The sequence below is a fragment of the Gopherus evgoodei genome, chromosome 1 (assembly GCF_007399415.2).
Source record: "Gopherus evgoodei ecotype Sinaloan lineage chromosome 1, rGopEvg1_v1.p, whole genome shotgun sequence".
Taxonomy (NCBI): Eukaryota; Metazoa; Chordata; order Testudines; family Testudinidae; genus Gopherus; species Gopherus evgoodei.
In genome coordinates this window covers 308,765,230-308,837,318 of record NC_044322.1, presented here as the reverse complement: position 1 = coordinate 308,837,318, position 72,089 = coordinate 308,765,230, and the positions used below count along the sequence as shown (strand labels likewise).

At 39.8% G+C, this 72,089-nt stretch overlaps 1 protein-coding gene across 3 annotated transcripts; it reads right to left on the bottom strand.

The window, feature by feature from the left end:
- Positions 1–19,367: 19,367 nt before the first annotated feature.
- On the bottom strand, positions 19,368–69,894 carry SCAF11 (SR-related CTD associated factor 11). 3 transcript variants are annotated; one of them, XM_030548900.1, is made up of 15 exons: positions 69,883–69,894; positions 65,116–65,195; positions 63,163–63,320; positions 58,154–58,231; positions 56,603–56,700; positions 54,881–54,945; positions 52,279–52,331; positions 47,505–47,602; positions 46,202–46,291; positions 41,776–41,882; positions 28,739–31,231; positions 26,346–26,689; positions 23,340–23,510; positions 22,690–22,809; positions 19,368–22,330 (listed from the first exon to the last, which is right to left on the bottom strand). In XM_030548900.1, exons 2-15 carry the CDS (start codon positions 65,120–65,122, stop codon positions 22,196–22,198), a joined length of 4,017 nt encoding a protein of 1,338 aa, XP_030404760.1. In that variant the 5' UTR covers positions 65,123–65,195; positions 69,883–69,894; the 3' UTR covers positions 19,368–22,195. The 3 variants fall into 3 exon arrangements, with proteins under 3 accessions (XP_030404760.1, XP_030404762.1, XP_030404761.1); XM_030548902.1 differs by lacking the exon at positions 23,340–23,510; XM_030548901.1 differs by lacking the exon at positions 58,154–58,231 and having other exon boundaries at positions 23,292–23,510.
- Positions 69,895–72,089: the final 2,195 nt, after the last annotated feature.

Below are 72,089 nucleotides of genomic sequence, written 5' to 3'. Positions count from 1 at the left end.
AATGATTGGTGTTCAGAGGCTATAGGAATGGGAGGTCAAAATGGTACCTACATACCATCAAAGTGTCTTGGTTCATTCCATCTATGTTTGGTCCTGAGCTCAGGGAGGGCGCTGAGCAGAGGCCCCGCCTGGGGGAGCGGGGGCACATGACCCCCATGTGTGCTGCCCAGGGTTGCTACTTGGCTTATACTGAGCATGCGCGTACAGTCTGAGCATGCTCAGTAACATTGCCTGAAGCTGCTGCCCTCATTCCATCCCCCCTACCTCCCACTATCAGCAGGTATGGGTGGTCTCTGGCCTTAAGCATTATCCAATCACATTGGGGGAACAGAGTTTTTTCCCTCCTGAGCCCTTTTCCACCTACATTGTCATGGTGGCAAGCAGTTTTATCTGTGTGGGTGGTTCTGAACAGCCTTTTCCAGTCTCAGTGCTGGTGTATTTTCATTTGGTGGGTAGTCACAAATGCATGTGCAGTGGCCATCTGTCTTCCTGTGCTGCCCACAACGTGGCCAACGATCAGCTCACCATGGCTAGTGAGTCCAGGGAACTGAAAGCTTGAGGGCATTCCCTATGGCCCAGCATAGCAACTCGCCTGCCTTTAATCACTCAAGTTTTAAAATCTGGTTTATAGAAATAATGAACCACATAAGGTTAATAATAAGGGGGTTTTAAGTGGGATATTTTGAACTAATCAGTTCTTTTCAAGTGGGTAAGTGGTGAGAACTCAAAGCTGATCTTGATGGATTATCATTATCAAACATTTCAAGAATGCAACAAACCTAAATGATTATCATTACTTTATTGTCATAGCTTTTCTCCCAAAATAACTGATGTGTCTTTAAAAATGGACTGTGACATCAAATATGCATGCTGAGTTTGGTAATCTGCTGTCTTTTTCATTGTCATGTTACAGTTTACTTCTTTAAAGATATTATCTTGCAAGTTTATCACTTTATGTATGTAGGGCTCCAAGCCACCCTGTCTACTGGCATAAGGGGACCAGACACTGAGAATTCCAAAAAGTGATATCTTCAAAGAAGCAAAATTACAGGTAACTCATTTTTTCTTCTCTAAAGATACAAGTTACACAGTTCCTCATTCTTGGCTTTTGGCAGTGGCTGTAAAGAAATGCGGAAGCTGAATAATGGAAGTAAAGATTTCAGCACTCTAGAGATAGTGGCAGTCATGCAGCCTGCAGGGGGGGAAAATGTGTCTATCCTGGTGTGGCCTGCTGCTATTGCTGCATGTAGAGAAGGGAGCTGACTGTGCAGCTCTGATATTGGCCCAGAAGTAACTTGTAATCATGTTTTAATTGTGTACCATAAACTGTTTTCTTCATCAGGTTTCTCTCTCCTTCACTCAGAGGGTAACTGTTAGAGTCTGGTCCTGAACACCCTATTTTCATATGCCTTGGTCAGTGCCCTAACTAACAAGGCATTTGTGGGCTCAAAGTTTCTAGGGGACCAGTAGGGAGCTGGTAGTGCTGTGGGGAGGCCAAAGGGAGGCTTCAAAGGTAGCCCCTCCTCCAGCCCTGGAGGGTATGTCTACACTGCAAGTAGATGCCCATGGCTGGCATGTGCCACCTGACTTGGGCTGACATCCTTGCAGGGTCCTACAGTGGTGGGGCTCCAGCTGTCAGCTCCACTTGACCAGCCTAGGAAGGTGGGGCTTGGTCTGACCAGCCCGGGGCAGGTGGGCTTGGGCTATTAGCCCCACAATGGGGGGGCTTTGGCTGTCAAAGACACCAGCAGGTGATGTAAGCAAGTGTCTTATGGAGACTGCATCCACCTAACTACCTTGACCTAAGTGTTGTGCCTTTGTGGACGGTGGAGGTATTAGGTCGGTGTAGTGAGCGACTTACATCGGCAGGAGCAACATTATAATGAAGACACTTATAGAGTTAGGTCAACATAAGCTGCCTTACATCAACCTAACTCTGTAGTGTAGACCAGGCCTCAGGATGGCTCCCTGTGCTACTGACAGTTGGCATATTCCCCTAAACTGAGAGCTCTCTGCCACCATCCAGAAACAGATATCTCCTCTGGACGCTGGTATGTCATTGGTGCTGACATGTCTATCTTAACTTGACTAATGGTAATGAGAAAAGGAAAGTCTGGCAGCAATATCTGAGGGTACTGATTCTTGAAAGGAAGTATGTGGTGCCTGTCAGCTGTTTTGTGTTCCTCAGTTCAGTAGTCTTGTGCCTGTGCCATTAGTGCAGTGATGTGGCTGGAATTAGGGCCTTGATGCATCAGTCTTGGTTGTTTAGGACAGGACGGCAGATTTTAAGAAGCTATATATACCACATGTGTATGCCAGGAAGCAAGTTGCAGATAGTGCCAGGAATTAATATAGAGGTGAATTGTGATATGAGAAAGCACCTCCAACTTCAGGGCATTTTTCCGTTCCCCTCAGTGCCCAGTATATAAGGGTTTAAGCTTAGAGAGACACTGGTAACCTCCTGCCACTATCACCCTAGTACAGGGTGAGTTTGGGACTCTCTTGCATGTAGCGCTTCTGCAAAGGGCATCTATGTCTCCTTAGTGCATTGGAGTACACTTCAGACAAAGGGAGGAGAGGAAGGATGATCTAGTGGTTGGGACATAGGCCTAGGAATTCAGTTCCCAGCTCTGCCATAAATTTCCTCAGTGACCGTGGTCATATCACTTAGTCTCTATGTCACAATTCCCCCACTGTAAAATGCAGATAATAGCACTTATCTTCCTCACAGGGGTGTTGTGAGGATGAATACATTAGAAACTCTGAGGTGCTCAGATACAATGGTAAGGGACAGATAAGGAGCTCAGATAGCTAGATAGGGCTTGGTGCATGGCAGTGCTCCCATGGCAACATTGAAGTGATGGTCCCTATTGTATTCCCTTGAGGGTTTATACATGTGTGCCATGAGTACAGAGTCAGAGAATTTGCAAGTAGGAGTATACATTGGTCCGCGCATGTGCTCTTACTTTGCCTTACAGTTTTGTCTGAGGCAATAAAGGGCTGGGTGCACCGACAGCTTCTCCAGTCCCTTCTCATCGCCGTGTGCTCTCAGTCAGAGCTGCTAGTATTCTCTTCTCTCTGATGCACTTTAAAAAAAAGTTTTAGAATTGTATATAATTCATTTTCTTCTACTGTTTTACTATTTTTTACATAAGTTAGTAATAGTTTTAGAAAGACTGGGACTTCGGGGGAATCTGTTTACTGGTCCCCCCCCTCACTGCACCCCAACACACATACGTGGGTACTGGATTATGTCAGAATTCAAGATCTGCACCTCCTGGCTCTGTTTGTTCTCAGTCAGTGACAAGCACCAACGCTGCCTCTACTACTTAGGAGAAGCCCACATTTCATCCAGCTGCAGTATCTGCCAGTTCTTCCCAAGCCACACCCGAAAAGACTGGGCTCTCCGCCTCAAGAAGTGCCTCGTGGAAGTTGCCATGAGGCCTCAGTCAGAAACTGACTGGGGAACCACCACTGCACATTGGCCTGAGAAAGTCAAGAGTGCGCCTCCTGCTACAGAAATTGAGTCTGGCTCCAGCAGTACCACCGCTACTAACCAGGTGCCATGGCCTACTCGGTAGGCAAGAAAGCATGCGCATTAGCTTGACAGTAAGTCTTCCTCCACACCGCAGAAGAATGATGCACCTTCCACAAGTTCTGGGCCACAAAGATGCAACATGTTCCAAGGTGCACAAGCATGATAAGAAATCACACAGACTGCTGGATCTGCCAGTACCAAGCCCTGAGCCCCACATGCCCTTAATGTCAGCCTCCCTTATGACAAGAGATCTGCTGGTTCCAGGACAGTCCTCTGCTCCAGCCCTGGTTCTGGCTATGGAATGGGTGCCATTAATGCCAGGACAATTGGAGAAAGCATCAGAGCCACCTGAGCAGTTCACCCTAAGGGAACTGAGATATCCATGCCTTCCTCTGCCATCCACAACTAGGGAGGTCCGATGTCCTATCGAGGACTTACCACAGTTAGGCTGCGCTTCAACTCATCCTCCTGTGGTTTACATGCTTCTGCCAGTTCCAACAGTACCACCATTAGACCCAAGATCTGAACTTTCATCATCAGAGGATTCCAGTGCAGCACAAGGGTTGCAAATTCCTTACCACTGGTATGAGTACTCAAAAGGACCACCACTGGCATAGCAGTACCCTCCTCTCCAGTTGCCCTCTCCATGGGGCCATCCACAGTATCTGTTGGATCGGTCTTGCTGGCCCTATTGGGGATCCTGGCCCCAGTACCACCCTCAGAATCCACCCATTAAGCGAGGGAGTCTTCACCCCTGTCCCTGCTTAGGGCACTCTCGAGCAAGCACTCTGAACTGGTTATCGAGGACAAACCACTCAGTCCGGTTCTATTGGTATTGCTGAGGCAAAAGCATTTTCCCATCATCTTCTCCACATACTGCAGTAACATCAGCCTCCCTCAGGAGGGCAAATGTTTAGACCTTCTGGGAAGCAAGGTCTTCTCTTCAGCAAGCCTCTAATTTTGTATTTCAAACTACCAGACCTTGTTGGCCAAATATGCCTTCCTTAACTACGGAAAATTGGAGGACTTTACTGAACAGCTGCCTCAGCAAGATCGAGGATGTTTCCAGTCCATCCTGGAGGAGGGCAAGCTGGTAGCTAGAACAGTGCTACAGTCAGTTGTGGATCCTGTGGCTACCTCATCATGCTCGATGGCCATTGGCATTGTTATGCTGAGGGAATCATAGCTGTACTCATCTGGTTTCCCCAGATAGGTTCAGAATACCATTGAATACTCTTTCAATGAGTTGCACCTGTTTTATCAGAAAACTGACAATTCCCTCCACTGTCTCAAGAATTCTAAAGTCACACTTTAATCACTGGGTATCTAGACACCTGCACCCAGGTGGAAATTCTGCTGCCCACCACATCTACAGCAATTCAGGACAGCCCAGTTCTTCCACCAGAGGCCATATGAACCTCCTTGTAAGCACCAGAAGACCCAAAGATCCTGCCTTCTGGGCCAGCCTTCACAATCTTCATCATCTCATGTTCAAATCTCAGAAATGATATTTCTGAGTGCCACTGGAGACCAGTCAACCACTATGCCTACTGCCATGCAATCAGCCTACCCCCTTCGAGAGTAGTCTAGCACAGTCCACCGCTTATTCAGGGAAAGCCCTTGACAGGCCAGGCCAGTTTGTTTACCAGCTGCATCCACAGGTTCAGCCAATTGCAGCTCCCACTCACCGCGGTTCGCCGCTCCAGGCCAATGGGGGATGCATGAAGGGCGGCCAGCACATCCCTTGGCCCACGCCGCTTCCCGCAGCCCCCATTTGCCTGGAGCGGTGAACCGTGACCAGTGGGAGCCATGATTGGCTGAATCTGCAGACACGGCAAGTAAACAAACCAGCCCAGCCCGCCAGGGGCTTTCCCTGAACAAGTGGCGGACTGGCTTTGAGAACCACTGGTCTAGCATTCTTCTTATCAGCCTGGAGTGTAATTCAGTGAACAGGTGGATTCTGGATGTCATCAACTATAGGTATACAATCAAGTTGCCTAGGAAGGAGTACTGCAGAAAAGGGATCTGGGGTCATAGTGACTACAAGCTTACAGACTAGACCCCTGTTCTCAGCCTGGACTCATCCCTGGCCTTTCCATAGCTTAGTTCCTTGGTCTCTTCAGGAGTTTTCAGCAGTCTTCCTTCTCGGATGGGGAGGCAAGTGGAGAGCTCTGAATGCCTTGCTTCCCAGCCTTAAATTGAATTTACATAAAGCAGGAAGCCTTTGTTTCCAGTGGAAAAGTACCAGCAGTGTCCAAGGTGGTATTTTGTACCAGGTGACATTATCACATGACCTTGCAGCGTCAGGGCAACCATGAAACAAGGTTTATTTGCAAGGTCCACAGGAAGGAACTTCTGGGAAGATGGGGGGATCCACAACTTCAAAAATTCATTGTCTTTTTCTAATGGCCCATTAAGGCTGATTGTTTACTGTCCGGTGGGTGTTTCCCAAGCACATACCCACACAGTTGTAATTGTTATATAGATAGTATTCCTAACTTTAAATACAGAAATGATACATGCATACAAATTGGATAAACACATTCAGTAAATCATAATCTTTTCAATGACACCTTATATGACCCACCTTGCGTAAAACATGCCATAAAGTCATGCCATATTCATATCATAACAATATTTCTATGAAGAATATGGGGTGTAACGTCACAGGTTCTATTCAACTTACTTCCTGGTACCCAAGAAGAAGGGTGGGTGGAAGTGAATCCTGGATTTCATCACCTCAACCACTTAACCCTCAAGCCCGAGTTTCATATGGTCACTGTAGCAGCCATTATACTGTTGCTAGAAAAAGGCATGTGGTTTATGGCTCTCAATATGCAGGTTGCCTGTTTTCACATAGACATCCAGCCCACAGAAGATTCCTGAGGTTCATGGTAGGCCCTCAGCATTTTCAGTTCAGGGTTCTACATTTTGGACTCACCATGTTCCCTGGGTCTTTACCAACATTTTCTATATTATAGCAGCCCACTTCAGGCTCTCTGGGATCCTTATATTTCCCTATCTCAATAACTGGCTTCTTGCAGAACAATCCAGAGATCAAGCTTCAATCCCAACTTCCATGTTGCTCAGCTCCTTTCATCCTTGGGAGTCAACATCAATGTCAAAAAATTAACTTTGATTCCCACATGGTTCCTAGACTCCATAGGAGCCCCCATCAACTCAATCACAGCCTGAGCTTATATACCAAGGAACAGGTTCCAGACTCTGCGGGAACTCGTCACCTAGGTAGTCAACAGTCCATCTGTCCTGGTCAGAACTTCTTTATCCATCCTGGGCCACATGGCAGACTTCATGTATGTTACTGCTTTCACTTTCCTCCACCCTTGCTGACTACAGATGTGGCCATTGGTGCTGGAACTAAGAGTGCTGGGGATGCTGCCGCAGCCCGTGTCTTGAAGTGGTTTCCATCATATACAGCAGGGATAGGCAACCTATGGCACGTGTGCCGAAGGCGGCACGCGAGCTGATTTTCAGTGGCACTCACACTGCCCAGGTCCTGGCCAATGGTCCGGGGGGGCTCTGCATTTTAATTTAATTTTAAATGAAGCTTCTTAAACATTTAAAAAAACTTATTTATTTTACGTACAACAATAGTTTAGTTATATATCCACTTACAGACTTATAGACAGACCTTCTAAAAACGTTAAAATGTATGACTGGTATGCAAAACCTTAAATTAGAGTGAATAAATGAAGACTTGGCACACCACTTCTGAAAGGGTGCTGACCTCTGATATACAGGGTTTACAGTTTGGTTCAATGTCTCTGAGCACGCCCACTATAAAAAATGTTCTGTCACCACTGGATGTGGCTCCAGAGAGCGTACTCACCCGTGCTACATGCATGGACCTTATGCTGAAAGTCCCCCCCACAATGCTCTCTTCCCTTCAGTGGTGGATGGACCCACAGTAATTATGTACAGGTATCTCCATTCTCCCCAGGACAATTATCACAGACACATCGTTCACAGGATAGGAGACCACATAATGTAAGAGACATGGATCTCGGAATCCAGGATGCACATCAACATTCTGGAACTCTGGGTAGTACAAAGAGCATGTCAAGCATTTCTGCTTTCCATTTGCTTCCATCATGTTCTTATCATGTTGGACAATACCCCCACTGTTTATTACATCAACAAACAAGGGGGCACAATGCTCTCAGTGAGTGTATACAGTGCAGCTTGGCAGCCTTTTCAAAGCAAGGTAACAATTTATTCGTCACCTGGCAAACAGAATCTGAAAGTCCTCGGGTTGGCACAGAGAGGAAAGGTTAAGACATAGTCCATCCTGGCCAAGCCTGTGGAAATGTCAGCCAACCTGTTGTATCCTATCTCTGTTCCTGTGTCTCTCCCTTTTTTGGTCTCAGATGACAGCAGCCAGCCTCTTTCAGAGGCCAACCCTTTATCCCCTCCTGGTTCTCTCAGTACTTTGTTCTCCAAGGGCTGTGATGAGTTTACAACTCTGCTGGCTGTTGAGTGTGGATCGGTCAGTGAGGGCTTCCATTCTCTCTCTTTGGAACCTCTGTTAATCTGGGTCAGTTTCAACCAGTTCTTTAATGACCCATTCATTCCACCCAGACAGTGAGGTGACACACAGACCTCATGTCTCCTGCATTGTTCCAGGAGAAGACTTGACCCTTTTACCCCCACTAGTGGCAATGCAAAGTACAGAGGGGAACTTTGATTCCTATGTGTGCCTCAAATATTACAAAAAATTTCCACTTTGTCACAGCTTCTAAGCACTGAATGATGCTGCTTCTCTCAGCTTGTCTTGCAACAGTGTGTAAGAAATCTCTGTGTGAGCTGGCTTGTCTTGCCAGCAATGTTTAGCTCTTTGGGGCAGGGATTCACTTTTTGTTCTGTGTTTGTACAGCTCCTAGCACAAGAGGGTCCTTGTCGGGGTTATAGGCCCTGTGGGAATACAAATAAATAATACTAATGTTTAAGGGAATAAACTGAGTTTCAGTTGCACTTTTATTCTCTGATTCATGTCTCTCCAACCTCAATATAGGGTAAGCATATTTCCCAATGGAAAATGGCAGCCCACTCCACCCCCCCCCCCCACCGCGCTGGGGCTGGCATCGCTGCTCGCCCAAGCCCTGCCTCTCCCACACACCCCACATGCAAGGCTGGGGTTGGTGTCACTGCTCACCTGAGCCCTGCCTCCCCCCATGCACGGGACTGATATGCTGTTCTCCTCCTTCCCCTCCCCTCCCCCCCGCACATTCCTCTACACCACAGTTTTTGACAAAAGTCTCATTTGCTCTTGGAAACTTGATCAGTTAACAAGGACAAATGCCCACCTTTGCCAAAAAAAAAAAAAGTCGGTATGGCCGGGACAGGGCTTATAAAAGGCACTGTTCTGGCCAAAACAGGATGTATGGTCACCCTACCTAGGAAACACATGACTCTTATATTGGCATGAATTTGTTCTTTCGGGAGCAGCTCTCAGATTTAATTTTCTAACGCTATGGAAGGCGTTTATACCAGTATGAGGATCATAAAGTCACATTCTAGAACAAGGACAGTTGAAATTTTTTCTTCCTGAGTTTCAGAAATAAAGTTTTCTTGGCATGGCTCAACGTGAATCCATTTTCAGCAGCTGGCCTAATTCCTTAGCCATTGTCTGGTTTGCGAAGCAGGGGCTATCATAACCTTAACCTTATTCCCAGATCTGAACCTTAGCGTCCAAAATATGGGGGTTAGCATGAAAACCTCCAAGCTTAGCTACCAGCTTGGACCTGGTACTTGCTGCCACCACCCAAAAAATTAGAGTGTTTTGGGGCACTCTGGTCCCCCTGAAAAACCTTCCCTGGGGACCCCAAGACCCAAATCCCTTGAGTCTCACAACAAAGGGAAATAATCCTTTTTCCCTTCCCACCTCCAGGTGCTCCTGGAGAGATACACAGACACAAGCTCTGTGAATCCAAACAGAGTGACTCCCCCTCTCTGTTCCCAGTCCTGGAACAAAAAGTACTTTCCTCTTCACCCAGAGGGAATGCAAAATCAGGCTAGCCAATTCAACACACACCGATCTCCCCTGATTTCTTCCTCCCACCAATTCCCTGGTGAATACAGACTCAATTTCCCTGAAGTAAAGAAAAACTCCAACAGGTCTTAAAAGAAAGCTTTATATAAAAAAGAAAGAAAAAATACAAATGGTCTCTCTGTATTAAGATGACGAATACAGGGTCAATTGCTTAAAAGAATATTGAATAAACAGCCTTATTCAAAAAGAATACAAATCAAAGCACTCCAGCACTTATATTCATGCAAATACCAAAAAAAAAGAAACCATATAACTTACTATCTGATCTCTTTGTCCTTACACTTAGAAACAGAAGATTAGAAAACAGAACTACTTCTCCAAAGCTCAGAGACAGCAGGCAGCCAGAAAACAAAGACCTCAGACACACAATTCCCTCCACCCAAAGTTGAAAAAATCCAGTTTCCTGATTGGTCCTCTGGTCAGGTGCTCCAGGTGAAAGAGACATTAACCCTTAGCTATCTGTTTATGACAGGGGCTTATTCACACCAGGTGTGTGTGAGGACTTAGTAACAAGTGCTTTTCTGTTGTCTCCTCAGTCTTTCTTTAGGAGTCACCATCGTGAAAAGGCATTCGAGAGGAAGCTGGGGAGTGAGCATATGGCTGTGGGTCAAGACTCCTGCATTCCAATCCTTGCTCCGTCACAACTTGCTCTCTGGTCCTGGGGAACCTAACCTGTGTCTGTTCTCCCAGCTTTAAATAGGGGTAAAACTTAGATAACTCACACGGTTAGTGTTGCATTTGCTGATGTTGGCAGCACAGCATTTTGAAAGGGTAAATCTTCATTAATGTTTAGAACATTTCCTCCCTGTCTGGACAGAGTACACTGTGAGGCGTTCCCCAATTCCCTGCAACGAGGAGGTAATGCTAGTTTCAGTCAGGGCTGACAGAATTGGTTTATGTTCATTTCTAACAATGAAAACTTCAGATTGAATCCCTTCCTGAGCATGGCATCATAGTCTGACCTTTATTTCTCTGTTGTCCCCTGCATTCAGTTTCAGGATCATGTTAATTTCTATCTACCACTCAAGTAGTTTGGCTTCTGCATGTTCATCTTTTGTATCATATTATGTTGGGAGGGTTGTTGCCTTTTCCGCCATTATTTTATGCTGGTTGTCATATCCTGGTTTTCCTGGCTCAACTTTATTTTAGACAATGCAGGTGCAATGATGGAGACATCCTTCCAGATTGTAATGAACCAGAATGAAATCTTTCATGACTAGTTCATCTGAAGAAATAAAATTACTTGCTTGTAAATCTTGTTCTCCAAAGGTAAATTATAGCTAGATTCTTAGTTATCACAGATACCTCCTACCCAGCACAGCTGCTTATGTTAATAACTTTTAGATTTCATTAAGGCCAGCATCTTAGTAGGATTCAAGAAAGGATTAGACTTTTATAGGGAGAATGAGCACATCCAGGGTCTCAGGTTAGAAATATTATGATTGAGAGCAAATGCCAACCACTAGGAAGTAATTTTCTTTATGGTTAGTTTTTTTCCATTGCATAGTTTCTTGTACATTCCTCTGAAGCATCTGGTGCTCAGTATTGTTGGAGGCAGAATAGTGGACTAGATGGACCACTAGTCGGGGGTGAGCTAATTGAACTATTATGCATACTGAGGCTTGGAGTCTTGTCACAGGATCCCTGCTGATATTAAAAACTATTTAACTGTGAACATACATTGGGTCTAAGCTATAAACTGGATGCAATGGGTGTATTATGCTAATTATAAGGCTCTGGCATTTAGACGCCTCTCTGTTTTGTTGTGCTCCCAAAGTACATTATTTGTGCATCGTCATCTGAGAATCACTAACTATTTTGATTGCTATTTCCCATAGTAAGTCAATTGCTTCATTGCTGTAACACTTCAGGACTGTATTTTTATATGACACTCTGCTGCCAAAACTTTAGTCCATGCTCTCAACCACAGCAGGAGACTTTCCCTTTGCTGGCTCTTGGTCCAGTACTGGCTGCTTACAATCCACTTAGACTGACTGTATGTTGTTTATTCATAGTCCTAGTTACTCTTGTATAATCCCACTCTTTGCATAATTGCATTGATAACCCATGAAAGTGAAGATTGGCTTGAAATGTTACTGTTGTCGCTGAAGGCGGTGGGAGATGTGGCTCAGCACTTTTTGCAAAATATGAATCAAGTTTACATTCCACCCTGTAGCCTATGCTTACTCTGCAAGTGAGCTGGTTTTTGTTTTTCTGTCATTAGTTCTAGTTTAAATTTTTAACCCCATGATAGTCTCATAGTAGATTCCATTTCTGATGTTAAAAGTTTTCCTCCAGTAAATGTTTTATTTATTGAAATCAGCTGTCCAGTTTACTGCATCTTATTCATGTGCATGTTGTTGTTAAGCTCTCTGATTTGTGTCAGCATTGCAATATATATTAACAACTCATACCCCCTGCCATCGGCTATAGCATAACTATGTTGGGTTTGTGTCAATGGGTGAGCATCTAAAGAGTTACATAGCTCTGCAGTCAACATTTGTTTGCTTTACAGAGGTTGTTCATACTTACTGCTTGTGGGTTGCTGAGGCCCTGATTCTGCAGAGACTTAAGCATGTGCTTAACATTCTGAGTAGTCCCAGTGAAGAGAATGGGACCTCTCAGAATGTGTAAAATTAGACAGATGAGAAAGTCTTTTCATCATCGTGGTTGTATGTTTTGGGGTCAAGCAATTCTCCCATGCAGCCCACAGTAGGGTCCTCCTGGTTGTTGGGTATTTTCCTCCTGTAATTTCTAATGTGTTTCTGTACTTTCAGGAGGTGCCTGTGCTCCTTGATTACATCTTCTCAAAGAAAAAAACCACAAAGTCACAAAGGGAATAAATATAGAAAAGTTCCTACCAGCTGTCTTTACTGTAACACCAAAGGAGACTAGTGATGTTACAGGTAAGCTCTCTCTTCCCAATCCACTTTGGATCCCTACTGGCCATTACTGGTTTTGAAGCAGTTAAACTAACCAGAGTATTAACCACTCAATACATTTCCAATAGTGGCCATGTCAAAAGTTTCATTAGAAACAACTTCAGCAACTGTTCAAAAGCCAGCATCTAAGTTCTACCATGTTTTATCATTCTAACTACCAAATAAATACATTTCATTGGTTGATTCCAGTTCAGTCTGATGTCATCAAAGATGTTAGATCTGTAGCAAAGAATTTCAGCTGCTGAAACAATGTGAAGTAACTATGAGACAAGCTTAATGAAGCACAGGAGTACTACATCTCTAGCAAGGTGTTTAATGATACTTTCCTACCAATTAAAGGCTGTTAGGGGTTACATTCACAGCTGCACCTCTAAGCCCAGGGCCAGCTCCAGGGCTTTTGCTGTCTCAAGCAGGAGGAGGAAAAAAAAAAAGCCACAATCACGATCGGCACCTGCTCCACTGCGTCACTTTCTTCTTCGGCGGCAATTCGGCAGCAGGTCCTTCCCTCCGAGAGGGACTGAGAGACCCGCTGCCAAAGAGCCTGATGTGCCACCCCTTCCCCTTGGCCGCCCCAAGCACCTGCTTGCTGAGCTGGTGCCTGGAGCCAGCCATGTCTAAGCCATACCATAGATTTCACAGCCCAGGCTGAGGGATTTGCTAAATTGGTTTAAAATCACATTTGCACCCTCCTGATCCTGGGCTTTTCCAGAGGCTGGAGAGAATTTTGGTAAAATTTGGCAAATAGTTTTAGCCCCCCCCAAAAACACAGCAACCTGAAAAGTTTTGTTTTGACAAGTAAACCACAATCTTAAATGCACAATTCATGGAGTCTGGAACAGTGATGATGATGAAGTATAGTACTTTTCACCTTTAGGCAACAATTCAAATCTAGCCCAGATAGGTAGTGACTGAAAGATGTTTCTAGTTCTGTGGCTGCTCAGTGACCTGCGGTGAGCAAAAGAACAGAACAGTCTCAATCCACTTTGCAGAGCTCAGGAGTAGATTCAGTGCATTGCCCTAGTGAAGCTCTGCTGGGCTAGCCATGCCCTCTTAGCCCCCAGGTCTGGGGGATGTTATGTGGCAGGAATGTAAACTGATCCTGTGACTGACTGACTGGTGGAGCAGTCCTTTGACGTGTGTAATCCATTGGTGTCTCCTGGTTGCTCTAACTTGAAGCCCTGGGCCTGGTTTGGCCTCTAGGCTCAGGAGAGCATTCAAGTGTCAAATCTTTGGTCTAGTTCATCTGGGGATGTAGCTTCAGGTGTCTACTTCCCAAAATTGCCACTGCAGCTAACTAGCTGTCATGGCAGAAGGATAAAGGGGCAAACGTAACCTTTCACTTAGGTCTTGCCCTGCACTAAAGGACCTTGAATGGCAGAGCACCTCCTGAGTAGATGCAACATATGCCCCAAAAAAGGAATTATTTGGGGGAAGTTTTACGGCCTGCATTACACAGGAAGTCAGATTAGATGGGATGGTCCCTTCCGGCCTTAGAATCTATGAAGGAGCTCTTCTGCCGGCATAGCAACACCACCTCCGTGAATGGCCCTAGGGCTGACAGTCTGCATTGCAGAAACTACACCAGCATCCCCTTCTATTGTAGACACAGCCTATGATGACAGACTGTACTTTGCTCTGGGTGTAGATACCACCTGCCTAAACAAAGATGGCTACATTGCCATAAGTCCTCCTCTGTCACCATGCTAGCAGCTGGGGGTTGACTTGGTATTGCTAGGACATTCAAGGCTGTGGGTTTTTTTTCAAACCCCTGGCTGCTGTAGTTAATGGTGACCTAGTTCTAAGCATAGACCAACCCTAGCTATACCAACAGAAGTGCTTTTTAGTTCTATTTACGCTGCAGGTTCTGCTGGCAACGCTGTATCAGCTAGCAGCTGTGATTTCTCCCCCTTCTTCACTGACATAGCTGCTAAAACTTTGTAGTGTAAATCAGGAGTAAAGGCTGCCCTGCACACAGAACCTGCACCAGTTTATTTATAGGTGTGATGTTAAACCAGTGTTGCTCTGTACGCAGACACTTGCAGCATTTTGTCTTGTACCTGCCAAACAAAATGAACTGCTGTCAGCCAGGTTTAATTTGCTATTGGTGTCCACACATAAAATTAGACCTGTTTAACATCACACCAGTGCAAATTGAGTGCATAAGCCAGGCCTAAAGCTGGTTCTTTCAGTGTCAGGGTGAAGGAACAATGACAAGGTGATTGTATTTTCTCAGCCCTAGCTAGACCTGTTTTAGAAACAAATGGAACATTTCCTTCTTACGCATAGTACAAAAATAGATCAAATTGAATAGAAATATTGTGTGTGCACATGTGCAACAAGCTTTTGAGGACCCTTTTGTGTAGCATTACAACTAGTTTTCCTCGTTGTTAAAACTAAATCTCCTTCAAGTGATGGCCTCTTTTTGTATTCCATACCTGGGTCCATATGCGTGCCCTGCGTCTGAGTCCGGAAGTGTTTCTTACAGTGGCCATTGACCCACGCATGGGTAATGCATACCCTCATGTTCACAGGTCGTGTGGGTCGACACCACTCCTGTTCCTGCCTCGTGGCCTGAGGTGGAATCCCTGCTCCTTCACACTTGGACAGTAGTCACTTTGTGACAACTGTCCTTCTGTTGTAGGTAGTGAAATTCTTTCCCCATTTGGGGACCATTTCGCATTTGTCTCCTCCCTCTCCTCTGCCCCTCCACACCTATTTTCTGGATTCCAGGTTTTAAAAACTATCCTCCCTGCCCATCATTCTCTGTGAGTGATGAGCACCAGAGGTGCCTGTACTGCCTCGACAAGGCACATACCACGGCTCACTGCCCCATCTGCAAGTCCTTCCTGCCCCAAACCTGGGAAGCTCAGGAGCTCCACCTCCATATGTAAGTGATGGAACTAGCAATGTGGGGGATGCTGCCGCACACCGCTCTTGAAGTGGTTTCCATCACGTACAGAGTTTACACGTCGGTTCAGTGGCCCTCAGCATACCCATTATATAAAGTGTTCTAGTGCCTCCATAAGTTCCTAATAGAGGAAGCTAAGCAACCCCATGCACACTCAGTTCTGGGACCATTGGACCCCCCCCTGTACAGGGGCCGTCAAATGTACAGGGGCCGTCACATCTCTTTGACAAATGGGGCACCTAGGCTTCACCCCTCACAAGAACCAAAAGCTGCCCCTTTATGGTTCCCCTGGAACAATAGCAGAGGACTCACAGGGTGACATTTTCCTCTTCCCCTGGATGAGTGACCTCTGCTATACCTTTTCCTCCATTCTCCTCCCCCAAGCATTAGACAAGATCCATTGGGATCAAGTCACCGTGGTACTCATAGTCCCATTCTGGCCCCGTCAATTCTGGTTCCTGGACCTCCTCAGACTCTCCACCTGTACACAGCTCCTCCTCTGAACACTGCCAGATCCCCTCACACAAGATCAGGGCCAGATCCAGTGTCCCATGCTGGGTCCTCTTCATCCACAGACTGGTATTTGGATGGAACTTGAGGGTAGACAGGGCGCGCTCCACCCAGTGCATCTCCTTAACCAGAGCAGGAGGGCATCCACCAAGGCCTGCTACCATGTAAAATGAAGATGCTTCATGCCATGGGCTCACTGCCATCACCACTGAGTATATCTGTACCTGCCATCCTCTACCTTCTCAAATCTCAATATGTCTGGCCTTGCCCTCAGCCATATCTGGGTCTACTTGCCAGTGTTCAGTGCTTTTCTCCCTGCTGTGGATGGCGCCTCTGTGTTTTTACACACACTACCACCATCCATTCCATGAAGGGTTTACTCAATGCCCTCCTGCTAATACTCAAGCCCGCACAATTGTGGGACCTTACTCTTCTTCTCTCTCACCCTGAGCCACTGGCAACATGCTCCCTCTCCATGAAGGTGATATTCTTTGTAGCCAAGACTTATTAACTCAGCTAGAGAGGTCAGTGAACTGGCAGCCATGATGACAGGACCCCCCCGCCAAACATTGTATTCCACAGGACAAAGTATCATTACCACTACACCCTAAAAATAGTTTCTCGTAAATCAGTGCATCCACCTAGCTATTTTCTGCCCCAAACCACATCTCCCACAGAGACAGGGTCCTGCATTCTACCTCCACAAGACTCACTCCTTTTGCACACTGCAGAAACTGTCCCCCCATTGCTGACCAATCCGAAGGTCAAGGCCTTTTCCCTCAATGAATCTCCAAATGGGTCGCTGGAGTGCACCCCTGAATGCAACACACAATTCAACCTATCCCAGCTGGCTGGAGTCTCAGTGCACTCTATGCCTGCCTTACCGATGTCTCGTGGCAAGACATGTCATGCAGCACCCAGGTGCTCTGTCCACATGTTCATGACCCAGTATGCTGTCGCACATGCAGCAGCTATGGAGATTGCTGTGGGTCAAACTGTACTGCACATCTCACTTCCTATTGCACCAACCCGTTTGCTGATCCCACACATATGGAATACATATAGGGACCATCACTTGACAGCGAGGAGGCCGTTACTTGCCTGGTATTTCAGCAGCAGAAAGGAACTAGAGGTCACTGTGGTAGGGGTCTATCACCGCAATGAACAGTTGGCTTTGCATGAGAGGATGTATGACCCTGCAGCATATGGCTTTACACAAGAAAGTTAGTTAAACTAGTCTAAGGGCTTGTCCACACTTGAAATGCTACAGCAGCATAATTGTTCTGCTGTAGCTCTTCATTGTAGACAGTACCACAGCAGCAGGAGGGGTTTTCTAGCAGCATAGGTAATCCACCTCCTCAAGAGGCGATAGCTAGTGTGACAGAAGAATTCTTGTTGACCTAGCACTGTTTGCACCCCTGAATAAGTTATGCCAACTTAATTTTATAGTGTAGACCAGGCCCACAGATGCAATTTGAAACCAAGCTTATTACTGAAATAAGTGTCCACAGAACCATTAGCCTGATTTAACTAGATTGGTTTCAAATCATACCTTTAAACCAATGCAATATTCTGAGTAGGCTCTTTTTAGTTTCAATACCATAGTTAAAACCTGTTTCTAACATGTTTTCACAGGGTTTGCCCTGGGTAAAATAGACTTGTATTAAACCAGTGGCCTTGTCTTAATTCTCTTGGAACTACAGCTGGAGAATCTAAGATAGATATTATTTGGAGATTCATTGGCATTGGGGAGGAATAATGGTTATAATTAAGGCACAGAACTAGGCATCAATCATCATCAGTTTGTTTCCAGCTTTGCTACAGGCTTTCTTGTGTGCTCTTGGGCTAGTTAACTGTATATTTTATCTGTACAACAGCTTCCTGTAAAAACACAGAATGCTGAAGTTGAATTCATTAGCTTAAATAGAAGATTAAGGGTTTTTTTCCTTTTCTTTTAAAGTAGTGTCAATAAAAGGAGAAGCAGCCCCAATGGACAACAGTCACAGGAGCATACTTCCTAGGATTGGATATTTCTACTAGTTACCTCAGTGTTATTCATCTTGGCTCCTCTATTTTCCAGCTAGCACATCTTGAATGGGCACCCCTTTTCTTAACATTACAGCTCCAATGTGACCCACTACAACATGCGCCTGTCAAAGTTTGATGGACTGTAACATCACATCCTGGAGCAGTAGCTTACACAGCTCTTGACAGTTCTTCAGCTGGAATTAGTGGCTCTCAACCTGTGGTCCATGGAGTCCTTCAGGACAGGCCAGAGAATAAAGCCTGAACATGAAACATCAGAGGGCTTAAGGTTCCTTCAACAGTAAAGCCTTGGTCACATAGCCAAGACACCTGCATGCCCTCCTACAGTGCCTTCGTTTGAAACTACCTCACCACTGCCCCCTACCAAGGCCACTTTTATATTAGAAAAAGTATGTTTAACAATTACTGAAGTAGTAGAGTGAAACCTGGCCTTGCTGAATTAAATCTAAAGAGTCAAGATTTCACCTCTTACATAGCCCTCGTCCAGACTAACCCACGGCATCGGCGGGTTAAAATCGATTGCTCGGGGATCGATATATCGCGTCTAGTCTGGACGCGATGTATCGATCCCCGAGCGCGCTTACATCGATTCCGGAACTCCATCAACCCGAACGGAGTTCCGGAATCGACACAGAGAGCCGCGGACATCGATGCAGCGCCGTCCAGACTGGTGAGTACCTCGATTTTAGAAATTCGACTTCAGCTACGTTATTCCCGTAGCTGAAGTTGTGTATCTAAAATCGATTTTAATATCTAGTCTGGACGTGGCCATAGACATGGCAAGTCTGTAGTTTTAATGGGTCAGGTGGCCCTTGCTGGCCACCTGCCAGACTGCTGTGAGGGGAAAGCAAGCCTCTGGTTCCTTGAGGCAGTGGTTGGACTCCCTTAATCTTGGGAGTTATAGGCACACAACTCAGGGTGCAGACCTGCAGTCTAACACTCCCTTTTAAGAGCTGGAACCTACTGTCCAGCTGCCTGGCCCCTCTGGGCACAAACATGACTCTTTAGACTCCTCTGTATTTAAACACACCCTTTCCCAGAACTCCACCTGAGAGGTGCGAAACCTTCTGGTTATAATTAAATTCTGGACAAAAATGTTATACACTTGTGCATATCTCCCAAAAGTTAAAACACAATTATGTTTATAATGATTAAGTAAAAGAGCAGTTAAGTACAGAGAGTTGGGGATTACAGAGATGGCAAATACAGCAGAGTAACTTCCATTTAGTTTTATATGCCTACAAAACAGCAATTCATTTCAGAACCTCTCCTGTAACAGACTGTGGTGGAAGATTTAGCCATTTAAATTAAACCTTCTGAGCCAGTATAGTTTAAGACCAAAAGACACATTACTTGAAGTTTAGTCAAAAGAATTTATTAGAAAATATTATGCACTACATAAAACTATTTTTAGAATATTATTTCAGTAGCCAGCACTCCAGCCTTAAACACCACAGCATAGACTTTGCCCAGCCACTGTGCTCCTGAAGATACATCTTTAGGATGAGACATTCAAGCAGCATGCACAGTGAAACCATCTGAGGGAGTGCGGGGAAATTCCTTGTGATTTGCCTATATTCACAAAATGTATAACAAATTTTCTCAAGGCAATTTAGATAAATTCATCTTATCTTATCAACCTTCTCAGCATCAACTGGGCCCAGAGCTCCTGCTGCCACTTTGTATTCTGTATTAGTGCATGTTGGGAAATCCCAACAACTAGGGATTAACAGAGTTTCAATAAATATCAACAGGAACACAGCTTTAATACTAGTCTTAACAAAAAGATGTTCACAAAGTTAAAGCATATTCCTTCTAATGCAGTCACATTAAAGTAGACCTTGCTGATTTTTCTGGAAAAATATAGGAGAGTCTATGTAGTAAGGCAATGCATTTTTAATGGACTGCATATTTTCTGATAAATTCTTAAATATTTCAATTGTAAAAAATAAGTTTTACTGATCATATTCTAATCTATCCAATATTCTTCATTAGGATTTGAAATACAGTGGAGCATCACTATAATAATCACTGCCCCAATTATAATGTGGTAGAAAGTGGAATCTTGTCATCCAGACAGGAGTGTGGAAACAAAGATTAACAAATCCTGCCTTCCCGCCCGCAAATGTTGAAAGCAACCATCCCTCCAGCCCTTCACTCCTACTTCCCTTCAAAAGGACATTTATCTATTTCCTAAAAGGAGCATTATAGTGAGGCTCAACTGTATAGAGTAAAAAGATATAAAAATCATTGAACCCCAAAAATTCATCAGAAGAGGAAAATGCAATAAAAATAAGTACGCATGGCGTGATTAACCAGGATCAACATAGCAATTTGCTACAAGATTTGTCAAAAAGTGCTAACCAATTCTAGCTTAAAATAGATTGAGAGTTCATACAAATTGCTACAACTGTTTATGAATCACTTCTGAAAGATCTAAAACATGGCTTGACCATAGAAAATGTATTATACCATCAGTCTCCATTTTACATAACAGTTTGATTTAGGAACACAAAAATAAATACAGCAAGTCAAATGCTTCAGTAAGTCTGCAGAAAGTTATTATTAAAACCAAGTTATCAACTGTTTTGTGACAGCATTTAGTTATATATGTCTATATCGCTTATTTTATCCTTCATCTCATGGAAGGGAATGGAAAAGCATTGGAAAGTCCCCTATCAAAGACAGCTCTGTGGATGGTAACATCCCAGAAGGTAAAACAAACAAAAGTATATTACACCACATTGCAGGGACTAAGTGTCAGCATGGCACATTCACACTTTTGAGGCCTTTAGTTGGAGCACAAGGGTCTTGGGCTCACAAACAACAGTATCACCAGAGTGCAGTACTGAGGGACTCAGTTCAAAAGGAGAAGGAAAGCAAGGTCCCGTCTACCGCACTCCTAGTCCCTGTCCCGATGAAAGTTGAAGGTTTATTAAGGAGCTGAATTGGTGCTTTTTCCATAAAGAGCTGGTAAAAATCTCAAGGTCTTGGCAACCAGACCCTCTCAGTGTAAAGCAGGTTCTACTCAACACTGCAAGCATTTCGGTAACACACTTAATGGCTTCCATATTTGCCTTTAGAATGGGACTCTCTCTACCTAACTTTACTGCAAAAAGTGTTTTGGGAAATATGAAAGCTACCATGTGACTACATATTTCATATGTTACCTAAGATAACTTTGTGCCGTTCTAGCGACAAGTTTGGTGGTCTATGCTGTGTTCCCTTGCAAACTAGTTCATGTTAATAAAATACCTCACATAATTAAAATTGGCACAACTGACAACCTCTGGTCATTAGAGACCCATGTAAGACTTAATACAGAAGTCCCTCTTGTTCACTATAGTTGAAGAACTATACAAAGCCAGTGCTTATATTCCTGCATATCCAGCCCTACACATTGATAATTTCCTAGGTCCTTTTACCAGATGAGGGAAGAATTAGATACGTACTGTGGTTGCCTGCACCATACCTCTTGGAACTGAAGCCTTCAATTCATTTCCGTAAGAATTAAGCAGATTTGTCCCAACATCTTACAACAAAAGTCACAAAACAAAAACAAGCAGCATAAGCTTTATTTGGTGTTACAACAGATGTACAGTGCCCATGATACTGGACACTGAATCTTACTGTTTAATTTTTTTTTTTTGTTTCTAAACAGTTCTTCTGTTCAGACATAGCCATGTGCTTTTTTTTAATATACACACACTGACCCCTGCAATCACTCCGTCCAGTTAACACTAGAAATATTTGTCAGGGGAATACATTATCTTTATTATAATTAGGGGAAAATCAAAGAGAAAAATCTTACTTTAATATCTTTAACCTGACTGATTACATGTATTGTACATACCTGTTCCAAAACCAATGTACTTAGAAGTTTCTAATTTTACGCACTTCATTATTCAAGTCAAAATGCTGTACATCTGCTAGTATCCATACAATCGTACATTTCTAATAAAAATGCACCCTCCTTTACGCCTTTTACTTTCTTTTAAGCATCTTTTTTTGAAAAGGGATAAAGAAGTTGCAGTTAGATCTATATTTATTTAGAACAAAACATATACTACATTGAAAAATAATTTTATCAAAACCAGATTCCAATCAATCATGAATAATTTTCAATTAATAATTCATGTTGAAATTGCACTTTGCAGATTTATCTTGATCATGTTTTCATTTTACTCTCTCTTTCTTTCAGCAGAGACTACTTCCTCTGGATTTTTCTTCCGTGAATGTTTGTATTTGTCTACATATGCTTTCACTAGATTCGCCACTTTTGCAGAATTGACTTCTCCACTCTTGCTATGACAAACCTACAACAGAAAAAATATATATATATATATCACACGCACACACACACACCCCGTCAATTCTTCAGAGCTGTCAGTAAAGAGTTACTCACAGATAAATAATGCTTACTTTCACTAAGATGGGCAAAACAAAGAAATCAGGAAGGCTGTTTTATTAATTTAATAAGGCAAGATCTACCTACTCCCCACTGTTATTTTTTGTCTATGGAATGAACAAATGTACCTGAGGTTGCAAGATGCTGAGCACCCTCAACTCATTACCTTTTTTCCAATATTGCTGGGGGTGGGATGGAGGAGCAATTAAAATATTAATGTATGTATATTTTTAGACTATTAAAAAGTAATTCCCGAATACAACTTACTTTATCTACTGCTTTCCGCACAATTTCTTTATATTCCTCCTTGGTAATATCTTTATTCTGGTAGAAAGGTTTAATAGCCAGTTTTACCTCTTGTGCTGCTTTTTCCTGAATTAACAATTTCTGTCAAAAGAAAAATACCAGATTTTTAGATAAGTATGTGTGCAATTTTTTGTCTTTTTAAAACATGAAAAGATTATTTAAAGTTAATTCGAACAATCAAAGTAAGAAAGGCTTTGCAGACTGAAAGTTTCTCTTAAATTAAGGCTGTCAGAAACAGGGTCAAAGTTCTGCCCTAATATTTGAACACACAACCAACTTCCACAGATGTCAATGAGAACCACACATACTTATCTGGAGCAGAATGTGGCCCACTAATTAATTACACTTTAAAATATTTTTAAGTACTTACAGAAGTGTAGCTCTAAAAGTATTAATATTTTGTTAGATAAAAAATTAATTTGTTTTTTGTAGTTACACAGTTTCCATGGAAGTTTAAGGATGACAGCAATGAGTATCCCATACATAAAAAAAGAGACTGACACATTTGCTCTCTAATTTTAACACTGTAGAATTATATATATTGCTCTCAACTCTGAACTTGCCTGGTCTTTCTTCGAGCTATCTGCGCTGGCTTCCACCGTAACACTTACTTTGCCTTCTGCAAATTTTACAGCAGCATTAGAGGTTTTGATGTGACTTGATGATGTTGCATTACCAGAACTTGGTCCCTGAACTGTTCCCACATTTCCCAGGACTGCTGTTGGAGCAGGCAAGAGTGGTGCACTCATGTTATTACTTACATGAGGAGCACTAGGAATACCCTGTTTTAAAAAGTTACCGGCAGTTAATACATTATTCTTCAGATATTCAATAACTGTTACTTTCTAGAACTCTCAGCAAGTGTAGTAAATGCACGAATACCACAGGTACTTAGGTTAGCAGCTAATTTCTACATCAGCTGTTGCTATAGCAGCCAGCCACTTTTATATAAAGATTAACACACACAAGAACAAAAACAGTTAATGAAAGCCTGAACAAAATAAATGCACCTTGCATCATGTCATTAAAGCTGATGGACCCTGGCTGAGGTGGACTTCTACCTACTGGGAAAGAATTCCCAAGAATGGTGCTGCAAATGGAAATGGACATGTTCAAATTTAGGTTCTGAAGGCAAGTACTTCCCAGACACTTTTAGCTCTCATGGCAGTGTACAGGAATGTGTCTGTTAGATAAATCAGTTCCTAGATCCTTCACACCTTTAAAAAAAAATCACCACTAGCAGCTTGAAATGCATACACAAAAAGGAAAGCTTATGCACGTGCTTGAGCTCAGGTGTGAGAATGTCTGTCCGTATGTCTTAGAAGGTTTGCTTCTATGTTTCGCAAGAGGTGGACCTTCTTGTGAACTTCAGGAGTAGCCATAGCCAGCGCTCAGTCAAGACTAGAAGTAAGAGACCAGACGACCACTGAAGGCTACACCTGAGGAAAAGCCATTTCCCGTACATTCCGAGATATCAGCAAACATTGCTGCTACCTTGGAATCAAGGAACAACAATAGTGCCAACAGCTCCTATAGGTGCAAATGCCACCTCTTGCCTGCTGCTCCAAATGCTTCTCCCTAGAAGCATCACTTCTATATTATGCAGGTTGAGTCACAGCCAGTTTATATTTATCCAGATTGGGCAGCAGTGAAACTAGAATTTGAGTTCAAATGTAAAGGAGATATAGAGCTGGATATCAACATTACACTGATAACAATCCAGTTAAAACAATCCTCAACCTTCCTTCATTGTTTCTTATAAACACTGAATAGGAAGGGAAAAACTGGAATGTTGCAGGACTCACACAAGGACAAGTAACTATGCAACACTATCCTCAAAGACCTCTCTAAAGAAGGAGCAAATCTATTATATTCCCAAAAGACCCTTCAGGCAACTCAGGGCATGTCTACGCTACTGCGTAGACATCTCCTACATTGATGGAAGAATTCAGTCAACCTTGCCACATCTACACTGGGGTGCAACATTTTCCCAACTCTGAGGTTGATCTAATTTAAATGTAGACGAGGCCTCATGGTCAATGATATTACAAAGTACTAAAAGATTCATGACTCAGCATGGACACCATTCCATAATGAGAGAGGGGCAGCACACAGAAATCAGTAGTCTCAGTTTCGTATCATACTTTGAGCAATACATCTTACTAAATACTTTACAGTCATATTTATTGAGTCACTGGACAATTCCATTAGCGAAGGGTTCACAGAAACACTTCAGCTCTCTCATGCTTCCGGGATTAGAATATTGAATTTCCCATTGTAAAAATCTAGTTTTAATTATTTCAGATAGCAGAACTAAACCAAATAGACACGCAGCCTGCATTTTAGTTATAATAGTATTTTACCATTGTGTCTGCAAAACATTTGAAATGTGCCATTCATTCATATAAGTCAATATTTCCAATGGTTATTTCCCTTTGTTTCTGTGATGTTGAGGTTGTGGATATTAAAGACTGACAGCAATTGAAAAGAAACATTTTCTAGAACAGTTTTCCAACCTAGGATACAGAGGGAAGGATACCAGATTAGTTTGGGGTCACAGGCCAAGGCTGAGGATCAGCATAGATGAGAAAATGTGCAGAACTCCAGATCAGCTTCCACATTCTTCAAATGTGCTGCTGTGTGTTCAGGTAATGTGATAGGTAACCTCCTGAAAGCCACTCATCTTTCCTCAGCATTCCTGTGTGGCTCCTAATGTAATGACTGGCTGTGGGAGAAGCTCACATGTACAGAGCTGACGGCTAAGGCAACAGCCCACCAGCCCAAACTTCACTTCTCTGGAGCGCCACAGGAACTACCAACCTTGTGAGGCACAAAGATGCCCCACTATCTCCAGCAGAACTGAGACTTCTGATGACTAGAGAAATGGGGTGCGGACTGCAGCACCAAAGAGGAGGGACAGAGACTATACACAATAGGTAAAAGAGCCAAAATAAAATAAGTAAAAATGATTAGAAAGAAAAAAAGGATGAAGACAAGGGGAGAAAAAAAAAGGCAAGTGGAAAAGAAAAACAGACACAAGCAATGGCATAAGGAAATGGTGCAAGGGGACATTGTAGGGGTAACCCTGTGCTGAACCATCCAAGAGAGGGCACCAAAAAAAGGTTGGGAATCACTGATTTAGAGGATTGTTAAATGAGACAACAAAAGCTTCCTCACACTACAGAATATATAACCTCTTCCAGAGCATAAAGCCACCACTCTGCTGAAATGGGAAGAATATTCAGAATAATTTAGTATCCAATTTCTAAAAACTACTAGAATTGAAATCTCTTTTGTACACACAAAATTTGATATTGGACAAACTATGAGGAAACAATGCAACATCCCATTCTTGGTTGACATCTCTGGGTGCTACTGAACTACACACAAACAGTAAAAATTGTGCATTCTGGCTAACGTTTTAAAAGATGTTTCAGAACAAATCAATTTCCCCATAAATACTTCTTTGTCACCTTTTTTCAGGAGGAAGAAGAATGGTTATTATATATTTGACAAGCTTTAGAGTATTTTAATACAATATACTCTTGATCGATGTAACACTGCTTAACTATGTTTTATGACTATATTGATTAGACCATGATTTCTGAAAAACATACCTGCAATTGTTTTCCATCTGGTTGTGAAGCAATGTAGCTGACTTGCTGAGATGGTGGGGGAGGAGGTGGAGGTGGTGGTAATCCCTGAGACACACTGGTAGGAGCAGCTACCTGTATGAGAGGTACTCCTGTATGGAGATGCATGGGCAGCGGAGGGTGAATGTTAAATGGATTGTGTTGGATGTTCATAATAGGAGCATGAACACCCACTGGATATGGGAAGATATGCATAGGCTGGTGTTGTGCATTCACTTGTGGCATTACATTCATTTGTTGTTGCATCATATTTATTGGTAGCTGAGAGCCATCACCTGGTTGGTTTGTTTGGTCTTTGAGGTTTGGATCTATTAAAAAAACCAGAAGTACAAAATACATATTTCTATAGAGAACAGAGACCCCCCAAGAAACACCAATTTAGAGGTTTAAGGAGTCAGAAGGTTCAGGTTGCTCTGAGAGCCTTTGCTTTGAATTCTCCAACTACTCATTTATACCACAGCTTAAAATGTGTTATATTTTACTGAAACAGAATTTTCAGCCAAAGTGCAGGAATGCAACACACATTACCCAACTCGCTGTTACTGAAACATAAACATACATTTTCTCATGTATGCAATTCTGGGTGTCTGATTTGCACAACCATGCTACAGTTATTTCTAATAACCGTTCTGTAGTATAAGGATATTTATACTCTGATTGGCTAAGAGTGGTTATTATCCACACTTCAAGGATACTAACTGTATGGGAGGGTGACATACTCCCTTACTCACAACGTTCACACTCTGTGCCAGAAATAAGTGTTTATCTCAACTTTACTTCCCCACTTTAACAGCAGGCAATAAATAAATATATTTAATTAAATAAAATGTACATGTAAGTAGTAAAACCCCCAAAGCTAAGAAGCTGGGACTGAAACTGCTGAACTGTTTAAAAATCCATTGGCTCACTTTCTTTCTTTGTATGTGATTGAAATAAGTGGGAACTGTGTCACTGAATTCAAGATCAAGGTTTGACCTTTCCTCTTCTACCTCACCCTCTCCACATGTGCCTCCTTTTCTATAGGCCAACATGGGGCTCTGTCTTACTGAATTTATTATGGAAAAATTTAATCTTCTCCCTCCAAATTCAGTTTTCAACAACAAGAATACATTGAGTTATTCTGAAGAGGATTTTATGGACATGTAGGAAGTAGGGATTAGGAATAGAAATGGAGAAAGAAAAACTAGGCGAAGAAACCGGAACGAGAGCAAAAGGTAGGAATTTTTTTTGTAAGTTTTATGTAACATCCCATTTGTGTTCTGTAGTTTTAATTTTTTAATTCATGTTTCATAACAATTTCAGAGTATTAATAACTTGAGGGAGCTTTCCACTAATTCAAAATTAACCACATCCTGAGCTAGTAACTCCTCAGCCTTCTACTTTAAAGTTTATTCAGCCCAGAATATTTTTATTAACTTAACAGGAAACACTCAAAATGATATTACAGTCCCACTGGGTGCGGATGTTCAATGGAACAAATATGGAAGAATAACACTTATATAAAATGTTTTATCTACTCCTAGTTCTCTGAATGCCCTATGATATTACTGAAGTTGTGTATATCTGAAAAAATTCTCTTCTGTACAAACAAGGACTTCTTTTGCTGTTTACTCTTGTAATCAATAATAACCCTATGTTTATTGCAACAGTCTGTGCATAGTGATAATTGTGAGGCCAATAACTAAAAGATCAAGACAGGGGTAATAAAGAACTTTTCTCCCTCTAGGTCAGTCAAGAGCCATCTGCTAATTAGTAAGAGCATAAGACATTTTTGGATTTATAAATACTTTATAACATGAAAGCCAGTTTCACTCTAAAAAAAGCTGACTGCTACATTATGGTTAGTGCCATCAAGTTAACACATGATCAAATCTGTACCTTGTATATGTTTTCACTGGTAACTATTAAGTCTTCCTTGAAGAAATCACACTTTTAAAAAAGGTAGTAAGTAGTTCATTACATTTCTCTCCTGTTCACTCTGTACCAACGATACCACGGTGTGTGTAAACTCTCTAAAATAAGCAAAACGTACATGGATTTTTTTCTTTTTCTTAAGGAACATATTTGGTTGGTTGCACCGTAGTCCCAAAGACTCAAAGGCCAGTTCTTAAGTTACTGAACATCCAGCCCAAGAGCTTTAGTAGCGTACAGAGCGGGGTGGAGAAGAAAAGAAGGCCTCCCTTCTTAAGTAAGCTTTTTCAATTTTGTTTGCTGTGCAACTGCTAGTTAGCCTTTGCTGCATAAAACAGTAAAAAGTTAGTGTCAAATTCACATAAGATTTGTAGTATTCTTTTAAAAAAAAATAAAAGGAAATTTTCTCCATTTAAATACTATGAAAATCAGAGAAAAATGAATACCTTGCTCAGATGTTTCATCTTCTTGCCTCATCCATCCAGACTGCGGACTTGAGGAATTTCTCCCTCTTCTCGAATAATAGTTCTGTACATCTGCAGGTAAAGTCTTTCTTACAGCCCAACTAGATGCAGATGTCCACCCAGACCTATCAGCAGGCGTATCAAAAGAAAAATCTTGTTCACTCTTACGCCTGTATGGTTGATGTTCTGGGAACCTTGCAGTCTCATTCCCAGAACTATTTGAGTTTCCTGAGAGGGGTTTTCTATTTTGCCAGTGGTCTTCATTCTGGTCTCCATACATGAAACCACCTCTGCCACGGCCACCTCTGTTACGGCCACCTCTGCTGCGATTTGAAATCCAACCTGAACCAAAGTTTTTATTCCAAGAATGTCCTGAATTATCATGTCTATTTTCTTCCCAGTGTGGATCTTTAAATTTGTCTCTCTCTCTGCTCCTGGTTTCAGGAACAGAATTTATCCTTTCCATTACCCAGTCTGGACAATCATTCTTATGCTTTTCCGAAGAACATTGCTCATCAGTACTTTTCTCTGTATTGTCTTTTTGTATATTTTCATTCTGTTTCTCCTGTTCACTTCTTTTGTATCTATCATTTCCTCTGGGACTTCTCCAGCTGTCATTTGTCCATCTCTCTTTCCACCGAGGAGAGTGACCATCTCTCTCTTTCCACCGAGGAGAGTGACCATCTCTCTCATTCCTAATGAATGAAGGACCCTTACTTCTTGTTCTTGATCTGGATCTTGATCTAGATCGTGACCGGGATCTTGACCATCTCCTATTTCTTCTCTCTCTGTCATGATCTCTCCTTTGTCCATCTCTATCACTATCCCTATCTTTACTTTGAGACCTAGATTTTTGCCTTGGAGAGGAATCTTTAACTCTTGACCGAGAAGGAGATCTCCTGCCTTCCCTGTCAGTCTCTCTTTTAGGAGACCGAGATGGCGTTTTCCTGCCCCCTCTAACAGTCTCTCTTTTTGGAGACCGAGAAGGAGATCGCCTGCCCTCCCTGGCAGTTTCCCTGTCGGGTGACCGAGACCTCCTGCCCTCCCTGACAGTCTCTCTTTTGGGAGATGGTGACTGAGATTTCCCAGCCTCTCTCCTAGAAGGAGACCAAGTTGTTGATGGAGAGTGAAATCTAGACCTTCTAGTTCGAGTCTTTTTATCTTTTTTAAATTCTGTTGAGCATTCTGTTTCTTGAGAAGAAGCTTCATCTTTTTTGTCAGAAAGACCTGAGTGTGATACACAGTTTTCGGAATCTTGCTGCAATGAGTTTGCCTCCTCTTGTTTTACACTATCAACTGGTGATGGCTGTTCAATTTGAGATTCAGCCTGGTCACTGCAAAATGAGTCACATTCCATTGGTATCATTTCATTGTTATCCTCATTAAAGTGTTTATTAGATTGTTCAACATTCACCCTGAGTAACTCTTTAGTTCTGGCCTCTTCACATACAGGTATGGGCTCCTCTTCTAAAGACTGGTCCAATTCGTTAATGTCTAGAGAAATATTATTTATTAATACAGCTGTTTCAGTGTCTTGAACAGTTTTTATGTTCGCAATATTTGAAGTGTTACAATTTGCTGCCTGTTCTTTGTCCTCAGAATCATCAATTTCTATGGATTCTGGATGCTCAGTCAATTCATTTCTGGGGCTATCTAAAGGCTCAACTACTTTTGCCACAGATTCTGGATACTCAGGCAATTCATCTAATGTCTGATCTACTTTCGTAGGTGTTATTGAATCCTCAAGTAATTGATCTCTGTGATTATCCACTGACTGTTCGATTTGTTCAAGAATATTTTCACAAACATCTTTATTTTCAAAATCTGTAACATTTTTGTTGACATCTTTTATTTCACATTTCTGAGCCTCTAAGGCTAACACAGGAGATTCTTGGATAGAAGACCCTGAATCTGAATTTGCTAGGGTATTTTGTTCTTTGTCACAGTCTCTGGTAAGATCCTCACTCTCTGCATGTTCACTGCAGCTTTCCAAGCCATTAGCAGACTCTGTTTCTGCATTATTTTTATGCATAAGGCAAGAGTTACTACTTTCAATATCTGACAGGTGGTCTTTATCTAATACTGGAGGTGTATCAGACTCAGCAACTTCATCTTCCACTGAATCACTCGATGATTTTTCAGAACGCAGAGAACTTCTAAGTTTCTTTTTAACCAAAGATACCTGCTGTTTAACTCCTCTTTTAGACTTCCGTTTTGAAACTGGTTTTTCTGAATCTGCAGAAGAAACATTTATAGTTGAGTTACTGTCATTGGGGGCATCACATCCAGAATTACTTGATCTTGGTGAGCTGCGAGATTGACTCATAGTCTCAGTTTTTCTGTTCCGTGCAGATCTTCTAGGAGTAGTATTTGCAGTCTTCTTTCTTGTTCCTCTAGTACCAGATGTTCCAGAGGCTTGTTTTTTCTCCTCTCCTTCCTGAGTACATGCAACAGCATATGTCTTTCCCAAAGAATCTAATATAAAAAAGTATACATTAAAATTTAGTAAATATATTAATTAAATATAATGTGAATGCAAACATGGTATTTTAAGTTTAATGAAGAAGAGATATTGATGTGTAGCACATTAGAAATTTTGGTATAAGACCCCACCAGGGCTAAATCTAGCCTCTTGTCCAACTTATACTGTTTCTTCAAAACAACAGAAATAGACTAAAAAAATGAACATGTTGGAGATATACTGGCAAGGCTCCCTGGTAGCAATTGCATTAAAAAACGAATAAGCAACCATGTTTCACCACAGTGAGTCTTACTATTACCATCTGAAGAGTTGGAATGAATGCCATTTAAAAAAAATTACCATTCACCACCTGTAATGACTAATTCACAGCAGAATTTTCCAGTTCAAGCATAAGACTTATTGCAGCTCCAGAATGCTAACATCCAATGCTGCTGCAAGATACATTTTTTTAAATGGGCATCAATGCAACTGTGAATTACCACATGAAAGGTGGTTAATTAACAAGTGTATATGATAGCATAACTCCTGATAAAATCTTAAATTCACAGTTTATAAATAAGACTCTAATTTCACTTTGCCATGGAGGATCGAAACTCTGTTGCAAGGCTCCCTGACTTCTGCAGCACTATAGTGACTAAAAGTGGACAATAAATTCTGCAGCAGCTTCTGGCAAATTTAAAAATTAAGTAATATGAAAAATATTATAAGAAGCACAGTATCCTTTTTGTTGGTATGATACTATATTCCATTTACTCTGCATTGGCCATAATTTTGAATTTTCAATGGGCCACATATTTTTCTACTGGCACTGCTTAAAAGTTGTCATAGCAAAGTAGGAGGTTTTGGTAGCTGGAAAAGGGACAGTTGGGACTTCTAACACCCAGGAAAGCATGCGGGGTGGTTAGCACATTTGCTTTTTTTGCAAAAATGATCAACAGTGAAACGTTAACAATACAGATGTTTAAATCGGGTTTAGGTTTCAAAATGTAATGGAAGTTAAACATACTTCAGTTCTTAAAAGTTAGTTTTTCAGGCCGTATGCGTAGAGCCAAGATAACAGCACCAGTTCATGTTTAAATTCATGCTTTTAAAGTTCCCTTTTTAACCATAAGGGCTAGAGACAAAGGAAATTGTTTACATGCTTACAAATGCACAATTCCAAGTCTTAATATAACAGATTACTGTACATTTCTGCTTTCCATGCTTTTACAAGCAAAAACATTTTTAGTTTAATAGAATCTGAATTAACTAAGATGGGAATCCATGAAACAAAATGTATGTAATAATATAAAACCCTTCCAGCTGGCAAAGTATAAACAGACTACGTAGAGGTGTTACTTTGTACAGTTATAAAATCTGACAACATACTGTAAAGGTATGTATCAAAACATTAATAGAATCGTAGATTATAAGGCCAGAAGGGACCACTGCAATCATCTAGTTTGACCTCCATAACAAAGGCCACAGGTATAGCTGCAGGTATGTTTCCCATACTTCAAAACTAAGAGATTTCTAAAGTTTTCCCATTCCACATTGGGATGAACCCAAAACTTTTCAAAAATTTTCAATCAAGAAACCAGAGAGCGAGTACATGAGTGAGTGCAGACTAGCAAAGAGCCCATGTCATATGGGAGGTAGGATATCCAGGTTCAACTCTCTGATTGAGGTAAGAATCCAGGTCTCCCAAATTTCAGGTGGGTGTCCTAACCACCTGGATATTGGATATTCTCTCTCCCTGGAAATTCCATCCTGGACCCCTTCCACAGGAAAAGGGTTTGTTTCCACAAATTTCAGAGGGGTAGCCATATTAGTCTGGATCTGTAAAGAAGCCTCCTACTGCAAGACAAACCCAAGAAAGAAAACAACAGGACTCTACTGGCCATCACATACAGTCCCCAGCTAAAACCCCTCCAACGCATCATCAGGGATCTACAATCCATCCGGGACAATGATCCCACACTTTCACAGGCCAGGCCAGTCCTCACCCACAGACAACCTGCCAACCTGAAACATATTCTCACCACTAACTGAACACCGCAGCATAGTAACTCTAGCTCAGGAACCAATCCATGCAACAAACCTCGATGCCAACTCTACCCATATATCTACACCAGCGACACCATCACAGGACCTAACTGGATCAGCCACACCATCACCGGTTCATACACCTGCACGTCCACTAATGTAATATACGCCATCATATGCCAGCAATGCCCCTCTGCTATGTACATCGGCCAAACTGGACAGTCTCTACGGAAAAGGATAAATGGACACAAATCAGATATTAGGAATGGCAATATACAAAAACCTGTAGGAGAACACTTCAACCTCCCTGGCCACACTATAGCAGACCTTAAGGTGGCCATCCTGCAGCAAAAAAAACTTCAGTACCAGACTTCAAAGAGAAACTGCTGAGCTTCAGTTCATCTGCAAATTTGACACCATCAGCTCAGGATTAAACAAAGCTGTGAATGGCTTGCCAACTACAAAACCAGTTTCTCCTCCCTTGGTTTTCACACCTCAACTGCTAGAACAGGGCCTCATCCTCCCTGATTGAACTAACCTTGTTATCTCTAGCTGGCTTGCATATATATACCTGGAAATTTCCACCCACAAAAGCTCATGCTCCAAAACTTCTGTTAATCTACAAGGTGCCACAGGACTCTTTGCTGCTTTTCCACAAATTGGCAATTTCTAACCAATAAACAAAAAACTAAAAAAATGAGAGCATCTCTTTTAGAAAAAAATCTGATTTAAAATATTTCCAGTGACAGAGAATCTGCAACAGTTGACAAGTAGTACTACTGTAAGGAATATGTATTAAAGATGAAGAGGAAATTGGTTTTAAATGCAGGCTCCAAACTCTCAGAAGGAATGCCAGGTGACTAAAGTTATTTAAAATGATAGCACCAAGAAAGCAGTCCCTGATATCCTGCCAAAGTGGCATCATATTGGCCAACTAGCATGTACTTGAGGTAGCTGCCTCAAACATATGAGGTGGAAAGTGTGCCTAGTCAGATCTTCAAACCTGATATAGCCATGGCAAAATGAGTCACAAATCCCTCCAAGCCAAAAGGTGTTGCCACCTCATAAATTTCAGCATATTGTACTATTTGCTTAAGTCTACAGATTCAACATAAAAACGGCCATACTGGGTCATACCAATGGTCCATCTAACCCAGTATCTTGTCTTCTGACAGTGGCTAATGCTGAATGCTTCAGAGGGAATGAACAGAACAGAGCAATTATCGGTGATCCATCCCCTGTTGTCCACTCCCAGCATCTGGCATTCAGAGGCTCAGGGACATCCAGAGCATGAGGTTATGCCCCGACCATCTTCGCTAAAGCCAACTGATGGACCTATCCTCCATGAACTTATTGAATTCTTTTTTGAGGCAAGTTACAGTTTTGACCTTCACAACATCCCCTGGCAATGAGATCCACACATTCTGCCTTGTGTGAAAAGGAAGTACTTCCTTTTCTTTGTTTTAAACCTACTGCCTATTCATTTCACTGGGTGACCCATGATTCTTGTATTACATGAAGGACGTGAAGAACACTTCCTTACTCACTTTCTCCACATATCCCCTTTAGTCATCTCCTTTCACAGCTGACCAGCCCCAATCTTTTTAATCTCTCCTCATATGGAAGATATTCCATACCTGTAATCATTTCTGGTGCCCTTCTCTGTACTTTTCCCAATTTTAATATAAACCTCTACCTTGATATAATGCGACTGATATAACACGAATTCAGATATAACGCAGTAAAGCAGCGCTCCAGCAGATCAAAGCAAGTTCGATATAATGCGGTTTCACTTATAATGCAGTAAGATTTTCTGGCTCCCGAGGACAGCGTTATATCGGGGTAGAGGTATCTTTTTTGAGAAGGGGCAATCACATCTGGATGCAGTATTCAAGGTGTGGCCGAACCATGGATTTATATAGTGGCATTATGATATTTACTGTCTTATCTATTCCTTTACTAATGGTTCCTAACATTGTTAGCTTTTTTGACTGCTGCTGCACACTGAGTGAATATTTTCAGAGAACTATCCATGAGTCCAAAATCTTTCTTCAGTGGTAACAGCTAATTTAGATCCCATCATCGTGTATGTAGTTAATATGTTTTCTAATGTGCATTACTTTGCATTTATCAACATTATCATTTTGTTTATGAGTTATTCAGTTATGTGAGATCCCTTCACAGTCTGCTTTGGACTTAACTATCTTGAGTCATTTTGTATTGTCTGCAAACTTTGCCTGCTTGCTATTTGCCCTTTTTCCTGATCATTTATGAGTATGTTGAATAGCATTGGTCCCAGTACAGATCCTTGGGGGACACGGCTATTGACCTCTCTCCATTGTGAAAACTGACGATTTATTCCTATGCTTGGGGAGGAGGGACAGCTCAGTGGTTTGAGCACTGGCCTGCTAAACCCAGGGTTGTGAGCTCAATCCTTGAGGGGGTCACTTAGGGATCTGGGGCAAAATCAGTACTTGGTCCTGCTAGTGAAGGCAGGGGGCTCGACACTATGAGCTTTCAGGGTCCTTTCCAGTTCTATAAGAAGTATAGCTCCATATATTATTATAATTATTTATTTGTCTCCTGTCTTTAAATCAGTTACTGATCCATTTGTCCAAAAGGACATTTCCTCTTATCCCATGATTGCTTACATGCCTTTGGTGAGGGACCTTGTCTGAAAGTATGCTTTATACGCTGGATCATCCTTGTCCACATGTTTGTTGACCCCACTCAAAGAATTCTAATAGATTGGTGAGGCATGATTTCCCTTTACAAAAACCATGTTGATTCTTTACCAATTTACTGTGTTCATCTGATTTTTTTCTTTTTTTGGATAATTCTGTTCTTTACTATGGTTTCAACAAATCTGCATAGTACTGAAATTAGGATTACCGGCCTGTAATCAGCAGGATCACCTCTGGAGCCTTTTTAAAAGATCAGCATCACATTAGCTATCCTCCAATCATCTGGTACAGAGGCTGGTTTAAATGATAAGTTACATACCAGTTAGGAGTTCTGAAGGAACTCCTGAACTACTAGGTGAATACCATCTGGTCTTTTGATTTATTACTGTTTAATTTATCAATTTGTTCCAAAACCTCCCCCATCAACAACTTATTGTGGGACAGTTCATCAGATTTGTCACCTACAAAAAAAAGTAGGAATCTCCCTCACATTCTCTGCAGTGAAGGCCAGTGCAAAGAATTAATTTAGCTTCTCTGCAGTGGTCTTGTCATCTTCCTTAAGTGCTCTCTTAGCAGCCTGATAGTCCAGTGGCTCCACTGATTGTTTGGCAGGGTTAAAAAAAAACATTGCTGTTAATTTTTGGATCTTGCTATTTGCTCTTCAAATTCCTTATTTGGCCTCCCTAACTCTACTTTTATGCTTGTCTTCCCAGAGATATGCTCTTTTCTATTCTTCTCATTAGAATTTGACTTCCAATTTAATGGATACCTTTTTGCCTACAATAGCCTCTCTTCACTATTGTTTAGCCATGGTGGCATTTTTTGGTCTTTTTTTTTTTTTTTTTTAAATTTGGCACATACATTTTGAGGCTTTATTATGGTGTTTTTTAAAAGTTTCCATGCAGGGTATAGGCATTTTATTCTTGTAACTGTACCTTTTAATTTCTGTTTAACTAGCGTCCTCATTTTTGTCTAGATCCTCTTCTAAGTTAAATGCTACTGTGGTGGGCTTCTTTAGTATTTTCCCACCCCCAAGGATGTGTAATTAAATTACACTATGGTCACTATTACTGAGCGGTTCATTTATATTCACGTGCTGGACCAGATCCTATGTGCCACTTATCACTAAATCTAGAATTTCCTCTTTCCTTGGGGGTTTCAAGACTAGGTACTCCAAAAAGTAGCCTCTAAATGATGTCTAGATGTTCTATATCTTCATCCTATCCTGAGGTGACCTGTGTCCAACCAATCTGGGGATAGTTGAAATCTCCCATTATTGTTGAGTTTTCTATTTTTGCAGCCTCTCTAATCTCCCAAAGCATTTCACAGTCACTATCCTGGTCAGGTGGTTGGTGGTATATTCTTACTGTTATACTCATTATTTAAGAATGAAATTTCTATTCACAGAGATTCTATGATAGTCTGATTCACAGATTTTTACTCTATGCTTTCTTTCACATATAGTAAAACTACCCCACCAGCACAATCAACTCTGTCATTCCTATATATATTTTATATCCTGGTATTACCATGATCCATTGATCACCATCATTCCACCCAATATCATCATTTAACACCAGACACTCAAGTTCACCCATATTAGTATTTAGACTTCTAGCATCTGTATGCAAGCACTTATAAAAATTTGTCAATATTTAGTTGTCTGCCTTCATGTGATGCAACTGAATGGGCCTCTTTTTCATTTGACTGTTTCTCTTCAGCTCCTGCCTCTACTTTATCAACTTCTAACCTCTTCTCTTTTTTGGATATAGATAATCCCCCTTAACAGATCCTCCCTAAGAGATGTCTCTGTCCAAACCATGTGCTCCTTCACATGTGAAGCCTTTCCCTCTTACGTTTAAAAACTCCTTTGCAACCTTTTTAATTTTTACATGCCAGCAATCTGGTTCTGTTTTGGTTTAGGTGGAGCTCACGTTTTCAGTATAGGCTCCTCCTTGCCCAAAAGGTTCCAATCGTCAGTGATCTAGCTTCCTTCTGAAACATCATCTTGCAAGAGGAAGAACTGAAAGAAGACTTAGCTAGGATCCTAATAAAAGTGAAATAATCATTTTAAGTAACATTTCCAAATCCACAGCTGAGAAGTAAGAACCCCCAAATAATGTTTTTAGGGTGGAAAATTTGTTATGCAATGTAAAGCAGGTAAATGGAATTTGCCAAATTTTACAAAAAGTCACGTTTGGGTTAGGAAAAGCATAAGAAATTTCAACTGAAAGGGTGGTTTTTTTATTTTCGTTTTTTTGAAAGTCTAATTGCACAAAAAATATGGTCTTATAATGGAACTGCCTGCCCAAATAATACTGCATTTGTAGATTCACTAATGCAATATCACATCAAGTTGATGAAAGAGTAGAATCTCTCTTCTGCCACTACACACAACGCTCCACAAGTGTAACGTGCCTGTTAGAGATGAGGCAGACTTTGGTAGGTATGCTGTGGTGCCTTTGTTTTATTTTTTTAAGAGTTTTTTTACCACCACTTTTTATTTTCAAACTGAGTGCAAGTAAATCTGCTGCAGTGTTCTTTATGGGTCCTGTACCCTACAATGTGGGACATCCAGTCAGAGGTTAGGTACCACTGATAAACACTTAATACCAAACTAAACTTTTTCTCCAGGCACCAAAAGATTAAACTGTGAGCAATGACTGTAACTATGATGATGAAAATTAAATCATTTAAAATAACTAAACCATTCTGTGAATCTACAGCCCAAGAACTAAAAGTGAAAGAGTTATACATCAAATTGTCACTTGCCTTCTTCACCTCGTCAACTTGCAATCTAGACAAGTGTTGAAGCTCTACATTTCACCTATAGTGGCTTAAATTTCCCAAACTGTTAAAATTGTTTAATTTGTGTGTGGTAGGAAAGCTTCAGTCTCCACACCAGAAGTGAATGTTAGAAGACTTCCTTTTATAAGGCAATGACACATTAAATCGCCTCCGTGCAAGTGACAAAAATGACACTGTATGCATAACTTCAACATGGAGAAGTCCATACTCTAAAATGTTGCTGCCATGGAGCTAAAGCTTTCCAAGGAGACACTCACTCAGAGGGGAGAACAGACTGAGATCGTATTCTAGAAAAGGTCTGCTGGTATAGCTATCATGGCAAACCCTCCTAACATAAATGCATTTTCTACCAGCAAAAAAGGGCTTTTGCAAGCATCACTTATAACAAGCTATACTGGCAAAAGCATTTTTTCTATGGTATGAATGATTCTACACTAGGGCCACTTTTTGCTCATATAAAAATGTTGTGAAAAACTCATATCCATAACAGGTATTATTATAGTACCCAAAGTTTATAGGGTAGACCAGACCTAAGAAAGTCTTCAAGCAGAGTTCACATCCTGAACAGTGAAAACCTGGATTAGGTCCTACAATGTTTTCTTTAAGGTTTTGTCTTGCTGAGGTTGCTCTGTACATTTCAATTCTCACAGTTCAGCATGCATTTAACCCCATACTGCCTTGTTCACATTAGACTTTTAAAATGTGTTAGCTAAGAATATCTTTAAATTCTAGTTCAGACAAGGCTTAAGTACATATAAATGAACATCTCGTGGGTGTCCGTCCATGCACCCTTTTCAAGTTACCGAAGAAGTCCTTTTGACTTTCATATACCAATGAGTAACAAGATAACTTCACATTTCAAAACAATTATTCTTTAAAAGATAAAGTGAAATACTTGTAAATACAAAACTGAATTCCAATAAAGGGAACAAATGAAAAAGCATAATAAAAACAATAGATTTTTTGTTTTAAAAAGGTATAAAAATCTTTTCCTCTTATTTCCCTGGCAAGACCCACACTCAGTGTTTTTTGGTTTCTTCCAGCAGGCAATGTGAAGATTTTAGTTCCCTGTCTTGCATTAGGTATATGACGTGTCAACAACACTTGAAGGGCTGCTAGCATTATCAACTCTAATTAGACCCAATATGAATAACAATTTGGGACCTGTTTAAATAAAATGTTCAATATTTCATTTCATTAACTTTTCAAATAAAAGTGTATACACTTCTACTTTTGGTGCAGTCTAATAGAAAAGCCCAGTCACTTCAGGGGAGAAGTCTAGCACTCCCACATTCCATTGCTGCGGATTCCCATCAACCTAGCTCCATGTTTTAAAAAAGAGCAGCTGGAATCATGTGCTTTCCTGCCCCACATCTCAATCACTGTAGGGCAATCCCTAAGCATCCTGAGAAGAGCCCCTTTTCTTAATTGCTGACCCCACCTTCAGTTAAGAGGATCGAGTTTCCAAGTCAAATATCTGTAACCACAAAATAGGACCAGCCTCAAAGAGAGAAAGTGTATGAAAGTTAACCAATATTTCAAGATAAAATTAGGGGAGGAGAGTAAATTTAAAAGTAGAATCAATAACAAAGCTTTTATATTTCTCTCTGCTCCTGGCTCCAATGTCTGCCTGAGTTTAATTTAAAGCATATTAAGGCTTGGTTGCATGGGGAAATTGACCAGCACAGCTATAGCAGAATAACTATAGCACTGTAGCTTTTCTGGTATAACTCCCAGGTGCTGACAAATCTTACGTTTCTTCACCTTAAAGGGGCTAGAAAGTCTTTAAACTACTGAAATGCGCTCCTGAATCTGCAGATGGGGTGAAACAATAGCTTTGAGGGACATTATATGGCTTTAATAATCGCAAAGCTGACACCCAGTCAAAAACCGTTATAATTTAAATGTCAATACTAACTATTCAGTCACTGAGAATTTTAGCGGCAGCATCCAGCTAACATGTTCACCTAACACTACTAGATGCAGTAAAGGATAGGAAAATGGGCAGGGATGAGGGGAAAGAGAACCAGTTAACCTGCACTGCTAAACAGTAGAGCCCTGAAAAGTCAATATCTCCCTCCCTCCCTCCCCCCAGGAGAGGGGTAAAGTTTTTGCTTGCTACAATTTTGTACTTTTACTGATGGAGCTGTTCTCACCCCCTGCTCTTGTCCTTTGGTAGGTGTTTCCCTGTGTTTGCTGTTTGCATTGAAGCCCCAAAGTCTCTCTCTGCTTGCCCAGCACTTAGCTTTGAGGCAATACTGCTTCAAAGAGGTTTTGATGATAGTCTCGCTGTCTTTGAAAGCTCTGCTCCGCACATCTCAGAGCTGTGCAGGTTGGGGGGTGGGGGGGGAGAGGAAGATCTCCATTCTAACTGGCTTTGAGGGCAGGAGGGACTAGAGCAGGCACTAAATGGTAGTCACTGGAGCAGGAGGGAGAGCATGCTCCTTCCCTGCTGCCCCACTCCCAAATTCCTACTGGATCTTAAAGATCAAATGATTATGCCAGTTTTTTCCCCTCACCTTTTGGTGAAGGGCTGTGCCCCACCAATTAAATACTAATCTAGACCACTCCTCCTCCTGTACAAGATTCCTTCACGACATTTGTAGAACACTGCCAATCTAGGTTGTTAAACAATATATAACGTATTAGTAAAGCTGCTATCCATCCTTTCAACAAGTTTGATAAGGTTACAAGATTAAATATAAGATTCATATAATTTTGATATACAGAATTATATAAGAAAATTTCATATAGAAAACATTTTGCTCTTCACTAAATGAAGAAAACAAGTGTTTTATGTAACTGACCAATTATTAGGAAACTGGCACAACAATTTACCTCCTAAATTTTAACCTTGAAAATTGGTGATAAAAATATCTGGGTTTGAAGCTTACTAACTGCACTGCATTTCATTACAATTTTTCTTTATAACTCAACAGTTCATCTAATTTATAGAATTATAGTGGGACAACAGTTTATATGAACTATAAAAAAAAAAACTTACAAAAAAAAAAGTTTACCAAATTTTTCCAAAGGCGTGGTATGTGTTGGAAAAACAGTCTCTGGCATTACACTGGAAGCTAGAAGAAAGGTTTCTGCTTCAGCTTCACAAAACATGAAGGAATTTCTGTAATATTAAAAAACATTGAAGCAATGAAAAAGGTACAATGGTATAGGAAGAACTTTAGAAAAATAAGATACAGTGTCATTTAATGTACTAAGCAAGTAATATCATGTTTCACCATGCTCACCAATGGAACATTATACCTAGGACTGCCTGTAGCTAGTGATACAGAGAGTCAAAGCTGATGGTGAGTAGGCTCTCTTTCCCAGAAAGATGTATTCTTCAGGATTCCTTATTCATTGAAAAAAACAAAATAACTAACTCTGTATAATCCTTTAGACGAAATCAGACATAACTAACAACCTGGAGCAAGGTTTCAGTAGAAAAATCCAAGTCCTGCTGTAGGCCCTCATAGTCAGTCCAATAATAATCTCCCTCCATTGGCTAAGCAGAAGAAATACTTCTAAGAGAACCTTTCTCCTGTTGGAGCACAGTGAAGGGATGAGAGATTCCTTCTCCCTCAGATACAAGAGTTCTGGAAAAACAGTAGGGGGAGAGAAGAGTTATCATTTTTTCCAGAAATGTTTCTTTTATGGATGTAGGGAAGAACCAGAAGTTTCCAACACAGAGGTAAGGGATCCAGTGTGCCATATCATGTTATATGGAGAATAAGTTGGTTTGCTGCAGTCAGGAGAAGGTAGCAAATACTGGTATATTTACTAATATGGAGAACATATGGACAGAACAAGATGGATTTTGCTTGGGGAGGGCAGAGTTGTTGGAGGGTGGGGTATGAAAACCCAGAACACACCATCCAGTGATCTATCTTTTTAAACTTCTTTATCACTCTGAAATTAGAACCTAAACACCTCATATCAGTAAAGGAAAACTATTCTAAAAATAGAAAGGGAAGTGGTGACAACATTAAGGTTCTTGTTATGTCTATTAGGAAATGATAAGAAAGTTACAGAACTGCCTAGAAATCCAGAGGGAAAGAAAAGTGGGTAAAGTTACTGGTGACTGGGGAAAGCGGTGTGGCTAGCCAACAGAGCCAATTGTCATCAGGTGCTGAAGACTAGGTGGATTTATGAGCTTTAACAGAACTAAGATGACCAGAAACTTCTGGAAAGTAAACAGGATATCTGACAACATGGTTCTACTTAAATGCTGGCTAGCTCACCTTATTTTTTTTTTGCTTCACAGTGTTCATTTCACTAGATCATTTCTAGTTTTACCTGTAGTAAGTGTGAAATCTACTGATTAACACTGCAAGTGAAGATTAGTATCTAACTATTACTAAAATTACATATAAATTTCTCATTCAATATGCCTAGAGCTGAAGTAAGTAGTAGGAAATAATTCACTGAAGTAATTAAAACCATTTTTCCACACTAAAACAAACACTATCAGAATGAGGTAAGTAGTAAAACAAAGAATTCATGCTCATCTCATATGGGTTTTTTTGGATTCTTCAACATCAAGCATGCCTTTGAATGAAACTTTCTAACGAGATCGATTTTTGATACTATCATGATTCTCAGCACAAAGTAAACATCTAAATCAGGGGTCGGCAACCTGCAGCACGCATGCCAAACATGGCACGTGAGCCGATTTTGAGCAGCACGTAGCTGCCTGCTGCAGTCCTCGCCCCCAGCCCCTCAGCCCCCCCCGCCCCCCCGCTCTCCCCTGCAGGGGCAGGAGGCAGAAGCTTGGTTCTGCAGCAACCAAGCTTCCCTCTCCCCTGCTTTTTCCCCCAGAGTGGTGCTTTCCTGCCCCGCCCCTTCTCCTTCCCTGTGCCAATCACCTGATGGCCCTAGTGGGGGAGGGGGGAGAGCAACAGCATGCAGGCAGTTCCCTAGAGGAGACAGAGAGAGGTAGGGACGGAGCCCTGGGGAAAGGGGTGGAACAGGGCACATCCCTTCCAGCCCCCTGCCATGAGCTGCTCAGGGCAGGGGGCTGGGAGCACCCCTACAAGCCGAGCACCCCAGCCCTCTGCCCTGACCCCCCCACACACTCAGCATTCTGCCCTGCAGCTCCCATACCCCCAGCCCTCTGCCCTGCACCCCCCCACCCCAACACACACCTAGCCTTCTGCCCTGCATCCCCACCCCTCTGCCCTGCACCCCCCACACACCGAGCCCTTCGCCGTGACCCTTGAGCCCCCCCACTCCCAGCCCTCTGCCCTGACCTTGACCCCCACACACACCCAGCTTTCTGCCCTAACCCCCTCCCACATCCCAGCCCTCATCCCTGAACTCCCCTCCACCCCAGCCTTCTGTCCTGAACCCCTTCCCCCAGCCCTCTGCCCTGACCCCTGAAACCTCCCCACCCAGGTCTGGGGTCCCGGCCACAGGCCCTGCTCAGCCCGCTGCCGGCCTAGGTGGACAGAACCCCAGGCTGGCAGCGAGCTGAGCAGGCTGGAGGCGTAAGATCAGCATTTTAATTTAATTTTAAATGATGCTTCTTAAACATTTTGAAATCCTTCTTTACTTTACATACAACAATAGTTTAGTTATATTTTATAGACTTATAGAAGAGACCTTATAAAAACGTTAAAATGTATTACTGGCACACAAAACCTTAAATTAGAGTGAATAAATGAAGACTCGGCACACCACTGCCGAAAGGTTGCTGACCCCTGATCTAAATTATAATGGTTAAATTAAATGTTGTTCCAAGACTTCTAGAAGGTTTACAACATAAGATTTATCAGGAGCTGTCTCTTCTCTTTAAAAACAAAAAAATGGCAAATATTAATGAGTGACTAAGACATTTCAACAAATGACAGGCTTAAATTCAACTTGACAAAAGGAGTTGCAATCTTGTGATATGCAAACAAAATGGCCTTCTACACAGAAAATAAGTAATTTAAAAAATGATTGATGTATTTTGTCCTGAGTTTACACCTCAGGACAGAATAATTCTTAAGTATAGCACTAGAAGTTGCAAGAGGAAAAAATACAGGAGAAAAAAGAGAAACTATAATAATCAACACTGACATTAATACAAGATATTGAGTCAGTTCTTGTGTCCGATTAACAGTTATACACATCTGTTGAGGGATTTCATTTTATTCTTAATTATGTTGATTCTATGTTTAAATTGAAAACAACAGAAAAGTGTATTCAAACTGCTGATTATGTCTGTCAGCTAAGCACACTGAAGAAAGTTTAAGAACTCTCTCCCATTTGCTCAGAAAACAAAAAAAAAAAGATAGATATGAGAGAACTCCTCCGATGCAATTATTTTGAAAATGCATGATGAATGCGTGTTCAGCACTGTCTCGTTAAAGTATTAACACTTACCACACTCCTAAAACACATCTGAAGTCCAAAAATAAGACTTCTGCAACAACTATCACCTTATTTGGCTGTTAGAAAATGAGACTGATGCTCCATCTTCCCATTTGCAATCACATTCAGTTGAGCTCTCAGGAAAATTGTATCTCTACCTTTGCATTGAGCTACCAAGGGTGTGTGAAAATTCGATCAAAGTCCTCTATTGCTCAATGCAAAAAAACCAGGCATGCTCAAAAGAATCTACAGAAAGACACTAAACTTACAAATGCAATTCAAGGAAATTTTGGAGGGATTTGACAGATGAGCTGATGGCATTATTGGCACAGTTTAGTGAAATCTGGCTTGATCTAATTAAGAAATGGAATCACACAAGAACAAAACTGAGGAACTATTCAAGCAGCTATTCAAAGCAGCTTTCCATTACACAGCCAGTATAACTGATCTCAAATTTAAAAGGTTATAGGCTGAGACTATGAAAAATAAAAATAAACTGAAATAGTATGTGCTTCGTGTTTCATTTGCTAAAACCATCAAGATCCATCCATTCCCCCCCTTGGCTATTTTTTATCTTGGATGAAAAATGTGGATTTTTTTCCTCCCCGGGTTGAAGAAAGTGTCAACTAACCATGGGAGAGGGTAAGACTAACTGGTTTAAAGTTAAGGTTTAAGTCTTGAAATTTAGTAGTCTGCCTTTAAATCAGAAGAATTATTCTAAGAATAGGCAACATGCACATATTAAACAAACACTGACAATCCCTGAATCATGCAAAATTAAATTAGACCCACATGTATGAAAAATGGCATATGAAGGCTCACAGATCAGTGCACAGCGAGGTTATCACACTGATGCACGTGAAAAGCAAGTACCAGGATGTACAATAAAAAGTCTTAATTTACATAAAAGTAACAAATAACCAGCTGTGAAAAAGTAGAAAATTATGATCTGAAAACAGATTTTAGTTTTATGTTTATGGTATTATATCTAAAAAACAATTGAATAATGTGATTTCAAACCTGAGTTCCCATTTAAACTTTTATCCACTTAAAACCATTGAACACTTTGGATAGGAAACATTTCTTTACCTTTGAACTCTAGCTAACATAGAGGATGATGACAATTCCAGTTCTCGTCTCTTCTGTCTGATCACTGTATGGATTTCTGTAAGTTCTGTACTGAAAGATAAATTTCAGAACTTTTTTAAAAAGGTTTGCATTATGCCAGTCTTGGATATTATGCATGTCAGTAACTGATACAAGCAAATTTATCAGAAGTCAATTATTCCTAAATTAGTTTAAAAATATTTCTAAACATTTTAAGTTTCAAGATTTATTCATGCCCACCCACCTGAACGTGAAACTGAGTCAGACTGTCCCAGAGCTATGTGTTAAGCTATGACACTAAGAAAAGGTGGGAATTACTAAGGTGAGAGCAGAACGCAGTATCTGACATCTTTTGACTGGGTCATAAATAGACACACAGATTTGGGAAGTGATGTGTTGAATTACATCTCAAAAGGTCATGAAGGAATTGAGTATGGGATTTTAAATTCATGAACTCCTCTAGAGAAGAGTTTCAGCATTCATCAATCCTCTAGAAGACTCCCAAATATATAGCCTGAGGAAAAGGTCTGTGATGAGATTAAAGAGTGAAGAAACTGGGTTACCCTCACATTTAGTATTGGTAGTGTATATGGGACAAGTGAGGAGGAACTGCATTTCTTAAGTTATACAGTACTCAATGATATATAATTTCTCCATTTTATTATCCAACTAGTGTTTAAGGTTTTCTTTATTTTTCTCTCTCTTTAGACATTTTGTATGCATCATGAGTTCCCCAAACTCTCCCTTATCATGACCACCCACCTGAACAACCCCAAAATATTTGTGATCTCATACTTTACTGACTTTAAAAGTACTGGACCATTTAGCAAAAGCTGGTTCAGGGAGATGGAAAAGTACTCCTCTCTGTGCCAAGTAAGATCAAAAACAGAAGATTCTCTCTGCTGTCTGAGCAACCTAATTTTTTTTTTAAACTCTGCCCCTGCTCTGAATAGTGTTCTCTCATTATTCTGAGAGTCAACTAATAATGGTCCTACCTAATTCAGCAAAGCAGTAAGCCAGTGCTTAAAGTTAAGCATGTGGTTAAATCCTATTCAAGCCAGTGAGACTTAAGCATGTACATGCTTTGGTGAATAGGGATGGATTGCTGAACTGAGGTCTCTATTTCCAATATCAGATTTTAAAGGAAAAATGCAGGCTTTTGTTTAGCAAAGAGCGTAAGACAATTACATGCATTTGGGAGTAATAAAATATAAATGAAAGCATCACTTAACTATAATTACTGCATCTACAATGCTAAACCTTATGTGTGTTAGCAAATACTCACCAGTCATTTCTATAGCTGGAGAAGGATTCTCCAGTGGAAGGAGATCTATTGCAGAAATGATTTCTGAAGCACTCATTGGAGCAGGTCTGTCTTCTGGGCTACAAAAGAAAAGTGTAAATGAGAGAGAGCCAATACTAAATCTTCCGCATCTTTAGTGCTTAATACATGACTGTCCATAGACTTTAAATTATACTGAAAAGATTTCCTTCAGATGCATATTACAGAAGCTTTATAGTTAAACCTGTATTGAGATGTGTGGATAATGCAGGACTAAAACTTTTATACTCAAATGTTTGAATTCAATCTCCAGGTTTTATACATATGCTCTTCATTGGCCAATTTAATTTTTTGTAGTCAGATTTTCTTTAGCTTTGGCAGAGGAAACATTTAAAAATTAGATCTTTTTGAATTTTTTTTGGTCTCATGGTTTTTCCTAACTTCTCTAGCTAATGAGCCATAATACCAACAAATAGCTAAACCCACACACAGGGACATCAGAAAGAGTTCAGAAAGATGACAGGTTTCGAACTTCGTGGGTTTAAGAAAGCTTAAGTTATGTATGATCACATTCATCATCTTTGCTAGAAAAAGTCAATGCACAAATCAAATTCAGCTAGTTCCTTCCTCCAATGTGGTCAGCCTACCTGGAGTCACCAGATCAACCTAGCAGAGACCCTAAAGAGGCAGTTGGGCAGCATGGAGAACTGTAGATAGGCAGGGACAGATGAGGTCTGTGGGGCATATAGAATTGTACACATCTGCAGTGGGGCAGGGGAAAAGAGGCTTTATAAAGGGGCAGAAGCAGCAGCTTTCAGAGCCATCTGGGACCCCCAGCAAACCAGGCAACAGCACCATGGACAGGAGCATACAAGGAAGGAAGCAGAGAGGGGAATGGATTTTGCAAGGGATAGGGGCAGAATAGGTGTCTATGTTCCTGAGAAGAAGTGTTTTTATGTTTGGAGAGAACAGGAAATGGGGGGGGGGGGTGAGTTAAGGATGAGAGGTTTCAGAGAAGCCTAGAGTTGGGGAGAGCCCCAAGTCAGTGCACTCTCAGTCATTTTGTTAGAAATGCAGCGAGCTGAGGCACAAATGCAGTGAGCTGAATGCAAAAAACTAACTCCAACCTCATGTTTCCCCATGGACAACCACCACGTACACTTATTAATTGCTCATATCACCACAGAAAATGTTATACTGTTGTCGAGGATCAGGTTTTGTATTAGAGTACAATCTAGAGGAATGTTGTGCATTCATTGTTTTGCTGAGTAAGTTAGAAGCGTCAAGAACCATCTTGTGGAGGTGCAGAGTCTGTCAGTGATGGCATAATGTCATGTGTGGTGTGTTACAGCATGTTCAATCAGGTTGCCAAAATTTGAGATGTCCTTGCTCTTCAGTGATTGTGATAATGAATTTTGCACATAAGCTGCCTGAACGTAAATTCTATGTAGTTTTTGGATGCTGGGATAACTAAATCCACTGAGGTCCCTGGTACATACTTCGTTTTCCTTTTGTCCATAAATTGCCTATTGCATTTTTGATGCTAGATAATAAATATCACCAGTACATAAACAAATTAAATTTATCATATCTGTGGTAGTTTGCTTTTGCAATTGTGATTTAAAAAAAAAAATTAAATTCAGGGAGACATGATACAAATCAGCAGTTGATTGCAGCGTTTATAGGTAAGTTCATGCTACAGTACATGAACATAAAAATGTGTTTAAGCAAATATTTCTCATAACTTTAGTAAAAATGAACCATAAAAGTTTATCCACAATTGCTTACAAGAAAGTCTCAGTAATGACAGCAACAGGAGGCAGATATCAGAGTTCTTATTCCTATGAATAACCCAACAATGCAGGCACCTCCAATATTGCAGTTTATAAATTGCATACCAGATTAAAAATTGAATAATCAATAGGGTTGTCAAATGATTAAAAAAAATTAATCGCGCTGTTAAATATTAATAGAATATCATTTAAATATTTGATATTTTCTACATTTTCAAATATATTGATTTCAATTATAACATAATACAAAGTGTACAGAGCTCATTTTATATTTACTTTTAGGTTACAAATATTTGCACTGTAAAAACCAAAAGAAATAGTATTTCAATTCCTCTCCTACAAGTACTGTAGTGCAATCTCTTTATCATGAAAATTGATCTTACAAATGTAGAATTATATGAAAAGAATAATTGCACTCAAAAATAAAATATAAAACTTGAGAGTCTACTTCTTGTTCAGCCAATTATACAGACAAACAAGTTTGTTTACATTTGCAGGAGATAATACTGTCCACTTCTTGCTTACAATGTCAAAAGTGAGAACAAGCGTTCGCATGGCACTGTTGTAGCCAGTATCACAAGATATTTACGTGCCAGATGAACTAAACATTCATATGTCTCTTCATGCTTCGACCACCATTCCATTACAGTGCAAATATTTGTGATAAAAAATAATATAAAGTGAGCACTGTACATGTTGTATTCTGTGTTGTAATTGAAATCAATACATTTAAAAATGTAAAATAACATCCACAAATATTTAAGATAAATTTCAATTGGTATTCTATTATTAACAGTATGATTAAAAGTGCAATTAATTTTTTGAGTTAATCACGAGTTAATTGTAATTAATTGACAGCCCTAATAATCAATATTCCTTTCTTGCCGGGACAAAGAGCAAAGATGTCATATTTCAAACATTCTGAAAACTACAAAGTGACACTGTTGTTCACAATGCAAAAAAAATTCCTGAAGTTTAATGTATGACCACTGACAATGACATTTTTTCATGTCTATTTGGTGTTCATTATTAGAGCTGTTTGAACAAGACTAAATGTTTTGTTTCAATTTCAAGTATATATATATTTTAAATAAGAGGAAAATTCAAAATCAGGTCACTTCCATGTATAGTAATTGCAGTTCTTTGAGACACGTGGTCCATACCTGCATTTTACTGTGGCTACATGTGTGATAAGACTGGAGGATTTTTGCTAGCAGTATCTGTTGGTCTGTGACTATACTCCTTATCTCCTTGTGCTCTGAATTGAGAGTAGGAATGCTGTGGATTGGCTGCCTCTTCTCTACTGCAAATCATGCGTCAAGAATCTGAAGCAGAGGGGGTCGAATACAGACATGGACCACACATCTCAAAGAACTCCAGTTACCATACAAGATAAGAACCTCTTTCTTCAACTCCCTCTGCGTATTCCACTATGGATGACTGAGACAGTACTCATGAGGAGGAAGGTGTGAAAACCTGTGCAGTACTGATGACTGAAGGATTGTCAAACCAAAGGATGCTTTTGCTATGGAAACTTGCACTAGGACATAATGTCTTGCAAAGGTATAGCTAGAATCCCTAGTCTCAATGGCTTACCATCTTTTCACTCTTTCCATATAGTTAAATAGCCTTAAAAACTAGCTATATTTAAAGTAAATAGGTGCTGTATGTAAGCAACAAATTTTGTTTTGGATAGTTCTGAACTCTCTCTCTTCCACTGATATTAACAGGAGTCTTTTTTCTATTGATTTCTGCTGCAGAAAGACTGGGTACCTTATGCATATTGCCTTCTAATAACAGGTTTCAGCTTCAACGATTAAGATTATTCCAAAAATGGCATAACAAACAGCACTGGAACTGGACAAGCAGAGTATTCATCCATCCCAGAGCTAGATTAAGTGACTGATCTGACATCAAAGGCTTTTTTCCCTGACTTCAGATGCTTCTAAGTGCATGAATGATAACTTCGTATCTGCTTGGGAATGAGGCCCCAACAAACAGATCAAAAGACCTGGCTTGCGGGGCTGTCAGAGGAAGAGGAAGTATAGAACTACTTTTGGGCTCCAAGAGGTAAAGGCCCAACTCAAGAAACAATGATCCAAAAAACAAACATCCTCAAGGCCCATCAGACACCAGAAACGTGGATCTTACACCAGGAAAACTGGGGCCATGAAACCTAAACTATGTATGATACATTTTTTTTAAATAGTTCTACGTTTCTGTAACTGTCTAATGTAACTAACAGCAAATAAAGAATTCTTAGGTAAAATCCAAGAAAAACTCTGGGCACAGAGTGAAGGTCTCTATGATTACAGCTAGCTATGAAAAGGTAAAAACTGGCTGGAGACTTCATGGCTTCTTGTAACCTTGGCTCTGAACCTTTGGTGTTACATTAAATTATACAAAGAAAGCAAAAGAACTGGAAGATGCTAATTGGTTATCTTCAGATAATCCCATAAAAATGGGTTTTTTCTAAATCTGAATGTTCATTTGCATAGCAAATTATTTGGTTAAGTACACCTGCTGATTCAGGCATTCCTCTCTCTGTGACTTCTATATTTTAATTTCTTTGCCTAGGAGCTTGTGGTTGATGCCTCAAGTTGGTGAGAAAATAAAGTTCCAAACTATTTTTCTTTAGAGAAGAACTTTCTTTGAGCACTCCAGCTGCCACAATCTAAGACTTGGAACTATATTGCAACTCACTTTTAGGTAATTGCAGGGTACTGTTGCGACATTTTAGTATAAGAGAACAAAATGTACCAGTACAAAACTGTATTGCAGGTAGACTGTCAAAAGAAAAAGTTCACATAACTAGTATTACTTAAATCACTTGCTATTTTTTTTAAAAATAACTACAGATATGCAGTATTTTAGACAAAACAGACTAGTTGACTTTCAAAGTAATTTACAGTATAAAAAAACTTGACACTTTCACTTCCTAGTTAGTTTCAACCAAGATATTTCCTCCAGTTACTTGAACAAACCTTGTTTATCTTCACAGATGCAGTTTCCTTATTTCTTTCATCTGAAATACCACCTGTACAAAAATTAAGATGACACACTTTGGTCTCAATTTTAACACATTTTGCTCTTCTTTAATTATATATTTAAGAGCATTAATGCAACAGCAATATTGTATGCACTCCCAAGTGAGACTCTCCAAATGCCTTTAACAGTGTAAAAAAAATAAATAATAAAATTAAAAAAAGGTAAGAGCCAAGAAGCAATTTATGGAGAATAACCAGTAAAAACTATTGGGAATTGCTTTGAGAGGAAATTGCTACTAGCGCATATAAGAATGGAAAAATGAAATATTGAGTAGTCCATTAATGTATATAACTCATAACATACACATACAATCTTATCGAGAGAGAGAGAGGCTGATCAAACTATGTTTATGTTGTGATATATACCTTTTCCACAAAGAATTCTCAGCAGTCAATTCGAGAGATGCTAATAGAACTAAATTTATGGATTCCAGATTACCTAAATTATCGAGTTTTTATTTAGAAAAAAAAATTATTAAAGCAATTCTTAAACTTGTCCATGGACCAACTGCTTGTAGACCACATAGAGAGATCGAGCTAGTCAAAGTAATAGCTCTCCTTATTTCCAACCACTAAACTACCTTAACGGAGAGTGAAAAATACACCACCATTTTCCTAATATGACAGTAATAGAAATAATAAAATAAAATAAATACTTAGCAATTGCTATACCTGCCACCAGGATGAGATGCAATAATGAATGGGATGAGAGATGATACAAAATTGGGAATAAGAGAGAAAGGGATCCATGACACAATATTTCTTGTATTAGTTACGGCCAACACTATGAAAGAATTTGTGAACTCATGGATTATTGAAAGAAGTGACAATGTCAAGATACAAGGCTAATTTCACAAAATGTACAACTTCCATTCATTGCACTTGGAGTTCTGAGGTTCTGAAGAGCCACAAAAATGATTCAAAGGCTGGAGAATATCCCTTACAATGAGTGGCTTATATAGATTAATGTGTTTAGTTTATCAAAAAAGAAAATTGAGAGCCAATTTGATCAGTGTATAAATACTTCCATGGGGAGATATAACTAGGTACTAAAGGGCTCTTTAATCTAGTGGAGAGAGGCATAACAAGCACCAACGCTGGAAGCGGAAGCTGGACAAATTCTAACACGAAATAAGGCACATTTTTTTTCAAACAGTGAGCATGATTAAACACTGGAACAAACTGCCAAGGGAAGTAGTGGATTCTACAACTCTTGATGTCTTCTAATCAAGACGGGATGCCTTTTTGGAAGGTATGTTTTTAATTAAACAAGTTACTGGGCTCAGTATAAGATAGCTGGGTGAAATTTAATGGCCTGTGTTATACAGGAGGTCACAGCAGATGATTTAAGGGCCCCTTCTGCTTGAAGTTTTATGAAGGTCCATAAAGCTTGTATTTCACCACCAGGTTAAAAGTATGTTTTCCAATCACTTCAAGAGAAAATCTAAGGGTATGCCTGCACTGCAGTAAAAGACCCATGGCACAGCTGCTGCTGGCCTGGGTCAGCTGACTTGGGCTTGTGGGACTACAATCTGCAGGTCAGACACTTGGGCTTGGACTGGATCCTGGGCTCTGAGCCCACAGAATTTATGGGCTCAGAGCCCAGACTTCAGCCTAAACCCAGACATCTGACCTGCAGTTTGTAGCCCCACAGCCCGAGGCCCACGAGCCTGAGTCAATTAACCTGGGCTCTGAGACTCAGTGCTAAGGTTTTTTTTTGTTTTGTTTTGTTTTTTTGGGGGCAATGCAGATGTACTATAACAGATTAACTTCAATATCCCAAGCCAACTTTAACTGTTATTAATAGCTATAAATAGTATCAACAAAGAAAATGTCATCTTGCAATTTTCTCTACATTATATCAGATTAAAATGGCTACTGTCAAGTAAAGGAAACTTTTTAAAATAACTGTTCAGCACCTTAGATTAATAACATTTTAAAATCACTTTATTAGATAGCTTAGAAAGTAAACAGTATTAATGGCCTTTTCCCAAGCACGCTACAATTTCCAAGATTTGGCTGAATTTTGTGAACTACAAAGCTCTTAAAAAGAACGATGCTGGTACTATTAACAAGAGAAAGGTTCTCTGAAAATGTCCCCTCAAAATACTGCTAAAGCAACTCGGTACTGAACTGCTATAATCTTGCTGTGGGCTTCCTGTTAGCAGAGACTGCCAATGTGTTGAATTCTGATAAACGGTGCAGTGGTTCCATGATGCAGAACAACACCTGGTAGGTTGAAACCAAATCCATTTCACTGGTGATATATGCCAGTTTCATTATGATTAAAAAGAAAGCTTTCATATTAACTTTGCATGGTAGAGTGTATACAAACTTCTACCATAAACATAAGTTTTCCCTTTACATCCAAATTCTGAGCAATAGAAAGATGGGTTCCATTTATAAATGTAAGTCACACAAGACTGATAGAATCTTAAAAGAATTATGATAACAAAGGAAAGAAAATAATCACAGAATATGGGGATGAGATCCATGTGGCTCTAACAGTAACAATAAGAGGAAAAAAAAGTCAACTTACTGTAGTTCTTCAAATCTTTACAGAGTTTTTCTATTAATGGTCCTTTGTCAGCACATGTATCCCTTCTGTAACATTAAATGAAGAGTTATTTGCAACAGCACCTATGGTTTCTACTGCACTAGACACACACCATCACTGCCCTAAAGAGCTTTAAAACTTTGGTAAGTTTAAAGCACTTGGATTGCTAAGGATCAGGCTGCAGGATCAGAGCCAAGATTTGCAACTTCAAATCATCTGCAATGCAAAATTTTGCATTAATTGGCCCTGTTTCAAGCAATTAGTTTTATAATTGCAGAGAACCAAACTCTCACTATATTATCAATTCCCAGATCAATCTGAGAACCAGTGAGAAAAAATATAATGGGTATAAAGACTATTTTATTTGTTACCATTTTTCAAAGACCACCAAGTGAAGATCTCGCATGTTTTTAATTTTCAGCAGAACCTTTGCAGTTAATCATAAACTCAGACTTTAATCTTTTAATAGTTTTAGAAATTTACAATTTAAAAAGGGAATTTAAAATTTTATTCAGGAAAATACATCAAACACTGGTTTACAAATAAACTAGTTTATTTTAAGAATCCAGTATACAGCTCTTGGTGAATTTGCTTACTGTATTTTGGCACATAAAACTTTAATTTTTAGATTGGCATGCTTGCGTATAGGAGAAACAGCTGCTAATTGCTTTCTGAGCTACTGTAAGTTCTGGAATCATAACTCAGTTGAAATAAGAAGCAACAAAGTCAGCAAAGTATTATTGCAGCCCCTTCACTGTTCTATTCATAGATTAATTGATAGTCAGTTTATTTTACTGTTGAATAAACTCATGGAGACGTTGAAGTAAAAACCATAAACAGAGTTAAGTAAAGTGCCACACCATCAAACTGGTGCTTATGTCAATGGTGTAGAGGCTCTGAAACATACCAAAGATTTAATAGGACACTAGCATCCCTTCCTCCATATGGATCAGTAAAAACTAATGACTTTTTTTAAAGCAATGCCATATGCATCAATTTTAACCGTGATCAGGTTTCTTTCAATGTATAAACAGACAACTTATGTTCATCTGACTGTACTGCCAGAGATCCCATTAGCAAAGTAATGGAGGGGAAGTGCTTTCATTGTGGTGGCAATTGCTTTACCCCATAAGGGGCCATATCCATTATACGTCTAAAGTTAATATTTTCAAAGCAGCGTAGGTGATTTAGCCATACATCCTCTCCATTAAAATTAATGGAAGATGTGTTAAATCCCCAGCCTGGTTTGAAAATATCAACCTATGATTTTTCTAATGTGTAAATTCATACCTTCTCTTACAAGTCATTTCATAGGTTGTATTAAAAGGAGAATCATGAAAATATTTTAGATTTAATTTCATTGCAATCTACCCATATTTCTTTAGTGCCTTGATAAAGTTACTTAGAAAAGGCATACATGCATGCAGTTAGCTGCCTTTCTGAAGAACCTCCCAGCCCTGGTTTCAATGGTTAACAGCAAATGTTGACTCTTAAGCCTTTATCCAATATTTACTACAAATAAACAGACACGACATCAGTGTCAAATTTATCACTTGCGGGAGAATGGGACATTTGGAACTCCATGTCTAAACTTATTAAAATTGGAAAAGATGCTCAAAACTATCTCCAATCTGTAAATTTGACAGCCATATTTATATTTGGGATTCATATATTACCATATATTACATTCAGAGCACCACTAACCTCATAAAGATTTTTGTATTCATGTGGTAACATTTTTCCTTATTGCAGCAGCAGTTTTCTTTTTCTCCCTTCTCCCTTAGTTGAATCTTCTCCTGAACCTGCAATAAAAAAAATAAAGTCAGTCTTGGAACTACAGCACACCGTATAATGCATAAAAATTATTATTTGAAAACAAAAGCATGAGGACTTATTTATTCCTGGATATTACAAGCTATACCAAGAAAGTATGAAACTTCCTTCAGAGATAGCTATTTGGATCCCAAAATGTACAGATTCTGTCAGGTATTTTTACAAATCTTAATTTGATATGTAAGGGCTTACTGGCCTTATCAATCATGCATTTAAATTCTGCAAGATCGAAGTGACTACATAATCTAGCAAGATTCTGAATTTCATAGCAAGTAATTTCATTATTATCCACCCAACTTTGTAAAAAAAACCAGCATTATGTAGTACTTCCCAACCAGGAAGAGATACTTACTGTAACTATGGTTCTTTGAGATGTGATGCAGACATGTAATACACTTAGGTATATGCACACCCAGCGCACCAGAACCAGAGATTGTGCCCTCAGTTCCTTTGCACCAAACCCCCATATAAGGCGACTCTGATGCAGAGGCAATGGATGGTGGGTAGTGGAAGACATGTCTACATCACATCTTGTAGAACCAGTTACAGTAAGTAACCTTTTCTTCTCCTTTGAGTAGCTGCCGATGTGTATTTGACTTAGGTGACTTGCAAGCAGTACCCCTCTGCCAGGAGGTGGGACTATGAGTCTATTGAAGTAGTACCGCCCTTTCTAAGTTTGTGTCTACTCTGGAAGATGTGGCAATAGCATAACAGTCTGTAAACATACGTATGGACAACCACATTACTGCCCTGCAAACGTCCAATATGGAACTGTCATTGAGGAATTGTATTGACATTGTTTACGCTCTTGTTGAATGACCTTGCATCGGCTGAGGAAAACTTTGGTAGTTTTTCAGAGTATATATATTTTTTATAGCTACCTGAAAAACTACCACTCTCTGTGTGTGCCCCACCACAACAGCTGTATACAGCGGAGCCTTTCACAGTTAGTCAATAAACTTAAACATCTGGTTGTAGCAAAGCTTCTTGATACTTGAAATTAATTTCAACTTTTATAGAACAGCAAAACCTGTACATACAAACAGCACTTCTTCTGAGCAAGGATTATTTACATGCAAATTTATGCAAGGTTAGCATATAACACTGAAGTATTTACTTTTTTAAGTAAAGACAAGATGCAAGGAAAATGCCTATTTTGGGGGATACAAGGAGGGTTTCAAAGGATCCATATGAAATCCAAACACAAGTAGAGCGTTGTGACTCTACATCACTGTAAAAATTTGCCAAAAAAAAAAAAAGAATTTTTGTTCAACAACTAAAATGTTATCAAATATTCAATATAGTTGGTAAAAATGAAGTGTACTTAATTAGTGAGTCCTAGTAATTTCTGAACAACAGGCTTCAGCATGGCCCACAAGTTCCTACAACTGAAATGTATCTGAAAAAGAACTCTGGACTTACTTTTATATGGTATTTTAATGCACCAAGCTGACACACATTTTGAAAAGGTTTGCGATCAATCGGACATGAAGCCATAATCTGAAAGAAGATTTTTCATCTATTATGATTTACTCTAAATTAGAAAAAAATCTCTATTTTCTAGACTTTTAATTCATTTAATTATCCTGGGCTTCTTAGCAGAAATCTCTCACCCTCCACTAGCTACTCAGCTATTGATAGCCTCTCACTGGAAAAAGAAAAATACTCCAGCCATAGAGGATTGGATCCAATAAATATGGGAAGCTGTTATGGAAAAATTAACACACTAATTATGTACCCAGAAAAACAGACAGAGGGCAAATGGATACTCTGATATTTGGTTATCTTTTATTCAGTACTCAGACAAAGTACGTTCACCCAGCACACTTGTTCAAATTTTTAAAAATTAAAAATATTTGATAAACATGCCTATTCTGTTCAATGCCCAGAGATTTCACTCAATTTAATAACATTGCTAGAAACATGTCTTAGGTGTAAGGAGGCTCACTCTGTAATATGGTAACACTTTGTTAAGAAAGATCTGATGACTATATTCTTATATGATGTGTGTCTAAACAAAAGCTCACTGACATACTAATTATTGTGTGCAGTGTAGTTGTAGCCATGCTGATCCCAGAATATTGGAGAGACAAGGCGAATACGTTAATATTTTTTTATTGGACCAGCGTCTGTTTGTGAGAGACAAGTTTTCAAGCCACACCTGAAGAACAGCACTCTGTGGCTTGAAAGCTTGTCTCTCTCACCAACAGAAGTTGGATAAATAGAAGATACTACCTCACCTACCTTGTTCCTCTAAAACTGATTATTGTTTTGTTTCTGATATTTACATGGCAAGGATATGTAAAACTGTTAAGATTCCCTAAACAAAGTACAAAAACAAGAATGAAAGTAGTTTGCTTGAAACATGCAGTGTTACAACTTGCTCATATTAATTGATTTGCATTTATTCCCCTAGTAAGATTTAAAAAACCATCATAAAACACACTTAGATATATTTATAGTGAAAACAACAATACATTTATTAGCAATGATTCAAGAGATGGTGAATAAGGATACTGGAAAGAAAAGTTTATATTTAAAACCAAAATCATGACATTTTCTAGAGACTAAAACTTAAATATTAGGTTAACCTTTCTAATGAAGTGCCTCACTCACAGCCTACGAAAGCTTATGCTCAAATAAATTTGTTAATCTTTAAGGTGCCACAAGTATTCCTGTTCTTTCTGCGGATACAGGCTAACATGGCTGCTACTCTGAAACCAGCCTTTTGAAGACTCTTCAAACCAAAACTGGCTGTGATCCCATTTTCATGAGTGTAAAGGCATTGCCCTTTTACCTCCTAGGTGCAGGATGATGGGATGTCTTTTTTGTTCCCAAAATATGCTCCAGTGAACCTTTAAAGGATATCAAGATAAGGTTCTCTTCCCTTGTTGTATTTCTATACCAGTTCGTTCCTTTCTGAAATTCTTACAATTCTTGTTCTGCATTTAGCTTTGATGGTTGACCAATTGTGAATGAGATAAAACTTAAATTTACATTTTAACAGAGACAGGTAAATAAACATTTTGTCTGACAGGAAACCTGCTTCTCCACCTGTGCTGTGATACAGAACATATTTTCAGCAGACATACATAACTCCTTACATAGCATCTGTACATACATTTCACAACGACCAGTGTAACCCTGGCTTTCATTTAAGCCCACATATGATTTTCTCTCGGGATCCAGAATATACCTACCAGAATCAGAACATTCTTGTAACCCCCTTGGCCAGCTGGCATTCAGGGTTTCTTGGGTCGTAGCATATATACGAAAAGTTCACAGAACTCAATTTTTCTATAATGTACGACCATGGATAACACAGTTTATGTTCATATAGTGCCTTTCATACCAAAAGGATCCCACAGTTCTTTACAATCATTGTACAAGAGTCACTTTGCCCACTACTAAAAGACAGCCACCTCTGCAGTGGAACTCATCAGCTTTTTTATGGTGCATAGCATCATTATGACAATTTAGTATAGGAAATGAAGTTCACAACTAACTGAAATGTAAATGTAATTAACTGTAATGCTGTTCTCTTGCTGCAGAGAGGAAATGGTTCCTACCACTCCTAGGCATCAGTCTCCCTCTGCCCCTGTTTAATTGGATCTGGCCTCTCACAGACCCCTGCCACTCTCCTCCTCCTGTCTTATTCTTTTACCTTACAGCCTCCCTTGTATCACCCCCACCCTCCACATGATAAAGCTATCCTCTCTGCTTCTCCATAGATTAAACCCTGGTGGGAGATTGTGTTACTTGCCAAAGTGCTGAAGTAACAATTGCAAAGTGCTCAGTGTCAAATGGAAGAACCTATGCAATGGAACAGAGGATTCTTTAAGATCTTCAGAGACTAGCTTTCTATCTTTGCTCCTGATCTAGTAGTGGTGCCACCAAAATAAAAACAAATAATGGAGGACAAGACCTGACTGGAAATCACAAGGGCATGCAGAATAGATACTAAAGAAGAGTAGGTGCTGAACAGGAGCAATAATTGAAGAGATGGATCTTCTGTGGGAAACCCCTCGCTGACCTCTGTTAGGAGGAAATGAATAAAATGTTCCAGGATGGTAGTTAAGTTCCATAGTGAGGTAAGACTGTCAGATACGAGGATGAATTTTGGTGGGTAGCACCTGACTCTTGTTAGACAGCTAAGATCCAGGAATAAGAATCCTACAAAACAGCTTCACAAAAGTAGAATTTCTAGGTGAGTAACATTCTCTTATTGCCGTGTTCTAGTCTTTTCTCTCCTAGGACACTACTCTAGCCCCACATAATCAGCGCAGAGACTGGGAAGAAATCAGGAAACCTCTCTTTTTAAATTTTCAGTTTTTTAAAAATAACAGCAGAGCTTAACTGTAAAATGTCATTTGTCATCGTGTATATACTAGTGTTTTTAAATTGGTTCCTCTGTAGTAAAAAAAAATCTGACGGTAGTTCAAGTCATGTTGGGCAATACTTTTTATCCTTAGCTGTTTTTATAGAATATATTGAAAACAGGCTCTATTTTGGAAGGTGGGGAAAAGAAGAGAGTCTTTCAGATTAGAATTTTCAGGTCACTGCTTAGTTTCTTTCCCACCCCATGGATGTAGCTTTGCCTTTAAAATAAACCTAAAACCTTCAGGAACTTGTATACAGTGGTATAAAAACTAGTTATTGTACATTTCAAGGAAGATACATTATTGTAATATTTTCTGTATTCCAAACTGGGTGATTTCTCATAACTCATAAATTAAAGTAATTGATAATTATTTATAAATGAACAATCATACAGAATGATCAAGGTAGGCAAGCAAATACAACTTAGATAATGTATTCACCCCTCTTAGCCAGAAGGCCGATTAAACTACTACTTCACCCAAATACAAAAAAATCCCAAAACTTTAAAACTAACAGTAAATATTTAATACTAATTAATTAGGAAAAGTAGTGACCAACTATATGACATCATCATACTGCTAGTGGCCATATGTTTAAAATATACTTCTATAAAATCACTGATAAATTTCCCCAGCAATGGCATTTTGGTATCGCCCTACCACACATATAAATATAATTTTAAATTTCTTAAATTATATGGGCTGAAGGAATCCCAGATCCCCAGAGGAGAAAGGAACCTTCATAAAGTTATTTATTTAAGGTTTTCCCTCCACTCCCACTTATCTTTAGCCATGATGGAAAAAGCAGACAGGTCCCCTAGGCAGCTAACAAAACTTACAGAGCATACAAGCGAACTGAAAAGGTACATCTTTATCTAGCTTAGCTAATTAGACTAAGCTGTTTGGGGCAGAAAACACCTTTTATTCTGCTTTTGTATAGTGCCTAGTATGATGAAAGTCTCAATCCTAATCAGGCCTTGTAGATGATACCTATATACAGCAGAGAATGGCAATGACAGTTAAGAAAAGCTATTACAGAGGGGAACAAAAGGGCAGAGATCTTATTTTCTAAAGATATGATTAGTGATCTGATAAAGCATGCATTTAAACCAAAAATCTCATTTACTCTAGCGAAGAGGACTGTATAGAAGAAAACTCTCATAGGCCTGTATTGTACTGAATGAGAAACTTAATACTAACTCAAAAAGACAATGTTATTTTTACACTAGCAACTCAAGTCAGCAATACACAAAACGAATGATCCACTGCTTTTACATACTTTCAGCTGAAGCTAGGTTTGACACTCTTGGAAAAATAATAGTTTTGATACAGTGGATTCAGTTCTTGAATAAGTGTACACTAGATACAGAACAGAATTAAAAAACCATGGAAAAGAAAATTAAGGACAGAAGAAAGTTTTCTACTTACTTTAGACAAGCAAACAGAACTTAAAAAATAATTACTTGGTTACAGAGCAGAGAAATTGTGGTTATGATTTTAATATTACATGTCAATTTTTAATATGACCACAATGAAGGATCTAGAGAAAGCAACATTTCTTAATAAATTCCTGGAGAGCAGCATCAAACTAGAGAGTTAGAAAATGGAAGCCCCATTGTGCTAGGTAAAACCAGAAAGGCTTACAATATAAGATAAGGGAAGTATAAATAATTAGTGGAATGAGATTCAACTGAACATTTTTTTATATAATCAGCAATCGCAAATATAAAGTGGTGATTATCCCCTTCTACGCCTCAAAATAGCCATAATTAACGGGCAAATTTCTTGTAGGCATCATAAGAGGTGGGAGGTCTTGAGAAAGAAAATGTAATGTATTAGACTATTTGAACAGTGGAGAAAGCTACTTAGCACTATTTATAAACAAATTATTTAAATAATTTTGAAAATTTGAATCCAGTTCAAAAAGAGTCATAGATTTAAGTAAATGGTCAAAGTGATTAGTGACTACTTTACTTGACGGCTAATCAGTTATTTTTCCCATTAAAGATTTCAGACAAACAGAACACACTACATCTTTGTTCTGAAACTTACTTCAGCCCATTTAAGAATACAGGGCATGCAGAAGAAGTGCCTGCAGTTTTCAGGAAAACCAACCTCCTGTTCTAAAAGGCAGTTTAGACAGATCGGGCACCTGTCAGCTTCATCATATAACACAGCAGGACAGGAACAGCTTTCTTCATTCTCTTCACCTGTTATTAACATTGACACTTTCAATTATTGTTCATTTCTGGAACTGTATTAGATTTGAATACAACAGTTTGTGTTAAAAATAAGTGTGCTAACTCTTAACTGTACATATTAGCATCTTCCTGATTACAAGTTTAATATCTTGTATTTTTTGTACAAGGTAACAACTCATCTAAGTTGTAGTAAAGAGCAGAGCGGCAAGTCAATTATCAGTGTTTCAGTTGTTCAGTCAAGCTGTTGACCAAAACAGTGATGTTGAAGGAATTTTAACTTGACTGGAAAAAACCTGAAGAGCCTGGCAACCACATAATCCTTACCAGTATTTTCCATTCAAAGGAATGGAAGTTAGCTCTACATTTTTAAAAAAAAAATATAAACACAGGAATGATAGGGCTAGATTAGTTCAATAATTTAGCCTATTTTATTTGGAATCAAATGGACACAAATCAGATATTAGGAACGGCAATATACAAAAACCTGTAGGAGAACACTTCAATCTCCTTGGACACACAATAGCAGATTCAAAGGTAGCCATCCTGCCGCAAAAAACTTCAGGACTAGACTTCAAAGAGAAACTGCTGAGCTTCAGTTCATCTGCAAATTTGACACCATCAGCTCAGGATTAAACAAGGACTGTGAATGGCTAGCCAACTAGAAAAGCAGTTTCTCCCCCTTGGTGTTCACACCTCAATTGCCAGAAGAGAGTCTCATCTTCCCTGATTGAACCTACCTCATTAACTCCAGCCTGATTCTTGCTTTTATATAAAGACACATACACACCCGTCTCTAGAAATTTCCACTACATGCATCCGACGAAGTGGGTATTCACCCACGAAAGCTCATGTTACAATACGTCTGTTAGTCTATAAGGTGCCACAGGACTCTCTGCTGCTTTTTTAGTATAAAAGCAGTTCCTTTCTGTCTAAGCCACCCCTCATATGCTCGTGGTGTCTGGGCATAATGGGATGAGTTAAGCATGTCTCCGTTCTAATACCTTGTAACTCAACAAAAACATTATCCTTTAGCTTTTTTGTACTCTCATTCAAATTAAAATTATTTTTTTCATGACTTCCCCAACATATTAAAATATTTACTGTGCATGTTAAATGCAGCAACGTTCTTAATTTTGTTAAATCAAAACTTATTTTCAAATCAAACCAAACTGAATTCAATCCATAGTTTATGATAGTCAGAAAGGACTAGTTTCATGACAAGTCAACTTTAAAGTTTTCAGACAATATATTAATTCCTTCACTCAAAACAGTGCTTTCATGTTTTCCCACTCACCATAACTCAAATATAAATGAAGAGATGTTACTCAAGTTTAGGAAAACTACATTGCTATTAAGTTGCAAACACTACCAACCCAGGGCTGGCGGGGTTAAGCTGCAAACATTACTAGCCTGCCTGCCACTGACTGAGAGGTCTGTTTCTAGAACTGTGATCAGGTTGAACATGTTGCTGTAAAGGATTCAGGGACCTTCCCAGGCAGAAGAAAAAAACAAATTTTGCTAACCAGTGTAAATTAACAGATTAAGTTCTACAACCTACAATCTACTAATTCAGAGAAAGATCAAATACAAAATCTAAGCACTTTGCTTGAACCTGACTACTGACAATAAAACATTTTCATGTTTTCCCTAAAATTTTAATTTCATGTAATTCCAAACATTGTCACTTTATTATAGGACACCACACACAAAAGTTTATATTTATTTATATATATATATATATATATACACACACACACACACACACACACACACACACACACACACACACACACACAAAAGTTACCTTCCATGTCTTCATGTTTTTGATCCTCAATATTTGGAATACATTTTTTTTGTTCTTCATCTCTACTTGGGAAATACAACCTGAAAAATATTGAAGTAACAATTTACTTTTGCTTAATATAGGTTTACAAAATTAACCACTATCAACTTTACAAAAGAATTTCCAATGCTTGCCACTGTTTTATTATATAAATAGGGGAGCAGAGGTATCTGCCAGGGAGAGAAGCCAAATATGGACCATTTATTATGCACATTTTTGTAGCCTGTTTTGATCCCAATGTCTCACTGGACCAGCTCAAGAAGGTGGCTACAGAAATAGTTTAGCTACTGTAAAGCCTAAGAAAGAATATTTTTTTAATATCAAAACTAGTATTAATACAACTTTACATCTGATATTTTATAGGTGAACTACACAACAATTTTTAATAAAATATCCCCCAAACTTATGTAAGATTCTAAAAGGAAAAATATTACTTTTTATTAAGAAAAATGTGTTCTTCCTTGAAAGTTTCCTTGATAAGTTGGCCCCTTTAGTTCTCATAAGTAGGCTTCTCCATCTCTAGCAAAACTGTAGCAACTATTCTCTGCCATTCCCACCTCAGCAGTTGGGGGCAGGGGAGTGAGGGAACAGCAGGATTTGAAAATCACTTAGGGCTTGGCTACACTCAAAATTCCAAAGCGCTTCCACGGCAGCGCTTGGAAATGTGAGTGTGGTCGCAGCACCAGTGCTGGGAGAGAGCTCTCCCAGCGCTGCACGTACTCCACCACTTCATGGGGTTTAGCTTGCAGCGCTGGGAGCCGCGCTTCCAGCTCTGCGGCACTGTTTACACTGGTGCTTTACAGCACTGTATCTTGCAGCGCTCAGGGTTGTTTTTTTTCACACCTCTGAGCGAGAAAGTTGCAGCACAGTAAAGCGCCAGTGTAGCCAAGGCCTTAGACATATATGGAGGAGTGAGACAAGATGAAGATGATGCTCCAAGCCTGAAGAATAGACATAGTAGCATGACTACAGTGAGAGGGCTTAGGGGAAGATGTTTTAGCCATGCTGAGTTGAAAGTGTTGTTCTGACATCCAGAAAGAAATGAGAATGAGGCAGGCTGAAATATGAGATTTGAGACAGGTCACACGTGCAGGTATAGATTTAAGAGTAACCAGCACAGAAGACAAAGTTGAAACAATCACCCAGAGGGAAAGGTGTCAACTGAAAAAAAGAAGGACTAGAAAGGTCCCTAGGACCTACATCCTAGTCACTCAGACTGCACTGATGTGATACCATGTAAGAAACAAACGGCCTGTCCACTGAATCAAGAGCTAGACCTATCCCAGGTCTTCTAAGCTGAGGATGGAAAATAAGCGTCTCTTCCTCTTTATCTCTCTCTCTGTGAAGGGTCTCTTTGTTTAGGTCACAAGGTGATGCCTTGAAAAAGTAACACTTGCTGAGAGTCACTAAGAATTGTGTGGCTGAATCACCCTTTCCTCTTGCTGCATCTTAAACTCCTAAGTCTTAGAGGAAGAGAAGGGTAAACCCCTAGTAAACATCCAAGTTTCCAGGAGAAAGGTAGAAGTTGGAGACATTTTATAGTTTAAAACATGTTTACAATACCCAAGAATGTATTCAATTCATGTCCCATGTGCTTGTTGCCAGGAGACAGAATTTAAGAGATTAAGAGACAGATTTACTGATGTATTTGAAGCCTGCTTGCCTGGAAAGCACGTAGATACAGCTGACTAATTCTGGTACCACATAGGAGAAACACTATAAGAGAGAATGAGCGTGGGAGAGGAGGTTACTTCCCCTCAGTCTATGGACAGTATGTCTACACTTCAATTAAAAACCCATGGCTGCCATGTGCCAGCTGACTTGTATTCATGAAGCTCAGGCTTCAGGGCTGTTTAACTGCAGTATACACTTCCAGACTTAAGCTGCATCCTGACCTCCAACCTTGCAGGGTCCTAGAGCCCACGCTGCAGCCCAAACTCAGAAGTATACATTGTAATTAAAACAGCCCTGCCACGGGTGTCTAACTGCAGCATAGATATACCCTTTCCAAGCCATAGCTCACTTTCCAAGCAGCTGCAGCTGCTTTAAGACCAATGGCTGTAACATAGTAACCTTCCCTTCTCTGAACTCTTCACCACTATCCATGCTCCTTATTACTAAGATTTGATATTTATGTGTGCTTGGATTCCCATTCGCAGCAGTCCCCTTCAACACAGCTAGCAGCTCTTTGCTGAGACTCCCCCTGCTTCCCGGCTACTCCCACATGCTGTTTTACCAATCTTGTGGTGAGAACAGGAAAGTGAGCAGCACTGCTGCTAATGGTTGTGTCATGCCATTTAATTGGCTACTTCAGGCCACTATGGGCGTGCCTACACAGGGAAACTGACTGGAATAGCTACTGTGGAATAAACTATTCCAGAACAGCTAATCTGGAATCTCTCTCTATGTGGAAACACGTATTCCAGTGTAAGAGTTTCCATACAGTGATCTATTTTGGAATAGCTATTGTGCTTTAAATTCACACCCTACCTTATTCCAGAGCAACTTCCCCATGTAGACAAGCCCTAAGTTACTGAATGTTCAGGGTGTGCTTAGAGGGGAGCCTCAGGAGTAGATTTCAAAATAGTAAAGCTATTATGGGAGTAACTTCTGTTTCTCTGGCTCTCAGAAGAGCACACAGGGAGGGGCCTTCTGGATCTAGCATCAACAGTAAACAACACCTTTGCTGCTTTCCATTTGCTGTCAGGACAGAAAGATCATGTGTGAGAACAGGTGTTTCTAAATACAAAGGAGATATGTCATTAATGTGTTTTTAATCAAGATTTGTGATAGTTACCATTTCCTTTAGCTCCAGATAAATCTAGACTGTTTACTCTACCAGAATGCATGTTGTTTCAAACCGGGTTTGAAACAGCCTTTCTATTCTAAACTCCTAATTTAATTCCCTTTGTTAAGGTATCTGATGTTGCTCACTCTGGAAGTGAAACCAGACATCTGCAATTTAGATTTTTCAGGACTTCAAGTAGTTGTGTTAAAATAGAACACTTGTTATATTTTTAAACATTGTACTTTTCCCTTTTTGAAATGTACAAATCTAATCAACACCTCTGAAGCTCCCCTTTGAATGCACAATAACCATGAAATTCAAGGTTATATGGTTCCCACAGCAACTGTCTCTAGCCAGCTGTTCACAGCGCTCTCATATGGTGCTAAATTTTCATTCCCTTGTATGTAAATGATTGCCTAGGAAGGAGTATGGGGGTAATAGTGGATCACAAGCTAAATATGGAGTGGGCAGTGTGACACTATTGCAAAATAAGCAAACATCATTCTGGGATGTATTTGCAGGGGTGCTGTAAGCAAGACATGAGAAGTAATTTTTCCACTCTACTCCAAGCTGATTAGGCCTCAACTGGAGTATTGTGTCCAGTTCTGGGTGTCACATTTCAGGAAAGATGCTTGTTTAGTCTGGAGAAGACTGTGAGAGGATATCTTCTTAGCATATGTGTAATGTGCCACAGGTGGCACGTGACTAGGATTCATCACTGAATTTGGTCAGCTGGTTGGATCCTTAGCTTCCCCGGCTCGGGCTGGGTACTGACAGGAAGTAACATGAATACTGATCCATGCCCTCCACTGTTTTCAAGTACATAAAAGATTGTTACAAGGAGGAGAAAGAAAAATTGTTCTCCTTAAACTCTGAGGATAGGAGAAGCAGCAATGGATTTAAATTGCCACAAGGGCATTTTAGGTTGGACATTGGGAAAAACTTCCTAGCTGTCAGGGTAGTTAAGCCTTGGAATAAATTGCCTAGGAAGGTTGTGGAATCTCCATCATTGGAGATTTTTAAGAGAAGGTTAGACAAACACCTGTCAGGGATGGTCTCGAGGTCCCTTCCAGTCCCATGATTTCTATAATCACTGTACAGCAGATGAATACATGTATAGGACAGGAAGTGCAAAATACTGTAATAATCTGCAAGAGGAGTTTGATATAAGCATATGGTAGTTACTATAATGGCAATTCAAACAACAGCACCAGAGTAAATGCCCCATCTCTCAAAAAGTGTCTTGATATTTAATGACAAAAGTGGTAATAGCATAAACTCCAGAGAAGCAGCCACGTTTAGGTTGATAGGCAACCCCCCTGTCAACTTTCAAGCCTCCAAACATGAGTTGCAGTAGCATTAATCTTTAAGGTCCTCAATTTTGGCAGCCAACCCATAAATTCTGTGATTGAAAGCATGCATTTTTTACTGGTGCTTCCTCTGTCTGATCTGTTCTTATGAACAAGTATTCTGAAGTGTTTTGAGCAGAAACCTTGTCAATGTCAATACACTGCCAAATATAAAGAAGAAAGCATGGACATCATGGAACTGGAGAGATGGACATAACCTATGTAGTAAATTTGTTGGGTTTAATTTTTAATTTTTTTTTGTTAAACAGCAAAGGTTTTGGAGATTTCCTAGCAGGAAAAAAAAAGTACTGAGTGTTATTCTAAAGAAACTGAACATTTTGATGGAGAAAAGCCACAGGATTACAGCTGATTCCAACAAGGTTGATACATTTCTGATCTTTATTCCCAGTCACAAACTGACCACTTTCAACAAAACCAACACAAGAGCTGTTTGCTTTTATTTCACTAAAAATAAGAATAAAAAGTTATTTCTTGAAGGAACTTTGAAAGGCTATTTTTCCCACTTAGTTTTAAAAGGATACTACAAGGAACAGAGTAGTAACACAGTTAAAGATTTTTAAGGGCACTTACGTTATGTTAGCATCCAAGGAGTCTGGAATGCGTTCAACAACTGAGTTTTGATGAACTGTGGAAAACAAAGAATTTTAAGAGCAAATTAAGATTTTTGAAGGAAGGTGGGGGATGAAAGGACTGTTAGAAGATGAAGCACTTCTCTTCCCCAAAACCAAATATCTTCCAAGTAAACAAACTTTGGGAATGTAAACCTTAAGAATATTTTAGTAGCACTTCTCAGAGCTCACTTTATTGCAGTTGTATACCACCTCAGTTTAAGTTCTTATTAGAGAAAATTTGCATTCAAAATGGAGAATATTCATCTGTCCAGTTTCCTCAGCTTCTTTAAAAAAATCCTGCTTTTGCATGCAAATTGTGAATGTCCAGTAAGGTTAAGACATATTTCTGAGAATTTTCTATTTGAGTTTTAATTATAGCAAATTTTGTTGACTGTCTTGTGGATGACACTGCACAATGTATATGCAGCTATAGTCATCCAGGGGTTGATATGGAATATTCAAAAATGAAATGAGTGTTTGCAAAGAGTAGCAGCAAAGATGACACCACGTAAGTATTCCAAAACCAAGAGAAATCCATTCTAAAAATTTATATTTCCTTTACAAGATAAGCATACAGAATACCTAGTTCAAGAGTAGTAGCAACATTATAATTGAGACGATGCTTTCTCAGGCGCTTATAAACTTTCTGTAGAAGTTACCTTTTGGCATGTAATTTCTTATTTAATCTCAGTCTAGATATAAATTGTGGGCATAGTTTGATTGTTAGCAATTTTTCAGACAACTGAGCATGAAAGTTTTCCACCAATTAAATATGAGCTATTTTAGCTTTAAAATAACTGTTTATAAATTTCAAGTTTAGAGATTTAGGCTGGATTTCAAAAGAAAATTTCAGTCTCTGTCTTAATGCAAGACAAATTTATTTGACGTGTGTCAATCAATTATTTTTGAAAATAAGGTACCCAGGTACAGTTCCAGATGTTTCACTTTTATCATTAGGAATAAAGCCCCAAAGATATATACATCCAAACATATCAACACCAAGCCACATATATATATTCCCTAAGAAATAAAATGCAATTGTGGTTACTGTATTTCTAAGCATGATCTTATACATCTGAAAAGATTCACTAGCGTGACCGTTTACATTTATTTTTGAAATAGCTAAATGGTAAAACTATGTAAATGTGTTATGGTTTAAATAAGTGAGTTAGGAAAAATTTGAACATCCATAAGTTAGTTACATTACAAATCTATTAAGGCATTAAACACTGCACAGCACAATACATATTACTGAACAGGCAGAAGGGATCAGAGTTTGAGTTGTTAAAAGTTACATAGACTCATAGACTCTAGGACTGGAAGGGACCTCGAGAGGTCATCGAGTCCAGTCCCCTGCCCTCATGGCAGGACCAAATACTGTCTAGACCATCCCTAATAGACATTTATCTAACCTACTCTTAAATATCTCCAGCGATGGAGATTCCACAACTTCCCTAGGCAATCTATTCCAGTGTTTAACTACCCTGACAGTTAGGAACTTTTTCCTAATGTCCAACCTAAATCTCCCTTGCTGCTGTTTAAGCCCATTGCTTCTTGTTCTATCATTGGAGGCTAAGGTGAACAAGTTTTCTCCCTCCTCCTGATGACACTCTTTTAGATACCTGAAAACTGATATCAGGTCCCCTCTCAGTCTTCTCTTTTCCAAACTAAATAAACCCAATTCCTTCAGCCTTCCTTCATAGGTCATGTTCTCAAGACCTTTAATCATTCTTGTTGCTCTTCTCTGGACCCTCTCCAATTTCTCCACATCTTTCTTGAAATGTGGTGCCCAGAACTGGACACAATACTCCAGTTGAGGCCTAACCAGCGCAGAGTAAAGCGGAAGAATGACTTCGTGTCTTGTTTACAACACACCTGTTAATGCATCCCAGAATCATATTTGCTTTTTTTGCAACAGTATCACACTGTTCACTCATATTAAGCTTGTGGTCCACTATGACCCCTAGATCTCTTTCTGCCATACTCCTTCCTAGACAGTCTCTTCCCATTCTGTATGTGTGAAACTGATTGTTCCTTCCTAAGTGGAGCACTTTGCATTTATCTTTATTGAACTTCATCCTGTTTACTTCAGACCATTTCTCCAATTTGTCCAGATCATTTTGAATTTTGACCCTGTCCTCCAGAGCAGTTGCAATCCCTCCCAGT

What these genes read in the sequence shown, in the direction of transcription:
- SCAF11 (XM_030548900.1), bottom strand. An exon ending in CATTAAAATACCATATAAAA is followed by an intron (nt 56,701 to 58,153) that starts GTAAGTCCAGAG and finishes TTTTTATTGCAG; the next exon opens with GTTCAGGAGAAGATTCAACT. An exon ending in TCCAGCTATAGAAATGACTG is followed by an intron (nt 46,292 to 47,504) that starts GTGAGTATTTGC and finishes TTTATCTTTCAG; the next exon opens with TACAGAACTTACAGAAATCC.